At 30.4% G+C, this 72,089-nt stretch overlaps 6 protein-coding genes across 10 annotated transcripts; 3 read left to right on the top strand and 3 right to left on the bottom strand.

The window, feature by feature from the left end:
* Positions 1 to 4,039: 4,039 nt before the first annotated feature.
* On the bottom strand, positions 4,040 to 17,498 carry LOC113852025 (laccase-14). The gene is made up of 9 exons (XM_027482286.1): positions 17,343 to 17,498; positions 11,309 to 11,524; positions 11,075 to 11,126; positions 6,195 to 6,214; positions 5,895 to 6,046; positions 5,582 to 5,826; positions 5,357 to 5,485; positions 4,310 to 5,254; positions 4,040 to 4,170 (listed from the first exon to the last, which is right to left on the bottom strand). Exons 1-9 carry the CDS (start codon positions 17,496 to 17,498, stop codon positions 4,040 to 4,042), a joined length of 2,046 nt encoding a protein of 681 aa, XP_027338087.1.
* LOC113853133 (BRASSINOSTEROID INSENSITIVE 1-associated receptor kinase 1) lies at positions 16,091 to 34,287 on the top strand. 3 transcript variants are annotated; one of them, XM_027483601.1, is made up of 12 exons: positions 16,091 to 16,191; positions 19,434 to 19,842; positions 20,559 to 20,691; positions 20,763 to 20,834; positions 21,590 to 21,733; positions 22,869 to 22,940; positions 23,051 to 23,122; positions 23,212 to 23,291; positions 30,956 to 31,084; positions 31,184 to 31,525; positions 31,827 to 32,221; positions 32,751 to 34,287. In XM_027483601.1, exons 2-12 carry the CDS (start codon positions 19,749 to 19,751, stop codon positions 33,066 to 33,068), a joined length of 1,851 nt encoding a protein of 616 aa, XP_027339402.1. In that variant the 5' UTR covers positions 16,091 to 16,191; positions 19,434 to 19,748; the 3' UTR covers positions 33,069 to 34,287. The 3 variants fall into 3 exon arrangements, with proteins under 3 accessions (XP_027339402.1, XP_027339403.1, XP_027339404.1); XM_027483602.1 differs by lacking the exon at positions 16,091 to 16,191 and having other exon boundaries at positions 19,302 to 19,842; positions 23,212 to 23,295; positions 30,963 to 31,084; XM_027483603.1 differs by lacking the exons at positions 16,091 to 16,191; positions 20,763 to 20,834 and having other exon boundaries at positions 19,302 to 19,842.
* LOC113853134 (protein RAE1-like) lies at positions 34,215 to 43,811 on the bottom strand. The gene is made up of 11 exons (XM_027483604.1): positions 43,650 to 43,811; positions 43,474 to 43,560; positions 43,309 to 43,386; positions 42,800 to 42,993; positions 41,357 to 41,498; positions 38,812 to 38,892; positions 38,374 to 38,502; positions 36,610 to 36,687; positions 36,433 to 36,504; positions 34,808 to 34,888; positions 34,215 to 34,722 (listed from the first exon to the last, which is right to left on the bottom strand). Exons 1-11 carry the CDS (start codon positions 43,698 to 43,700, stop codon positions 34,672 to 34,674), a joined length of 1,044 nt encoding a protein of 347 aa, XP_027339405.1. The 5' UTR covers positions 43,701 to 43,811; the 3' UTR covers positions 34,215 to 34,671.
* Positions 43,812 to 48,766: 4,955 nt separating this feature from the next.
* Positions 48,767 to 52,949, top strand: LOC113853050 (aminotransferase ALD1, chloroplastic-like). Its single transcript, XM_027483495.1, has 10 exons — positions 48,767 to 48,894; positions 49,016 to 49,053; positions 49,158 to 49,225; positions 49,579 to 49,695; positions 50,643 to 50,705; positions 50,992 to 51,096; positions 51,303 to 51,353; positions 51,585 to 51,905; positions 52,260 to 52,466; positions 52,644 to 52,949. Exons 1-10 carry the CDS (start codon positions 48,824 to 48,826, stop codon positions 52,947 to 52,949), a joined length of 1,347 nt encoding a protein of 448 aa, XP_027339296.1. The 5' UTR covers positions 48,767 to 48,823.
* Positions 52,950 to 53,605: 656 nt separating this feature from the next.
* On the bottom strand, positions 53,606 to 56,999 carry LOC113847424 (F-box/kelch-repeat protein At1g22040-like). Of its 3 annotated transcripts, XM_027476535.1 has the most exons (3): positions 56,969 to 56,999; positions 56,198 to 56,311; positions 53,606 to 55,525 (listed from the first exon to the last, which is right to left on the bottom strand). In XM_027476535.1, exon 3 carries the CDS (start codon positions 55,468 to 55,470, stop codon positions 54,046 to 54,048), a length of 1,425 nt encoding a protein of 474 aa, XP_027332336.1. In that variant the 5' UTR covers positions 55,471 to 55,525; positions 56,198 to 56,311; positions 56,969 to 56,999; the 3' UTR covers positions 53,606 to 54,045. The 3 variants fall into 3 exon arrangements, with proteins under 3 accessions (XP_027332336.1, XP_027332343.1, XP_027332328.1); XM_027476542.1 differs by lacking the exon at positions 56,969 to 56,999 and having other exon boundaries at positions 53,650 to 55,444; positions 56,198 to 56,377; XM_027476527.1 differs by lacking the exon at positions 56,969 to 56,999 and having other exon boundaries at positions 53,650 to 55,527; positions 56,198 to 56,377.
* A 3,114-nt stretch (positions 57,000 to 60,113) lies between these two features.
* Positions 60,114 to 61,960, top strand: LOC113852026 (protein SODIUM POTASSIUM ROOT DEFECTIVE 1-like). The gene is made up of 3 exons (XM_027482287.1): positions 60,114 to 60,401; positions 61,601 to 61,676; positions 61,839 to 61,960. Exons 1-3 carry the CDS (start codon positions 60,114 to 60,116, stop codon positions 61,958 to 61,960), a joined length of 486 nt encoding a protein of 161 aa, XP_027338088.1.
* The last annotated feature ends 10,129 nt before the right edge of the window (positions 61,961 to 72,089 follow it).

Here is a 72,089-nt window from a genome sequence, read left to right on the forward strand (position 1 = left end):
AAAGTATTCAATTGGCACCCACAAAATTTATCCATAACAAGTAGGGCATTTATCTGTTACATGGGTACAAGTATGCAAATTTTAATGGGGATTGGTACGGGTATGTGTATCTAAATACCCACCCTGCCCTCTACCTGCATATATATGTATTGAATTTTTATATTATTAAACTACTTGTGTGAAGTTATATAAGATTAATATTCAGTAATAAAGTAAACCAAAAAAATTATTTTGGTTCATATTTTTAATAGAAAATTTTATTTATTATTTTATATTATTTAATTAGGCTAATACAATTTAATTATACAAATAAAGTATTTTATTTACTTCTTACCGGTTGATAGATGTGCTTGATGATTTTTTATATTATATTTATATAAATAAAGTATTTTATTATTTATTTATTAATTTATTGTTCTCTATTTTTTTTTACTACTTTTTATTGCCTATTTCACATTTTATCCAATACAAAATATAAAAATTATCCTTAATTATAAATTAATCAAATATGTGATATATTAATGACTAAAATATTTTTAAGAAAATAATTTTTACAATCCATTTAAAACATTTTAGTGATCTTTAATATAAGATTCTTTACAAAGTTTTAGAAAATTAATTATTTTTTATATTTATTTTTCATAATATTAAATCTTTTTAACTTCTTATTGATGAAAATGATAATAAATTTTAACTTTAAAAAAGGTAAACGTATAATGTTACAATTATTTTAAAAAAAATATTACATTAACTAATTGTAATAATTTTTTTAATTTGTGTGACTCAGTAAAAAGGATGTCATAAATGACATGAGAAGGAGTAAGTAATCTTTTGAATTTCTCAAAGTAATATATATTTTAAAACAAGTCAACATTGTAAAATTGATATATCATTTAAAAAGGAGAAAATATCTAATGAAGTGTTATTGAACATTAAAGATGCTTGAAAACAGGTAAGATGAGTAGCATAACTGGGGACCTTAGAGAAGAGGGAAGTGAACATGGCACTGGGCCATAATATTCCTTTTGTAATCCAACCTTTACAAAAGGTGGTTGCCCAGCAAGGACATAATTGAATTGATGTATATATCCTAAGGTTTGTGCTACTGTGGGCTGTGGCTGCAGAAAGAGTGTGGAGTCTGAATCATATTCAGTGGATGCATCATCATTTAATTGCCATCAAGCCTCACAATCCCACTTGCCGTTTCTTTGGTTACAACATTGCCACCTATCCAGAGTAAGATCCTACAATATTTGGATCTTTTCAGGACGGAGGTTTGTTAGTTAACACCATCATGTTTAGCAGTCAAATTTGAAATAATCATCTTAATTTAACCTCTCACTGTTTATTACAATCACTACACTCTACCATTAGTGCATTTTGCACTTTCACTTAATTAAGAAATCTTTGCTCAAAATGAAAGTGCAAAAAATGAACTAACTGTAAGGCTAATAAGTTCGCGTTAAAACTGCAAGAGACCCCGATCATAGAATGGTATCTTCCTCTAATTTCTAATATTATACAAAAAAAATTCATTTTTTAAAAATAATTCCTCTAAACAATGTTAAACGAATCATTTTAGGCTCGTAAGAACAAACATAACGACAATTTTTTACACCAATAAAGACAAGTGGACTACGATTTTTCAACAAGCAATCATTTTTTAAAAATAATTGGCCCAACATATTGATTTTAATATTTATTTTAATAATTGATGGAAAGGAAAGAACAAAGCAAAATTACCACTGAAAAAGATAGGATAGTCGGTGCTTACCTGGAATCAAGTCACTTGGATACTTAACCAATTAGGGAAGCTTTCGATGCTTAAGCATTGAAGCATTGTAGTAGTTTCACATCTAGTTGAATTTTTTGCTTACATAAGCATGTCTCAATTTCATATTTGTTCAAAATGTATAATTATCGATCATAGATTTGAAGTTCTCAGTACTTGTTTGTTTTTTATGGAATCTTCAAATTCATGTTTGAAAATTTAATGATATGACATGCTAATTTTTCGTAACCTAGAAAAAATTTATTAATTTGTAAAAACTTCAAACGTTGAACATTTTTTAAAAATATGTGAAAGTCAGTATCTGAAATGACTAAAATGACCCGTATCTGTGACTTAAAGATGTGAGGACATTTTTAAATTCTAAAAAAAATTATTCAATCCCTTTTTTTTTATTTGTTAATAAATATCTTCAACTTTAATCTTATCCCAATTAATTTTGAACTTTATTTCAATTCATTCTTAAATTTTCTCGTAAAATTAGAGTTAAATTACTAATTATAAAAAAATTTAACCATTCGTTAACTTTAACCTCATATATTCAATTTTTTTAACAATTTCTTTATTCAAAAATTAAAACATAACAAATTTATGATTTTAAAAAACCAAAAAAATAAAGAAATTAATCAACAACAATTAATAGTCTTTATTTGGTTTTTAAAAAAATTATAAATTTTATTATGTTTTAGTATTTGAAAAATTTATAAAATAGATAAATAAATTACTAAAATTTATGGTAAATAAATTATAAAAAAAACTTCTTGTTAGTAATTTAATTTTAACTTAGTAGAACAGACTAATTTAAAAAAGGATAAAGTTTATTGATTTGTTAGAACAAAATTAAAGTTTAGTGCAACTTGAAAAAGGAAAAATTTAGAGAATAAGGCCCAACTTCTAAAAAAGCCTTTATAAAAAAATTACTATAAAAAATAAATAAAAATTCTCTTATAAATTAAAAATAACATATTTTTTCAAATTTTATAAAAATTTAAATAATTTTTTCCTAACTTCTAAAAAAAATAAGTATAAATTGTTTTTAACTTATTAAAAAAATTATTTATTTTTATATTATTTTTTTTGTTATAAGAACTCCTCTAGAAGTTTACTTAAACTGAGTTTAATAATAGTAAAAATATAAATTAATAAAAAAATATTTAAATAAAAATGTATAAAATATAATTAATTTTTTATAATTTTGATTTGATTGTTTTATATATCTCTTTCTTTATAATTTTTTATAAATTAATGATATATTATATTTTTTTTAATTATTAGATAAATTTTGAAAACAAATAACTCAACCTAAATAATTAAAAAATGCAAGCAATTAAAATTATTGAAATCAAAACTATACCTACTCTTAGAGTATTAAAGTATGAGAATTAAAAATATAATTAAACTTATTTTTTATATTAAAGTTTTTTTTCCATTTATGGGTCAAACGTAGGCCCTTTAGTCTTTTGGTCTAATAGTTATCTCTTTTATTAATGGTCCATAGTAACACACTGCAGAGGCAGCAAGCAAACAAGGGCTGGTGGCAAAGGGGACCACACGCCCCATCAAGCAATAAAACAGATGGTTGACCACAAAAAAGGTGCGTAACTTAGCAGAAGTTTATTTGTTTCCCAAAAATAGAAATAAAAAAGAGACTCTTTGGTTTTTGCAACAAAAAGAGTTTGTCTTAAGCATTTTTGGTCCACAAAAAAAAAATCCTCCATTTTTGGTCAAAATCAGATAATTTTTAATATTTGTACAATCTATCTTATCGGCAGAAATTTAATGGGCCCAAGATCTCAAGCCCATCTTCTGTATCTTGGGTCATTTACTGTATTTACAAAAAAAAAATGTGTAAAAAACTGAAGATAAACAAATTAGGTATAATATATTAAACACGGCATTTTTATCTAATAAAGATTGAAATTTGATCTTATGTGTAATAAAGGTCAACTGAGCGTGCGTTATCTAACATTTTAGTTTGATATTATAACTGTTAAATATAATAATCTAGTTATCTAACAATTTATAATATAATGTACAACCTTTTTAATTTGATATTTGTAAAAAAATTTAATTATTCCATACTTCAACTATAAAATCTAAACTCTAAACGAGAAACAGGGATAGTAGAAAAATTAACAGTGCAATTTCACTTTTAAGCCAAGGCACAACAATAATTCTGTAAATTTTGTTATTATTTTTATGGGGTAAGTATTATTCCCTCTGGTTTAGATCAGTATTTTACCCCAAGTCTTAACATTTGGGTAAACTCCGAGGGGGTGGAAAAATTTTTGTATGAGGATAAGGGCCATCCCTCACTAGGAACACCATAGCCATGCCCCAAGTATTGTGGCGTTCAATATGACAATGTAGTAACCACAAGCCTAATCATGATAACATAGAAAATGTGTTATGTTATATTTATGTCAAGTATAATCTTAATTTTTTACACAAAAAGTTCAATATTAATTCAGAAAACTCTAATTATTTTCAACTTTTAGAAGAAATATATGAAAAGCTCACCTGGATTATCAGCTCTGAATCTGATGGCCACCCAACCATTGTTAGGAACTCCAACTGTGGTCTCCTGAGGTGGGTCAATAAGATTATAATTTTGGGGGTCCTTTTTGGGGTCAAAATTCCCAAAACCCCAACCCACCACATAGAAGCTGTATCCATGTAAATGAATAGGGTGATTGTCACTTGCTAATACATTGGTTCCTTGTAAAATAAGCTCAACATTGGCATTATAATCCAGAACCAGCACTTTGGTGTCAAATGTTGGGGTCAACAGGTATTCAGGCAATTTATCGCCTGTGTAATTGAATTCCTTGTTTGGCTCTCTTGGAAAATCCATGTCAAACACACCTTGAATTTTATAGTAGTAGGCTCTAAGAAAATCAATATGTGGATATACAAGGCTAATGTTGTTCACACTAGCAGAAAACCTTTTGCCAAAAGGGCCTGTGCAAGGTTTATCAGTACAATTAAGCAGATTAACAGAAAGGGTGAACAACAAATGGGTGTCCACTTTTGTTGGGACATTTGTTGGGTGTGTTTTACTTGCAAGGCTTCTGAATTGCTTAGTGAAATCAGTTGCTGCTTGTGTTCTATTGTATGGAGGAAGATGTGGGCGAATTGGCCTCTTTTTGTGATGGTTGGAGCCACGGTATATAAGCAAACCTGTTGTAGTTGTGTTATCAAAACCAGCACCAAAAGCACTTGAGTAGGCCCTTCCAGCCATGAAATAGTGACCAGGATGTTGATTTGCTTCCAATAGAATGTCCATCGATTGGCCAGGTGTGATCATTATGTAACTTGTGTTTATTGGTTTCACATAGCTTCCATCTGTACCTACCACTGTCAATTTGTGTTTTCCAATGGCAAAGAAAAGTTCTTCATCCATCACTGCATTGATTATTCTAAGAAGATATGTTTTTCCATAGTCCACAATCATCTTGAAAGTCTCTATCCAATGGAAAAAGGAAAAACAAGAGTTTTATGAACATTTTGAGAAATATGTAACATAACAAATCTGTGAGCCTAGGAGGCAGTACTAGTAGTGTGTACCTTTTTTGGAACAAGGATATAGGTGACCAGGTTGACCATTTATGGTATATGCATCTGATAGAATTGGCTCTCCTCCTGTTTTGTTTGCATTATCTGGAATCTCCATTACTTCTTTCTTCCACCACTCTCCTTCAATGTTGAAAACTCCAGTATATAGGAACTGTACTAAAAGCCAAAAGGGAAAAAAATTCTGAAAAGTTGTGAGGGGTAAAGACTAAAAGGTACCTAGTATGATCGGAACCTCAGCATGAGGTTCGGGAAAGGGATAACGGTGTCCACGCTTGGGATAAACAATGACAGCTCCATGAACTGTAGCCTTTGCCCACCCACAATGTGCATGCCACCATATTGTTCCTTCCTCTGTTGTCAAATGGATAATTTGTTTGAACATATTTCCTGGTTGAATTGGGCATTGTGTTATGTATGCAGTTCCATCTGACCATGGATTCCTTACTTGTCTTGCTCCATGCCTGCCAAAGACTCTTCCAATCATGTACTAAATAAACATGTGTAAGGTATAGGCCAGGAAGTCACATACCAATGTATTGTTATGTTATATTTTGCCCGGTTGTAAACTTTAACTACAATTTTGTCTACTCTATGAGCTTTCAGGGTTGGACCCGGAAATTCTCCATTCACTGTCAAAATGTTCTTGGTACTACATAATCTAGTGAAAGATGAAGATTTTATCTACAGAAACAAAATCGATTAACAAAATTTGTGCAAGTTAGAAGGTGTTAGTGGTTGTGGTTCAGCTATAGAAGTTATGTAACAAAGAATTGTAAACTAAATTAGATTCCACATTCCACCATTGCTGGTGAGAGATGAATACACTAACCACAAACTTGTGATGATGAACTTTTCCATTTGCAGCATGAATTAGAAGAACATATAGCATAGAGAGTGCCAAAACTTTCAATGTAGAGGCAGAAGTCTTGTAGACCATGGTTGGCTCAGAACTTACAGTAGCACTGTTGGTCTCAAATATTTACTCACTCTATATGCTCTTGATTCTCTATTAAGTTCAACAGATTTGCCTTATATCCATCAAATTTCATCGGCAAGTGCATGTGTGTGGATTTCATACCTTACAGGGATTGTTTTGATAATCTTAAAATCACCGTTGACCTCTTAATTATCAAATTAATTTAATTAATTAACTAAATTAGCTTTATTATTCAAAACTTTAAACGGAAAGAGCAATGCTATAGAATATTTATTGATGATAGCTTTGTACGTGGGAAGCAAATGCAGTTGGTCTAGTTTGGAATACGAACACGTAAGGTATAGTTAGAGTATTTCACAAACTTTTGCTTACCTTGAAAAAAAATAAAAATTCAACTACTCAGAGTTCCAGCAAGGTTAAGATTAATGAAATTCAATTTCCTTTCCCAAGTAAAAAGACCCTATTCCTCATTTTCTAAAATAAATACATGTATAATAACTTTGTTTTTATAGCCATACTCAATAATATGTATCTAAAAATGGACTCATTGTTTGGATCATATTTATCATAATAAAACATGTTCTTTTTCTTATGATGAATATGCTGTCCTTTTAATGTGTGATTTTTATTTTTTTAAACTAGTAAAATAAATTATTATTTAATATTTAACAATAAATATTGAAAATACAATATCAAACTTAATTTAAAAAAAAAATCCCTCAAGACGTTTAACAACTCAGTTACAAAGTATAATAAATATAATGTGTCTGATTATTTGAGTATAATAAATGTCTTTAGCCCCACACCGTATTTATCTTTTTTCTTGTTTATGGGTAATTATCCTAGTTTGCACTCAGAAAATTTATTCTATGAATTATTATACATATCTTCTATTTTACAAGTTTTTCAACTCTCTTAATACCTTTAAATGTAACATATAATAAAATATGATCAGACTTTAATGTTGTAATTAAGAAACATTCAATGCGTACTATTAAATTATTAAATGCGTTTTTAATTATTAATATTTTTTATTTTTTTTATCTATCCCTATTTAATGAAACAGAATCATTACTTTTTTTAAATGAAGACATTTTTACTCTTTCTGTTTTCTTTTTGACAAGTTAGTGATTTTATTTTGTTATTTTGTAAAATCAATGAATAATCATAATAATTTTTAACAATTTTACCTTTATTAGTTAATTTGTGTTTACTAAAGGATAGTAAATAAATGAGATATAAATAAATACAGTAGATAAAAATATAATAAAAAATTAAGTAATAATGTTTTTAACAATTTTAGAATATCAATCTTTTTAATTAATGGAGGGAGTATTATATTCTTTTGTAAAATAAATTACATAAATTTATTACTTAAATTATTAGGTATTTTGAAATTTTTACATTAAATATCCTTCTTTCTCAAAATCTAATTCCCTTAAATTTTTTATATTAATTTTTTTCAATCTCACATCTTTTATATATTTAATTACAAAAAAAAAAGAAATTTTACATTGTCATTAAAAATTATTGAATTTTATAATATTTACTTTAAAAATTATGCTTATGATATTTTAGATTAGTTGTAAATGTAAGTTTTTTTAATTTAACATTTTTTTCAGTCCTCTTAATTACTTTGAATATAAAATAAAAAATGGCAAAGGATTAATTAATTTTTATTAAGGGAAAAATTAATATGAATTAATTAAATATTTGAAAATATTAAGTTCTTATTGAATTATTAAAATTTACTATATGTTTCAAATTTTAATATTTATATTTAATTCATCCTTGATTTAAAATTTCTTGTTAAGATACATCACGTCATCATTACTTAACATATTTTTTAAAATATTTTTAAAATTCCAATAGTTAATTACCTTCATTTTTTACGTTGATATATTTTTTTTTACAAATCTTATTTTTTTAAATAATTATCTTTGTTTTTCTTTTTATGCTGAATTTTTTTATTCCATATCTCACAAAAAAATGTTTTATTTTAAATTAATATATATTTTCCCTCAAATATTAATTTTTATATTTATTTGTATATTTGTTGAACTAATTATACGTATATATATTACAAATTTTTGTTAAATATATTTTAATACATATTGTTAAATTTTATTTATATTTACGAAACATTCACAAAATATACAAATTACTTGCTAAAAATTTTTATTTCAATTCCTTTCCATTGTTCTTAAAAACTTATAAGAATATAATATTTTAATGAGTGAAATATTAAAAAAATCAAGTTGATTTCACTAAATAGGATTTAGATGAAGGATTCATGAGACGACATAGGAGCAGTGTGCCACGACTGAGTGATCAAGGATCGTGATTAAATAAGGTTCAAAAATAATTACAAGATGGTACAATTTATCTCTAACTGCCCAAAAATTAAAGCTTTGTATTACCTTTTATTATTTAACCTGTAAATGTTTTCTATTTTTTATTTTTTATTTTTTAACGGTGAGAATATGTGGACCTGAAATTTGAAAGGATGGGTCAGCCCACGGGTACTTAAAAGTATTAATTATTTTATTGAAATGGACAAAAGATGGTTCGGCCCACAGGCCAGCCCAATTAAAAGAAGACCTCATTTGAAGCCTAATATTTGACCCAATAAAAGGCCTAATATTTTAAAGAAAAACTGGTGGGTGTTGATGCGCGTGAGGATGCACCTAATGTGTGCGCACGTTGTGATCAAATAATAACTAATAGTGAAACTTAGTAAAATATCATCTTTAATAATTTTTAAGTTTAGTTATATTTTTTTCTTATATACATACTCTATTCAGATTTAAGAGAGATAATGAAAATATAGCTTATTAATGTTATTTTTAATATTTTATTAATTAAATATTAAAATTTACAAAAGTATTCTTAATTTTTTCTTTCAATTTCTTTCTTTTTGCATCAAACTTCATCAATTTCTTTCATGGCTTGAGCTTCATTTTATGATCAAAATCCCTTTTCACTAGGATCTAACTTACATTTCAATTTGGACTCCATGATTTGAGTAGTTCTTCAAATAATTTTTTTTTTTTTTGGTCTTATGTCCGTCAATTTCTTTGACCTCAAATCTTCAACTTAGATACCAAAATAGATTCTTATAATTGAGCAATTTATGTTCTTCCCTTATTCTTTTCTCTCAAACACATAGTCATGACTTTGCAACTGTAGGAGACTCTGAAGGATATCATCATCGCTTATACTAGTCTTTCTCCTATTTCTTTCTTTATGCTTCTCGCTCTCTCTTTTTTGCCCTTTACTACATTATTTTAGGTCTCTTTTTTCAACTACCATTGTTACTAGAGATGAAAATAGGTTGGATTAAGTTACTTTGGATAAATATGTCTGACCTATCTAATAATTTTGAAGTATAAACCTGGTTTATTATCTGTCATAAGCTTTTTATTAAGCTTAACTTGACTATTTTAAGAGTATGCTTTAGTCTATTAACTTTTTTAATAGCCTACTCCAGTGAAAAAGAGTTACATATGATATAATACAAACAAATGTGCAAGAAGATGATGTATGAGACGAGATAAACTAGAGATAGACACAATCAAGACAGCTCAAATATAAATCAGCATTATGTGTATAAGATATATGCAAAATATTCTAATAAGTAAGGCTCTATTTCTTAGAGAGAATGTAGTAGAAACACTCTTCAACCCAATGAAAATGATTATTTTTTTAATTTAATATTTTATTTATTTTAAAAATTAATTTATTTAATGTATTATTGTATTATAGTTTTTATATAAAATTATTTAATATATTATTGTAAATTTTATGAGTTTTACAAAAGCCATTCTAATAGGCCTAAGTGACTTTTTCTTAAGCTCAAACCTAACCTATTTAATTAATTAAGTATTTTAAAAGTCTAAATTAAATCTATTAATTAAATAGACTAGTTCAGGCTAGACTTTAAAAATGATAGGTTGTAGGCACTACAAGAAAAGAATGGTTTATCCATGGTTAATTATGACATTAACGAGGATTTAAACTATCGTAAATGACGTTACCCGCGGTTGACAAAACTGTAGTTAATTTAAGCGTAACAAATAGATTATCGGCAGTTTTTAACAATCACAGGTAATTTTGGTATTCCCGTTATACAAATCTTTGTTAACTAACAACAATTTCTGATAAATGCCATTAATTACTTGCAATTTATTAACCATAGTTAATTACCCGCAGTTTATTAACCATCATTAATTATATGTGGTTCACTAACCATCGTTAAATACCTGCAATTCAGCAACCATTGTTAGTTACCTTGAGTTTGATAATCGTCGTTAAATACCTGCGATTTTTAAACCTCTATTAAATTTCACATGGATTACCCGCAGTTTGAAATTCTCATTAAATACCTGCAATTTTGAAACCCTCGTTAATTTTCCAAAATTGCCAACAGTTTTGAAACTCCTATTAAATGCATGTGCTAAAATATATAAAATTTGGATGATTAAAACTGAGCTTATTTTTAATTTACTGTATATCATATAATATTATATAAAAATCAAATAATTTCCTTTAATTGATAAATATAACAAATTTTAAAAACCATAAACACTTATATAAAATCAAAAGTCATATATAAAGATTTCATAATACACACTTATAATAATGTTCTAATTAAAATAAAGCATGTCATGTCTTTTATTCATAGATGAACTACTACTATAATTCCTAAGAAAATTACTCTTTAGCTGGAGAATTAGAAAGAGAATGATCAGTTACATTAGTTAGTTGTGCACTTCCTTGATCAGACACTTGAAATGTAATAATTAAGAACAAGTTAAAAATATGAATTGTCATGTAATTTGTATGTAATATATTATTAAAACAATTAAATTTAAAAGGATTACCAGTGAAGTTTGAAACATAGGTAAGTCTGCAGGTAGTTGACCTTCAAAGTTCTAAATGAAAAAATTCATCATTACATCAAATTTTTTATTTTGTTCATCCATTTGTGACTTAAAAATAGTTACTTGATTCTGCAATTCCCTATAAGAAGGAAGAGATGAAGATATTCCACTATATGAACGAGAAGGATATCCAAAGACTTGAGATGGATAAGGACCCAATCCTAAACCCTGAACACGGCTACAATGCTCTTTACTTCCTAAAACATGAGCTAATGAATCTTGCGTAGATATTTCTTGGGATAAAGATCTGCTAGATTCATATTCTTGAATTTTTTTTTCCTATAAAAGCACCATTAAATATAGTCAAGCTCAAATTACACTAACAATCAAATGCTAATATTAACATACTTGTGTTTTGTGTTTAAAGATAAAAGAACCATATCTCAATACCAAATATAAAAGTGTTTTGAAATATTAAAAACAACTTATATATATATATATATATATATATATATATCATGCAGAAAGTAGTTGAATAAAACATAACATACACTAATTTCTTTGACCTCCTAGCTAACAAAATCTCCATTTGCATATTTATGTGTAATAGTCCATACTTCTCTCCTGCTAATTTTTTGACCAGACTCTAGTTCCTACAAAGTTGAAAAAGAATGTGAATTTTATGTTAAAAGCAAAATTCTATTTTTATTATTTATAATTTATGCTTACCATCTCTACCTTATTTCGTGCAATGCTTTTGGATCCACAATGTGAGGAATTGTTTGTTTCTTTCTATTATTTCTATTTTTCTAGGCATTTTCCTAATAATCAATAATGAAAAAATTATTCTCAATCACAAAAATTATAAGGTCAAAAATGTTATTTTGCCTTTGTTTTTGAACTTAAACGATAGTCAACAAAATAAGCCCAATGGTCTCTATTTACTCCTTCTCAGACCATCTCAATCAACTGATCTCTTTTACGTGTACTATCATCCCTTTGTTGCCACAATTCTTGCCTATATTCTCTTCACCGTAAGTTAAGTTATTTGAAGACATAACTCTTATGAAGGTCAGAGTCAACTTGAAACTTAGGCTACAAAATAGAAGATAAAAATTGATTGATGTTCATAATATAATTAAAATTAAGGCATAAATTATTAAAACATAAGGTTTGGTTTAGCATGTGTGAGTTAAGTAATTCTAACCTGAATGGTGTGATTGAATACATATTCTTTGTAATCTTTGGAAACTTTTTTCTAATTAGTATAATTGATTGGGAATAGCTGAAAGTCCCTTGCAATAGGACCTAAGAACCTATTAAACAATCCTTCACTATCTCCAATTGGTTGTCCTTCATTGTTTCAATTCAATATGATTTTTTCAGTGAGAGGAAGAGACCAAACATCATTGACTGTAAGCTGTTTAGTTTTTCTTGTGCCATTTTTCATCTATGAATCAAAAGTTAGCACATAGATTTAAAAATATTAAATTTAAGTGCATTATAATAGTATAGAAATTTTACTAACTATGTCAACAAGTCAAGCTCTTTTACGCAATGTTGATTGTGAAGGTTGCACTTGGGACTTTATTTTCCCTTCCTTTTCACTGTCATAATGTAACTCTTTTAAAGGTTGAAGACTAGATTGAGGTACATGTATAGATGAAGACTGAGTATACAATTGTGGTGCAGATGGAGGCTCAATATGCAACTAAGGTGCAATTAAAGGTTGAGTATGAAAATGTTGTGCTGAATTACTCCTTTTGCTAAAAATCGGCTTCTGGTCGATCCCTATAAAGTAACAAGTAGTGTCACCATTAGTAACTTGTTATGAGAAATTTTTATTATATAAATTGACTGAGTTATATTTATAAGAGCATAAAGGAATTATACGGTCATGAGATGCAGGTGAAGGCTGTGTGTCATGAGAATTAATGGAGTACTGATGGAATCTTAATGACTAGAATCTCACAGAAAGGTCCAGCTCAAAATACATAAGCTTTAAAAATAATAATTATTTTTCTAACTTTTTAAAACAAGTTAAAAAATATAATAACTCAGCAAAACCAATTTTGTAATAAAGAAAATAATTTCTAAAGCCAAAAAGTCTCTTAATTTATTTGGAACAAAAGCAGCAATATGGAAGCTCACTTTACTTCAATGTCAAATGAAATTAAAGTAGCCTTCCCACATTTTCATATTGTCCATGCTAAATCTATCTAAATAATTTAAGTCCAATAGGGTAGAGCTTAGCGTCACAGTTAGTATTCTAGTGTCAGAAAGGGGAACCATGGCTCAACCAAACATGCAGCAGGCTCTTTCTGTAGAGTTCTAACACAAATCTATTTTCATTACAAAGATAAAAATGCAATTCGAAGCCATAACTTTCATATTAATACAAGGGTCTCTAATGGCATATTTTCTATCAGATTAAAATTGCAACCAAAACAATTATAAAAGTTTATCTAAAACCCTAAACATAAAACCCCAAACATAAAATAGAAATCATACCTTTGTGCAATGAGAGCAACAACAAGGACACCAAATCGATTCAAAGAGAGAGGATGTCGTTGGTATGTGTGTCAAGCAATCTTGCTTTGGTACAAGTTTGGTCAAGGAAATCGCTTCAAGCAATGACTTCTTAGAAAGGGCTTTGACAATAGTGGATGTTCAAATTGATTCAATCAATGATATTGGGAGAGAAGGATTTGTGAGCGCGGGGAAGGTTAGGCAACAGTCGAAGTTGAGAAAGAGGGCTTGTGTTTCAGGTTTTTGGGAGAGAGAGATTTATGAGCGCGGGAAAGGTTAATTACCTAGGGGTTGATAAAAAATATTTTAATAATTACTTGAGGTTTTCTTAACCGTCGTTAATTAACCACAAATATTATAGCAAACTGCGTAAAATATTTAAATTTAACTACAGTTATTTAAACTGCTGATAAAATTCAAACTTAACCCTAAACCCTAAACTCTAAACCTAAACCCTAAAAAAATAATGAAAAAAATTAACAATTTTAGTAGTGAAGCCCTTTACTCATGGCTATCAAGGATTAGATCTATGATGTCTCCTAGAATAGGTTTAACATAACACACTCTTAAAAAAATCATTACATCTCTCTCTCTCCCTCCATTTTCTCCAAATCCTAATTTCTAAAATTCTCTCAAATCATTATTTTTCTATTTCAATGTGTCATTCTTGTCAAAGTCTAGAATTAGAGAATGGAGTAAAACAAGGACAACAAGATGTACAACTTGTTTGTGAAGCACTTGGATGGGAAAACTCTAACTCTAACATATTGACCTGCTAAAGGAAGAGGGGAATCGAAGTAGAAGCAATCCACATAGACAAATTGACCTAGCTAAAGCCTATTTAAGAAAATCATATTAATGTTAAGGTGAGATGGTAGGACATAGGTGTAGTTGAGTGAGTCTAAGAGGTTTAGGTTTCAACTAGGTCTAAACTAGTTAGGAGCAATACAATTCCTATTAATTGAAGGAGAGGAGACTAGTGATTGTCGATGCGAGTGTTAATGACTTGCAATATCTTCAGTAGGATTTCTAGATTTAAGAAAGCTATTATTTTTATTTGTTGGAGTCCATAAATGAGTGATTAAAAGAGAGAGAAAAAAGAAAGCTTAAAGAAATGGACTAAATATTAATTTTTAAAGATTTTTTTGTAAATATTAATTTTTAAATAATAAAATATTAAATAATGATAATATAACTCATCACTTAATTTAAAACAATTGACTCATGAATTAAATTTAAATATTTTAAAAATATTAAGACTGAATTCTAACAATTTTTTTAAAGACTAATTTTAAAGAGTACTACTTTTATAAAGATAAAAAAAAATAATTAAGCTTATTTTTTATTAAAAATAAATTTTATCAAAATAAATATTAATTTATATAATATTATTATAATAATTATGTATATAAATTTTATATAATTTAAATATTTATAGATATATAATCTAATAAGAACTATTTATTTATATTTTAAATAATATATTATATATTAGAATAAAACATGACCATAAATATTAAATAATTTAAAATTTAACAATTGATAAAATTATTTTAAATAACAATATTAAAATGTCATTTATCAAAATTGACAACATATGTATAAATTATTTATTTGGCTTTGCCTTCTTAAATCTATTTCTCCTAATTCTTGTATGGGCTATCGATCCTTTTTTGTTTGCTAGCACGGAGAAAATACAATAGGAGCTTGGGTAAAATTGAAGCAACCCTGCTTTGTTTGATTTGAAACCGTAGCGGAGTTTAGGCTTCATAAATTAATTGTTGATGTGACCATACAAACCGTATAGAAGTCACAAACATTTATACTGATACTTTACATTTCTAAAATTTTAGGATAATGCATGTTAATTGGTATTTTTGGAGTATTCGTTTGAGGATATAGAAGAATAAAATATTTAATAAAAAGTATTTAAGATATTTAAAATACAAAAAATATTTGGTTTTATTTTTTTCTTAAATAAAAGTATTTACCAAAAAATATTAAATATTGGTAATGAGTATTCTTAAGATATTTAACAGTAATACTTAATTTTTGTTATTTAATTATAATTGAACAAATCTTGATTACGAACCATTGTCATGATGCTTGTACAGTGTTAGTAAGTTAGAACCTTTCATCTTTACGATGGTGCAAACGACTGGGCAATCCCATGATATAAAGAGGGTGTAACGAGGAAAGTTTAAGAGGAAGTAGAATTATTTGGGGAAGATGCCAATATATAGGATCACGACCGATAAAAAATCTTTCAAACAAATATATGTTGGGTTATTTGTAAGGGTTTATTCAGATTTGAGTTATCTAGTCAAATTGTGCGTTGGTTTAAGGTGGACATTCTGATAATTTATAGTTTAAGGTAGAATGAGAGAGCGTAACATAAATGGAGTGGTTGGTTTCTGTTCGCTAACTAATCTTTTGTCGGTCAAAAATGTATTGCACTACTGTGTAGGCACGACTCGGTCAGTTTAATAAATCGTTAGAAAATCAATGGATGGATTTATTTGGTCTAATGGTTTACTAGAATTGGGAGTGGAAAATGGTACAATCCTTGACAATTTGTTATATGTCACTACAAGAAAACATGTTACGATAGACTATCTATTTCTATATTCAAATATTTGACAAATCTTAAGACGATGACTGTTTTTTCTTTTTTTATTTAGTTTTCTGTTTTTATTTCGTTCTTTGTTTGTTTTATGAGTAAAGAAGTTTAAGAAAATTAAAGGTCTATTCATTGAATAGGATAATATTATATAATAATGTTTTTTATTCCCTTATTCTTTTATGTTTATTTAATTGATAAGTAAGTTTATTTTATGAATTTATAATATTTGTATTTCTAGTGTAAATTTTATTTATGGAAATACCTAGATTAGAAAAAAATATGCTAGGATAATATAATATTATATAATTTACTATCTTCATGTGTATTTAACATAGAGTATGATAAGATTTTATTCTTTTATCTTCTCATATAATTTTATATCATTAATATTATTGCCGAATATACGAATATTTTTACGATTTAAAAAATAAACAATTCACTTATAATCAAAGTTTAGCGTGCTAGCTTGCAAAGCAAAATGTAGCCAGGAAAATAAAATCAGTATTTCAGCTGCCTAGTATTATGTTTAAGAGTATCTTCTAATTAGGCTAAATTTTTAAACTATAAATTAAAAAAATATTTTTAATAATAGACAAAATTAGAGTATATTTGTTTCTCTTTTTAAAAATAGTTTTTTCTTTTTAAAAATAAAATATAATATAAATTTAAACATTAAATTAGTATTTTTTATCCTTCATCTTCAAGGTAAATTTTAATTTTGTCTTTTAGTTTTTCTATTTATTTTAATAATTTAACTTTTAAAAGAGATTTTAATTAGTCTTTTACCATTAAACGTTAATTTTGTTAAAATTTTTATGTTTTTTTTTGCCATGTATGTTATTCATCTTCTTCCTTATGTCCACATTCAACTTCATGCAGAGTCTCCAATAGCCAATGCTTATTGAAGCTCTCATGCATTGTTCTCGTTGGCCCCCTCCTGTATTTGATTGGCATTGGTCCTCCCCTCGCCGGATGACCATAACTCACTCCACAAAATTAACTTGCAGCTTGTTGAGTTGACTCCCTCTGTAAACGTTTGCTTTGCATTTCACAACATGGCGGCATGGCAATTGGCAACTCGAGGATATGAAGCCATTGATGCTTTATTAGAGTCCCACTTGGGTCTAAAGTCTCTTGCAACAAAGCTTCATGCCTTGTCATGGATGATAGTGAGCCCCATATACTTGGATCGACGAACAATGCTTCTTGTCTACTCTAATATAGTTTTATGATTAAGAAGCCGAAATAATCTATACGTAACAAGTAAGATTCTCTTACCACCTGTGGTCAAGAACAATATTTTGACCATAGTAAAAGTCACATCTAAACTAAGAAATAATTTTTTTAGATATTAATAATTATCTAATTGTACCCAAACAGTAAGCTTTCAGAGAATAAAGGGAAGAAAAGAGAGGGAAAAGAAGAGAAAGATGTAAGAGAGTAAAAGAGAAGAAGATGAATAATATACGTGACAGAAAAAGATAATTTTTAATTATAAATAATCTATTTAAATTACTTTTAAAAATTAAAAATTAAAAATTAAAATAAATAAAAAAATACTGGAAGGTAAAATTAAAACTTTTTTCTAAAGATTCACTAATTTTACTTTAATAATAAAAAATGTATATTTAAGTCATATATATATATATATTATAGGAATAATTTAAAAATAATATGCATGTATACGTGTATTAATCTTTAAAAATGATAAATTAAAGTATTTTATTTTTATAAAAGTATATTTTTAACTTAAAATATAAGAATGATTAATCTTAAAAAATTAATTATACATATATCACACCGTAGGTAATAAGGATTGGATAAATTGGCTTGAGTACTTTTTCGTAGTTGTTTTAAATTGCTGTAAAATTGGAGTGATGAAAATGAATTTCTTCCCTAAAATGCATTTTGTTACTTATGATACTTAAGAAGTGGTAGTTTGAACGGAAATAAGAACTAAGAAGGAAGAGGAGGATTTTTTTAAGGGAAGGCTAGATGATCTATTTTAATTCTTATTTTTTTAAATATTAAAATAATATAAAAATAAAAATATTTTTTTGGTTAATTTAATTTTTTTATATAATCCAATTATTTTTCTTGTTTTTAAAAATCTGTCAATGTCAACTTACTTTTTATGATACCTTAAACAATGTCTAATAGTATCTAGCTTTGCATGCTATCTTAAATCAAGAAAACAGCTTCTCTCATGTAACAACGAATCATGTTAACATCCTATTTCTTTCACACTCGGTTACTATAGAGCGACTCTAAAATGATATATGCAAGGTCTGTAAGATATCAGTATCACAGTATGTTAAATAGAAATTTAAAATTGAGTCACTAAAAAAAGAAAATTCCACACTCAACATTTATAGACCGAAGACAAATTTATTAATTGTCATGGTTCAGCGAAGGAAACTTAGGAAAAAGGGAAAGAAACACTCAACAATAACATGCTTGTCACATGGTATTAACCAAAAGAACAAAAGGTAGACTAGCTTGAAACAGCTAGCATTTAAAAAGCCACGAACCTGAAAATTGAAAAAGCAGAACAACTTAAACGAAGAAAAGAAAAATAAAATAGTTTAAGTATATTTGAAAAAAGTTAAACATGAATCTAATTCAAAATTTATAATCAGTAAGTTAAAGTAGATGTGAATTACATGTTTAATTAATTAAAATATTCAATTAAGAATGAATTAAGTTGAATTCTAAATCTTTTAGAAAAAATTTCATGATAAATTATTATGTCGAAAATTAAAAATTGTAATTAGTTTTTTAATCATAATAAACATTTCTTTCATAAATTTTAATAAAAAACATTTTTTTTATGTTTGAACATTGAACATTGAACATTGAAGCTTCTTAGACTATTGTGGGGACAGTCACAGGCGTGCAAGCGTGCGTCTTTGACCCAACTTTCTTTATTGAGTTTTTCTTACTGCTCCAAATACCAAAGCCTCTCTATCTCTCTCCTCCTGAATTTCACTTTCTAATCACAGTTCATAATTCATATTCATATAAATAAAACAAAGAAAAACCAGAATAATATAATTTTAAAAATAAGGAAGAAAAGAATAATTGGAGCAGAAGGAGAAAATTCTCAACAAAGGATGCAACTTTCGTTGACTTGGTTCTCTCTTTTCCTCAACCCTTCTCTTCTCTCTGCATTTTCAGCTAAAATTGGCCACACCCATCTGAGATTTTAGCTCCAGATTCCAAGGTAAGCACGGAAAGAGGAGGAAGAAGAAAACTTGGAGCTACCCATAATTCGATTTTGTGCATCACAGCGATTTTCGGTTGGTCAACAAGGTCAAGGTGCTGCTGAACTTGATGGGTATCGTGTAGATCAAGAGGAATTGTTTATGAATGATTATGAAGGTTGGGGTGTTGTGTTGAAGTTGAAGAAACATGGAGCGAGTGACTTCATCTTTTATCGGTTCATATCTTGTTTGGGCAATTTTGGTACTTGATTTGGTGCTCAAGGCTTCCGGCAATGCAGAAGGTGGGTGCTTACCTTTTGTCTTTACTTTTTGGGGTTTTAATTGTTCCATAAATGTCAATTCCCATTAAAACCAAGTGCTTTTAATGACCTGGATTAGGAAAAATTTACTCATTAATGTTTTTATTATTTCTGTCCCTTTTTGATCTACTGGTTTGCTCTTCAGCTTTAGTATTGCTGGTTGGTGTGTTTGATTGACAAATAAAACTGGAGAAGTTAAAATATTAGCTTGGAGTAGCTTTTGTAATTCTTCAGTCCCAATACTTCTCTAGCTGTAACATTTTGTCAACAGAATATGACATAGAATGGAAAGGTTTTGATAATCTTCATTTTATGATGGTTGTTTGTTAATTGTGAAGCGGAAAGTATTTAATCCTAAGGTTAGGGAATTCACCAGAATTGTTGTTTGCAATAACAATGTGCCGTGTGCGACAGTTTATAGGACTTCATTATCTCAGATTGGCTTGTCACAATGGTTTTAGTTTTGTTCTTGTACAAAATGCTTCTCTCCATATGCTTTCAACTTTTAGTAGTTGGCTTAGTTTTAAAGAGTATGCTACTAAGGCTGACTAATGGAAGTTCGGTTCATGTTTCTTATTCCTGAATCTCACTATTTCACATTGCACCCTCAATATGTCAACACCTCTATTTGATCTCCTATTGCATACAATTTGAAGTTGAGGATGTTCACACCTGAATATTGCTTCTTTCTAGCACAGGTGATGCCCTGAATGCATTGAAGAGCAATTTGCTTGATCCTAACAATGTTCTTCAAAGCTGGGATGCTACCCTTGTCAATCCCTGCACGTGGTTTCATGTTACATGCAACAGTGATAACAGTGTGACTCGTGTGTAAGTTAATATACAAATTTTAACTGTAACTGTTTGTAAATATGGTGATTTATATATTTGTGTTTGGTCAGTGATCTTGGAAATGCAGACCTTTCTGGTCAATTGGTTCCACAGCTCGGTCAGCTCTCAAATTTGCAGTACTTGTAAGTTATGAATTAGATATGATATTGTTAAGTAAACTGACTCTTTCTAAGCAGGTTATGCTTATTTCTTGATTTATACACTTGTATTTCTTTTCTTTGTTTCTTTCTTCAAAGGATCTTATAAACAGTAGCTCTAGATTGAGTGGCCTTCACCACCCGTGACACCCCCCCAAAATAAATAAATAAATAAAAAATAAATTTCTGCTCACCCTTCCTTATCCTCCCATTCCCCCCCCCCCCCCCCCCAACAAATAAGGTAGATAAGTTGCACTTCTTTGTTCTTTTACTTTTTAGACTAAATCTCTTCTTTATTCATGGCAAAGTATTTGCGTTGTTATTTATTAACCATTTGAAGAGGAAAGGGGAGAGAGGTTTAAAGGATCTAAGAATAGTATTTAGACACTCTTTTATTCTTTTTTATTTCCCAACATTTTGTTCACAAACCACCTCTTTTGGTTGTAAAATGTCAATCATAACTGTCCCAGTCTCTCATCTTTTATTGTTGAAGACAGAAACTTTTGACATTTCCCCAACCCCAAGGTTAACTTCTCATCAGTTGAGTTTTAGATATAGTTATATAAATTGCTGAACTCAAGATTAAAAATAATATTATACATAACCATGAATATCTGTTTGTCTGGTTTCATTCTCAACACATCAACTTCATGCAAATCATGTGAACATTTTCTGTCACCTTTTATTATTTGTTGGACATTTTGCCTGCACAAATCTGAATCTTACCTTTTCAATAACAGGGAACTTTATAGTAATAATATAACTGGAAAAATCCCAGATGAGCTCGGAAACTTGACAAACTTGGTGAGCTTGGATCTTTATTTGAACACTTTAACTGGTCCCATACCGAGTACATTGGGCAACCTTGGAAAACTACGTTTCCTGTATGACACACTTTCCTTATTCTCATGTTTTTAGCTGCAAAATTCAACTTTGTTTTCAAATTTGTTTCTTCCTTTACCTTTCCATGGTAGATTTATTAGCTTACAGCATGTCCAATTAATATTCAATAGTGCTTTTAATATGCATGCACACATGCCTATAGATGAGTATCAATCATATTTTAATTATTGCTGCTATTGATATTGTTATTACTACTTGAAGCTACTGTTTTATTATTATTACTTGATGGATAAGTGTCACTATATGCACAATCAGATGAAATACTTGAGGCTGCTCTAGTTTAAAGCAAAGACCTAAGGTTGTTGACCAGGTTGTCAGAATTGGGCCTTAAGTTTTGGTGACAGTTTTTTTTTGGTGTGGTGGGCCCAGCTAATTCCAATTTCCACAAATTTTTCCCTTTTAATTGGATGAAAGAAATCTTGACAGTGTTTGTTTCATGTTTATGTTGATCAATTAATTGTGTGTCAAAGATGCGGCAACTTCAATGTATTAATTGTTCATTTATATCCACATTGATGGGATGGGATGGTGAGTAGTGATGGTCAAGATGAGTGCCTGAAGTTTCTTCAAGTGTCTGGTGTGACTGATCTGTAATGTAGATTTACTATAACCACATCTGAAATTACTTTTTTTAATCTAATTATCTTGATTAGCTGTGATAAACGAATGTTCTCTCATCACATGTTTTAAAAACAATTAAGGGTTTGAACCTGACAATATTTTGAAGGATTGAAGCCCAATTGTTTGGATGGTCTTTTTCCTGCAAATTTATTCACATAAAAAAGGAATTTTAATGTGTCTGGTGGTGGTGGGTTCACGGTATTTTGCACTACCTTGTATGTAAAATTTCCTATCCTAATCTTATAATTCATTCATGTACTTGGAATTCAGAGCTAATTAATGAATGTATCAGTTATGCCTGTAGTTAGACATACTTTTCATTTTTTATTCAATTTACTTTGTGATGTAGAACTTTTCTTATCTACCCTGCTATGCTAATAAAGACACTTATTTTATCTATTTGAATATTTGACAATTGTTGCTGATCATGTCTTGTTACTGTAGTCTATCAGTAGCTTATTACTGTAAACTGATTCATTCTGCTCTCCAAAATAGGCGTCTCAATAATAATAGCTTAACAGGAGGCATACCCTTCTCATTGACAACTGTTTCTTCGCTGCAAGTTCTGTGAGTGTTACTCCTATATTTACATTTACCATGAGTTAATATGCACATTCCTATTTATACTATGTATTTTTGTAAGTGTAACCTGACACTACAGTTCTTGTGGAATATAGTGATCTCTCAAACAACCACCTTAAAGGGGTCATCCCAGTGAATGGTTCATTTTCATTATTTACCCCCATCAGGTTGGTGCAAATAATAATGTCCTTATTATCTATGATTATTGTTGAGGGATGACCTGATAATTTTTCTAATCCCGTGTTTCACCTTACAGTTATCAAAATAATCCTGGCTTGATACCACCAAAAAATGTTCCGTCTCCACCAATTTCTCCAACACCACCAGCTTCTTCAGGTTTGTTGATGATTTGATGTCTGTTATTATTGGTAATGATTTTAAATTGTTAGATAATAACTTGAGGTGACAGCTTCAATTCAAAGCATAACTCTAATGTGCTTGCAGCTATCCTGAATCGAAACAAAACTCAACTTTGTTTTGAAATTTTGATTATGAGACTGGGGGCAAAAGCAACCAAACTCTGTGCCATTAGGTCAACTATATTTTGATACCATGTTAAATAACCACTTGTCCTAAAAGTTTAAGCTGCTAAGCAAAGGTCAAGAATGGTTTTTTAAATAACTCAAAATTAATGCTATGGGAAGTAGGTATTCTATTTTTCTTGTACTTTACCTTTGTTTATTTAGAAACTTCCTCCGACCTTTCCCTTACCTACCAATATTTGATCTACACAAAATTACCAAATTTGCTACTCATCTCAACGATCTATGAACCAATTCACACATATTGAAATGGATACTTTTTCGATTCATGATGCAAATCGAACAGAGCAGCATACCAGACTTCTCTAGCTACGCCAGTGTGGTCCAATAAAACCCGGATCAATTGGCTCATGTGGCCATTGCTGTGAGTCTCTTGAATATTCACTGTGTTGCCCAGTACATTTATGTAGAGATTAAGAGAGAAAGAGCATAGAGAGAGAGAGACAGATTAGTGTGCTGGAATTGGATACTCTACAATGTATAAAGATCCACATATTTATAAGAATACATATGTAACCCTACTGTGCCAAGCCCGTTATTATAATATTAAAATAAACCCTAATCCTAATACGTCTATTCTAGCTATTCATAACACTCTCCCTCAAGCTGGAGTATAGATATTAATCATGCCCAGCTTGTTACAAATATAATTGTTACGTGTCCCATTTAAAGCTTTTGTAAACACATCTGCTAGTTGGTCGCCTGTCCTAACATGAGAGATGGATATAAGCTTCTGTTGAACTTTTTCTCGAATAAAGTGACAGTCTATCTCAATATGTTTCGTCCGTTCATGAAAAATTAGATCTGAGGCAATGTGTATCGCTGCTTGGTTGTCACACTAAAGTTACATAGGCCTAGTGCTACCAAATCCTATCTCTTCCAGCATATGTTACAACCACATCAACTCACAAGTAGTCTGAGCTATTGCCTTATATTCTGATTCCGCACTTCATCTTGAAACAACGTTTTGCTTCTTACTTTTCCGCGAAATTAAATTACCGCCTTAGAACACAGTATCTGATAGTAGATTTTCTGTCCATAGATCCTGCCCAATCGGCATCAGAAAATGTCTCTATCTGTGCATGTCCATGATCTTTGTACACAATTCCTTTTCCTGGTGCTTTCTTTAAATATTTCACAATGCGAATTAATGCTTCCCAATGAGTATTCGTCGGAGACGATATAAACTGATTAACAACATTCACTGAAAAAGCAATATCCGGCCTTGTGACAGTCAAGTAATTTAGCTTGCCTACTAATCTTCTGAATTTCTGTGGATCTGCAAAAGGAACTCCATCTGCTGTCAGTTTCACTCCTGGCTCCATAGGTGTCCCACATGGTTTAGCTCCTTTTAGTCCAGTCTCAGTTAATAAGTCTAAGACATATTTTCTTTGTGAAAAGAAGATTCCTTGCTTGGAGTACATGACTTCAATACCCAAGAAGTATTTCAGAATTCCTAAGTCTTTTGTCTGAAACTTGATTTAAAGAAATTTCCTTAAGTTGCTGATTTCTTCTTTGTCACTACCTGTAATAACAATATCATCACCATAAACAAGTAAAATACAAACGTGGTTAGTCAGTTTGTAAAACACTATATGATCACTCTCACTTCTCACTAATCCAAATTCTAGAATCACGTCACTGAATCTCTTAAACCATGCTCTAAGTGATTGTTTCAAACCATATAATGACTTCTTTAAACGACATACTCTTCCAAACTCTCCCTGAGCAACAAAGCCAAGTGGTTGCTCGATGTATACCTCCTCCTGTAAGTCTCCATGTAAGAATGCATTCTTGACATCTAGCTGAAATAATGACCAATGATGCATAGCCGCAAGAGAGATGAAGATGCGAACAAATGAGAATTTAGTAACTAAAGAGAACGTATCAGTGTAGTCAACGCCGTAAGTTTGGGCATATCCTTTTGCAACAAGGCGTGCCTTCAAACGAGCCACAGAACCATCTAGATTAACTTTCACAGTGTAAACCCATTTATAACCAATAGCTTGTTTGCCTTCGGGAAGAGGAACCAAATCCCAAGTATCATTTGTCTCAAGAGCTAACATTTCTTCCTCCATAGCATGTCTCCAACCATCATGACTAAGGGTATCTGCAAGGGTCTTAGGAACAGAGAGAGAGTCTACACCAGCCATGGAAGATTTAGATGTAGAGGATAAATGAGCATATGTCACATAAGATGAAATAGGATATGTGCAAGATCTATTACCTTTTCGGATAGCAATAAGAAGGTCAAGGTTAGACATAGGATCTGTTGATGCGTGAGGAGATAATGTGGTCTAGGTTGAATATCATCTTGAATATTATTAGCCACGGGGAGCACATCATCTGAAGGCTGTTTTGGCCGACAAGAGTATATCCGCTCAAAGAACTTGAAATCTGTATCAATAGGAGCTAGAGGTGCAACAGGGTGCAACAGGATGTGTAGATTAGACAAGAGTATAAGTCAAGAAAGGTTCATCTACCTCATCCATGGACTCAAAAGATGAAGACTTAAAAAATGGAAGACCTTCAAAGAAAGACAAATTAGAGGAAATAAGATAACGACCAAGATCAGGAAAAAAACACCGGTAACCTTTTTGTGACCAAGAATAACTCAAAAACACACATTTGAAGGACTTTGGATCAAGTTTAGTTACTTGAAGACGAACATCAAATACAAAATAAGTGCAGCCAAAAACCTTATGAGGTAAAGAAAAGAGAGATTGTGATGGAAAAAGTATAGAGTGGGGAATCTCACCATGTAACACAGATGATGACATGCGATTAATTAAATATGCAGCAGTAAGAACAGCATCAACCCAAAAAGGTTTAGGAACTTTCATTTCAAACATTAAAGGATGAGCTACCTCCATAAGATGGTTTTTATGTTTAACTACTCCATTTTGTTGTGGGGTAACAAGTCTTCTTGTTGTGGGGTAACAAGACAAGAAGACTGATGAAGTATGCCATGTTTATTTATAAAATTAGTAAAAGATGCAGAAAAGTATTCTTTAGCATTGTCACTTCTAAGAATGCGCACACAAGTATTAAATTGAGTTTTAATTTCAGCACAGAAATTACAAAATATACAAAAAACTTCAGATTTAGATTTCATAAAAAACAATCATGTTGCACGAGAATAATAATCCACAAAGATAATAAAATATTTAAAACCAGATGTAAAAGTAACTGGGCAAGGGCTCCAAACATCATAATGAACAATTTCAAAAGGGACATGAGCCCTTTTATTTAAATGAGGCAAATAAACAGTACGATGATGTTTAGCAAACTGACACGACTCATAATAAAAATTAGACTCTATACTAGGACATAATTCCCTAAGAACTCCTAAAGACGGATGACTCAGATTGCAATGAAGTTGGAAATGAGACACTGTTTCATTCCTCGACGCAATAGAAACTTGCGGAAGCCCTTCTTCTTCTAATAGATACAGTCCATTAGATACCTTACCTCTATCAATAATCCTCTGAGGCACCAGATACTGAAAAACACAAGAATCATAAAAGAATGTTACTGAGCAATTTAATGATGTAGTAATTTGGCTAATTGACAACAAATTTAAAGAGAATTGAGGCAAATATAAAACAGAGGATAAAGGTAAAGTTGAAACTGGGGTGGTACATCCGCTGTCCTTAATATGGATAGTAGAACTATCAGCGAGTGTTACACAAGAATGAGAACTGGGTAGACAAAAAGAGAAAAGGATACTTAAATCCCCAGTCATATGATCAGTAGCACCAGAATCAATAACCTAACGCTCGGAAGAAGAGGAAAGACATGCAATAGGATTACCTTTTTGGACCAAAGTGGCTATAGAGGATGTAGACGGTTGTTGGAAAATCTGAAACTGAGTATACTAAATAAATTCCTCATCACTCATATGCACAACATGTCGTTCTTTCTCCTGAGTAGCTATATCAGGTTGAGACACTGAGTTAGCGAAGCGAGAATTACCTTGTGAGTGAAAGAACGATTGATTCTGCGGAGGATGAGTGTAATGATTCCGATAATGGCCAAATTCGTCACAATTGTAGCACTATACAATACCACGACCTCCACTACGCCCACGGCCACGACTACGACTACCTTTACCACCTCTGCCACCATTGCCACCACCACGATGATCGTATTGGACTGTCAAGGCAGAGTGGTCAGGAGATTCACTTTCTGTAGTGCTCTTGAGTTCTTCAAAGGAAGACTGTATAACTTTGGAGAAGACATCGGTAAGATTATCAACGTGCTTGCTTGACAGAATCTGAGACCGAACTACCTCATATTCCAGATCAAGTCCGGAGAGCCAACTCAAAGCCATGAGTTTCTTTTGTTGCGTTATCATTTCATCAATAGTTTTGCAGGCTAAAAGAGATTGTATCTTCTTAAACTCCAAAAAATAGTCCATTAGCTTCCGCTTATTTTGTTTGGGTCAATAAACTTCTTACAAGAGAGCATATAACCGATTCAAATTATCAGATTTTGCAAAAATAAATTGCAAAAAATCTCACAACTCTTTCACTTTTTTGCAGTGGGTAATAATCGCTTGTATTTGCCTATCAACAGAGTTTATTAGCAATACAAGGATCTTTTTGTCGCGTATCTTCTATGTGTCAATATCCTTAGAATTGATAGGTGTTGTTTCAGTCAAATGATTATCCTTTCCCATTCACCTAGGCTAATCTCAACCAAATACTTCCACTTCATATAGTTCGTACCATCTCCATCCAGCTTAACTTCGGTAAGTTTGGATAGAGATACAATCTCCATAACTGCCCCCTTATGCTGTGCATCTTGCACATCCTGGCTATCACGTTCAGACATTGTAACTCCGCACTCAAATTGTAAACATTAAATTACTGCATATTCTGATCATCGGAAAAATTTTTCATCCCCACAACAACTATGGTTGGCTTTTATTGAAGCTGTTTTTTTTTTTTTCAGCGGCGACGGAGGTGTGGCGGCGGCGGCGCGGTGGGGGTGGCGGTGCGGGAGTGGTGGGGGCGGCAACGGTGGTGGTGACCAAGGAGAGAACCTAGAAGGCTATGATACCATGTAGAGATTAAGAGAGAGAGCATAGAGAGAGAGACAAATTAGTGTGTTGGAATTGGATACTTTACAATGTGTAGAGACTCTTATATTTACAAGAATATATATGTAACCCTACAGGGCCAAGCCCGTTATTATAATATTAAAATAAACATTAATCCTAATACGTCTATTCTAGCTATTCATAACAATTTACAACCTCAAGCTTCTGAAGAAAGGTTTGATTCTTTTTATTCCAGATATGAGGTTCCTTTTGGCAAAGGAGTGAAAGAGTGTTGAGATCTATTTTGGGTATAGAATCTTGTGAGTTGTGGTGGTAGTGCATTGATGAGGTCCAAAAAGGCAGGTGCTTTTCCCTTCGTCTCTCTAGCTGTTGCCTCTCTCAGATCTGCAACCTTGTAAACAGACACAACGGTAAAGGAGATTATAAAGTTTCTTGAAGTCTCACATTGACTATAGATACGGCTAAATAAAAGATTAGAAAGAATAAAATAATCCTTACCTTCCGAGCTAACTTTTGGATCGAGTTAGGGTTAAAACCCAAATTCAACATGGTATTAAAGCTTATCGTAGACCTAATATTGGGTTACTCTTGACTGAGAAAATAAAATAAAATTTGACTCCACAATTTTTTCCAGTGCAATTAACCTCGGCCAGTGAATTTTCCAGTGCAACTTACCTAGTCCCTGGTCCCATGGCTTATCCAGTGGTATATTAAAAAAACTAGTCAAATAATTTCCACGTTCTAGATGTCTAATCTTGAGTGTGAGGGGATGTGTGAAGTTCCACGTCGAATATAAATACGGTTAAAAAAAAGCTTATAAGCTTATAAAGGCTAAATCAATCCTTACCTTGCTAATTAGCTTTTGGGGTTGACTTAGGGTTCAAGTTCAAAGTCTATGTTGAATAAATTTTAATTTATTTTACAAAACTTAATTTAATATATAAATGAAAAGAGATAAATTTTGTGAATTTGTGTAGGCTAACTGTAAGCATAGGTATCAATCTTGGATAGTGATTGAAGCCAAAAATGCTACAGCAAGATAGCACATAGTGGAATGACTATTATTTAAAAAATTTATATACAAATTAAATATTTTATACTCTATAAATGCTCAATAATTTAAAAAGACTCAAATTTCATAACATATTCATAATTAAAAATAAAAAGTCACGGGTCGTAAGTAAAACATACAAGTAAATAACAATAAAAGTAAGAAAAACAAATGAAACAATATTGGCTGGTTGCAGTGTTGGTGGTAGATAGAAGCGTGAGAAACTATATCCAATTAAGGATTTTAATTGCTAGAAGGGGAATTAGAAATATTGATGTCTCTAAGAAAAGTCCTTCAAAATGATGCTTTTTTTAGGATAAAAATGGGTTTCTGAAAAATTTGACTCTAGCGCTGCTATGGCCGCTATTTGAAGATGCTCTGTTATTCAAATTTTGTAGTGGATTGTGGTACTTTGCTCCACTGTACTGCTACAACCCACTACTAATAACTATGATCGTAAAAGGCTGCCCATTTTTTTTTGTGGTTTAAACTCCAAGCAATTCTCATTTTAGCCTTTGTTATGTTCATTAAAATGAATCAGAACTGATATTTTGTTAAAATTGTCATGTTTATATTAAGTTAAATTTTTATGACATTTTTTCAAGAAAATTTATACTAATAGAATATCGACTGATGTTTTGAAACTTACTGTGAAATCAAATAGCGTATCAACTTGGTATACCCTCCATGTATCATATATTTTATATAGGTCCAGTTTGGGTAAACTTTTAGAGAAGTTCTTATAGGAGTAAATATCAGTATAAAAAATGAATAAAATATCTTTTGTAAGTTAGAAACAACTTATCTTCTTAAGGTTTAGAGAAGTTAAATGAGAGAACTATTGAAAAAATATAGAAACATAAATTATTTTTAATTTATAAAAGAAGTTTTATAATAATAATTTTTTCATCCTATAAGGATTTATCTAGAAGTTTATCTAAACTAGACCATGGTAACCTACTGTGAACTGTGTACATGTAACAAAGAGAATTACGTATTTGGTAACTATGGATTTACTTCTTTCCTTCTAAAGGATAAGAAGAAAGGTAAGACTTGATAATTGATAACGATTAGCTTTTTCTAGATGTTTATTCTGTATTTTTGGAAAAGGATGGAATAATTTTAACGTTATCTCTGAAGATGGACATGGCTTAAGCTTAGTTTCTTTGGGTTAATTGCATATGCCTCTAGTTAAATATATCACTTCTTAGATTGGTCTCTTGATTAAATTTAATAGAAGATATAATTATGTTGAACCCTGGTATTCTTGTTCCATTCAATAACAATCAATTCTTGGAATAGAGTTGTACTTTTTTATTTAACCTGTTAATCCTTTTTTCAGGTAACAGTAATACTGGGGCTATTGCTGGAGGAGTTGCTGCTGGTGCTGCTTTGTTGTTTGCAGCCCCTGCAATTGCACTTGCTTATTGGAGAAGAAGGAAACCTCAGGATCATTTCTTTGATGTTCCTGGTTAGTTGAATAACAGAAACGATGGTATCCATATTGATAAATGATGTATATGATAGCTATAACTGATGTACTAATATTTTGTCTGTCTTTAAATGGCAGCTGAGGAGGATCCGGAAGTTCACCTTGGTCAGCTTAAAAGGTTTTCTCTGCGTGAACTGCAAGTTGCAACAGATAACTTTAGTAACAAACACATTCTGGGTAGAGGTGGATTTGGAAAGGTTTATAAAGGACGCTTAGCTGATGGCTCTCTTGTAGCAGTAAAAAGACTAAAGGAGGAACGCACACAGGGTGGGGAGCTGCAATTTCAAACAGAAGTGGAAATGATTAGCTTGGCTGTGCATCGAAATTTGCTTCGACTTCGTGGTTTTTGCATGACACCCACTGAACGGTTGCTTGTGTATCCTTTCATGGTTAATGGAAGTGTGGCATCATGTTTACGAGGTACCACAATTAACCATTTTGAATTGCATTTATTCGTAATTTATTTGCTTTTCTTATGTACAAAACTTTTCTCTCATACATCCTTTTCTGGTAGAAATGTTAAGAGTGTTGATGTTCTCTGTCAATTTTTTTTATTTTTTTTTGGTTAGTATTGAAGAAATGACAGATTAACTAATATTTTCTTGACGTTATCTGACAGCTACACAAACAATCAATCTGCAAATGAATGTTCTTTCTGTCAAATTTCAAAACTGCCAGTTTTATATTAAAACTGTGTTTAATGTTGATTGTATTGTTGTAGAACGTCATGAATCCCAACCTCCACTTGACTGGCCAATACGGAAGTGTATTGCTCTGGGAGCTGCTAGGGGGCTTGCTTATTTACATGATCACTGTGACCCTAAGATTATTCATCGTGATGTCAAAGCTGCAAACATATTGTTGGATGAGGAATTTGAAGCAGTTGTTGGAGATTTTGGTTTAGCAAAACTTATGGATTACAAAGATACTCATGTTACTACTGCTGTACGTGGTACAATTGGACATATAGCACCAGAATACCTCTCAACTGGAAAGTCTTCAGAGAAGACTGATGTTTTTGGATATGGCGTGATGCTTCTTGAACTAATAACTGGACAGAGGGCTTTTGATCTAGCACGTCTTGCCAATGATGATGATGTGATGTTGCTTGATTGGGTCGGTATTCAGTTTATTCTAAATATGTCATTAGTACTTGAACAATTGATGCTAACCTTATTATCTATTAATCACTTCTCATGGTTCCTTATGCTCAAGAAATTATATAGCTTAGAGTGCTGTATATTTATTTTGTTTTTATTCATGTTTTCTAGAGTCCCTTTGGAGACCAAGGAAAATTCACCTTATACTGAATTAAGAATTCAATTAACTGTCTTGTGTATTTTTCTGGAAAGTATTGAGATTGAAGAAGAAAAAGGGGAAAAAGATATTTTTCTGTGCTTTGTTGTTTCTTGAAGAGGTCTAACTGATAATCTCATTTCGTTAGAGGAGCTCCTTTGTTGTCTGTGATGATTATTTATTGCTATAGAACTAGCATTTCCTTCAAAGTTATAGTGCAACAAATTGATTTGGTTTTTTATTTCTGTCAAATTCTAGAAACTCTTTCATGGCTGTTAATTCGGTCATATATAATATTAACACCAATGAGTGACTAATCATTGTTGAAAACTGACATTGTTGAGTCCAGGTTAAAGGACTTCTCAAAGACAAGAAATTGGAAACACTGGTAGATGCAGATTTACAGGGCAATTATAGTGATGACGAGGTAGAACAGTTAATCCAAGTGGCCTTACTATGCACACAAGGCTCCCCCGTGGAAAGACCAAAGATGTCTGAGGTGGTCAGAATGCTAGAAGGTGATGGTTTGGCGGAAAAATGGGAGCAATGGCAGAAAGATGAGATGTTCCGGCAAGATTTTAACAACAACATGCATCATCCAAATGCAAATTGGATAGTAGATTCAACTTCACATATCCAGCCAGATGAACTATCAGGTCCTAGATGATCCTTTAACAGTCTATGGACAAGTGAATACGCAATCCTGCCTGGCAATGCTTTCTGTTGGAAAGAGAGATACTTCCAATTTGTGCATATGATTTTCACCTCAACCTTTTCGCTTGTTTTCATCTTTTTGAAATTATCGTCTATGTTCAGATTACATGCCCATTGATTAGGTTGTGATTATTAAAGAAAGAAGTTTGTCATTTCTGTTGGGTTGTCAAGTTGCAGGATGAAGTGTATGTCACAATCAACCATCACTTTTGTCATTGTATGTATGAGAAATTAGTGTAGAGTTTTATGGAAATAAAAAATGCAATTCTATTGTCGTTTTCGGATAAATATATTTCAGTGGTTATTTCTGTGGATTTGGAAATCAGTAGTACTTGAGTCGGTTCCTACCTTGTTAGACATTGCATTGCATTTTATTATTAGTGGAAATATATCTCTGATGGTCATTGAATCCTTCTGTTTTCAATTTCTGTTTAGAATCTGTCATTCCGAATTACAGATGATGTTGCTCCAAATACTAAGCCCCGTTTGGTTCATATTCTGGCAGGCAAATCATGTTTAGGACCTAAATTGATTAATACATCCACTAGGCTAGAGAACGGTAGAATCGACTTTGATAGCCTGGTATCCAATAATTTTTCACTGATGCCTTCATAATCTACCCTGCAAACATACATATATTCACTATGACTACGTTATTTTAAAACTTATATTGGTTTGAATGTTTATTATTTATTGAAGGATAATAAAGAATATGAACGAACCTTTTTAAATGGAATTTTCTTCTTTTTTTTTCGATTAGTTTCTCCAGTTATACATAAATTATGCCCAACCACGATTAGTTCAAATAGAAGCGGTCTCATTGATAATGCCAGGAGTTAAGAAGAGTTGTTACTCCAGAGGACTTTATCTAATTAGAACCGTGCAGTTTAGAAGATCCAAAAATCTTTAACTGAAAGCACCGACTTAAATAACCAAGATCGATGCAGCAAGGAAAAGATAGTTTAGGTGCATTGCAGTGGGATATAATCCACAATTGTACTCAGCTTGTAAAAAAAAATCGAAAAGATAAAAAATGCCAGGAGGCAACAGCAAATCAGTTCGTGTTGCAAGACTCATTAGCGTATACGAAATTTTGTGACCTATCTGGCAATCACAAGATACCTTCAACATAAATGAATTAAATGAACGAACATCCATATAATTCTCGCAAATAAAGATGCTGGAAGGGTAAAGCCTTTATACTACTAAATTTAGTCGCTATTTTCTAAACCCTACAGTTCCAAATTTGACAATTAATCATATGCTACAACCGTCCAATTTCTTACAGAACCACGAAAAATCCTACTTGCAGGTGCTTCACTGTATAAAACAGACAACTTCGATCTTATAACTGGCAAAATACAAACCAAATACACCCACCACATACATACATTGGAGACAATTTTTCATCAAGCATTTTTTGATAATTTTTTCCAAGTACGCACAGCCCAGCCCGCTTTTATATTTCGATATCAACCAATACCTTGCCTCCATGATATACCAACATTAGCCAACTATATACATAATAGAACAATATCCCGGAGCAGGATCATCTCCTACTTTCTACCAGTAGCACCAATGCGAGGTTTGCCCTTAACCTCAGATTCCTGCATTTCATATGAATATAATTTCCACATTATTGACCAGATGATTAAAGGATTTTCTTCAAGATGTGGATAGCCAAACCAATACCTGGGGCAAGTGCAGGAAAATGTAGGTCTTGGCTGTTGCAGGATTATAATTTTCTGCCCCTTTACTCCAGTCATAGCAGACCTATAAGCAGGATGCCAATAAATCAATTCAACATGTTTAAACCATTGAAATCATAGAAACACTTCCTTTGAGGTAACCAATATGACCAGATTATTCACCTGGCCTTTTAAATTCAAAAACCTTTTATCAGCAAATATGAACCACATATTATGAAATAATTGCTCAAAAGAAAGTAATGTAACAGAAATTTCCAAAAGATTAGTATCATAAAGGTGAAAAAACTTAACAACCATTTAACACATTTGTATGACAACAGAAGCATCACAAGGTCAATTTAGACCTGGACAAAATGGGGATGGGGGATGGGGGAGGGGGGCGATATTCCTTTGCTTTCCCCACACATACAGTCTAACAATAATCATGTATAGAAGATGGAAGACATAAAAATTGGTTATACTAGAATTATTCAATTATATAAATTTTTAGAGGTCAATAGTTTGTTTATAGACATTGTTTACAATATAAAATTATGGCATTGTTTGATTGATGTAGCCAATTACAGCTTATGACAGCCAGTGCCAATATAATAATCACAATGTTAGAATATACAAAAAGAAAACTTATATCTAATTGTATCTTGGATTATCCTCCAGAATTTGTTTCCCCGATTCCTAGACCTAGTTAATTCTTAGGATTAGTATTCATATTTCATCTTATTACGATTTGTTTTCCTAATTAGTTAGGATAATGTTATGATTAGTGTAAAGGAGAGTTAGTGATCAAGGTTTTATGAACATATCAAACACATTAATAAATTTTAATACAATTCATTACATAATAGTATTACACTCTTTCTTCTCTCTATTCTCTCCCTCGATACCTAGACCCATTAATATCAACAGACAAGTTAGAACATACATATCTATGTTGTATGACAGAATATAGCTTGAGATTGAAGATTCATTCAGATTGATAGCCATAGAGTTTAAACCCAATGGCATTGACTGATACATGTGGTCAAACCCAACCTAGGGGCTATAAGACTTCGTTGTTGTAGATAAATTTAGAGATATCTAATACAGATGAGCATCAAAATGTATCTTAATCTCTCATCTTCTCCCTAATTAGATTCTATCAGCTATAGCAAGCAAGTAAAATGATGTTTGATCTGCACCCACACCCCACACCCCCTTAGAAAAAAAAAAAAAAAACACCTGCATTTTGTAAAGATATCCCTCAAGAGTATAATGTTTGGGAAGAAGAAGAAACTCTCAAAAGTAAGTTGCTCAGTAACAAAATAGAGATATCCACTCTTGCAATTTCTTTATAAATCTACATCACTTTTTGTCTTCCCCTTTACTAACCTATTTTCAAAGTTCATACAATTATCTTGCATTTTGGCATCCTCTAACCAATATGTTGTGCTCAAGGGTCTTTTTCAACGTATTCTTATAATCAATTGAAACAAGAGGGGGATAAAGCAGCAGAAGAAAGAAATCCCAATTTCCACCACTAAAAAAATTATATGCGCAAAATTAAAAAGTGGTGCAATAACTTCTTTATACAAGGCTGCAAATATTTGCAAAATAGTAAGTTGGGCATACTGAGTAAGCAAATATTGAACCATCATTGTTGAAGGTACTGCAAGGAATAGGTTGGCTGCATCTTAACATGGCCTGAAATAAGAGATGTTTGCATTAGATATGCTTGTATTATGTCAAAGTATCACTACAATGTGTCGGATAGGAATTGAATGGAAGTTTTAATAAAGATGGAATGACCTTGAGCCTCTGTTTACTATCCTTATCCCAAAAATTGAAAGCACCATCAGAACCAGCAGTTGCAAATGTGTGGTGTACCTAAAAAAGTAGAAAAGTAATGTGAGAATTGATAATAGACCAAAGTGGGATACACTTTGTTAGTTATTTTTTCATGTCCATCGGGTCTAGAGGTAAACAGAAATTATGAATAAATGTGCAATAGCACCAAAAAAGAATTTCGTACTTGATATAAAATTTTAGGGAAACTGACAAATAATAAATACATAGCAGTCAGCAGTGCTTTTGTAAAAACAAAATACAGCATACAAGTTTCTCTGGAATTCCACAACTACAGGGTAGATGATACTGAAGAAGTTGAAGGGTTTTTTTCTTTCTATTACGACACAACTAATCTACATTCTATAAAAATAAAAAATTCATGAACCAAAACAATAACATTGAGCATTTTTGGCAATTTGGCACAATTTCATGTAGATAGGTAAACTGCAATTTTAATAACATGTTAATAACTTCTAAAAGTAAAACAACATATTTTCAAGACAAATTTGTATTATTTTTTATTTTTAAAATCAGAAAACTGTTTTTAAAAAGGGAAACAAACATACTCTAACTTGTTAATATTACTTTTTAAAAACACTCTCTCTATTTTAGTTTTTAAGATCAAAATTTGAAAACATATCAGTTTTCTGTTTTCTAAATTAAACTACATATCAATATTTCATCTTCGTTCCCATATTTCTGCACCCAGCACTGATGTTCCACTGTTGTTGCTGGTAACCTAACATTGGTGCTTCATTCTTCTTCATTATCATATACAAACTCAGACATCCACAAAGCCCTGTCTTGTACCAAAAGTTGTGTTGTTATCAGCATTCAGCATCCCTGACAGCAAGGTTCTCGCTGTTGGCTCTTCCAACGCCACCACTGTTTCTTGAATAAACTAAAACAGTATCTTATGACCCCGAAATGCTCGATGTGATCCTGATCACCATTCCCTCACACCCTTTTTCTTCACCCTACCATTAGTCCCTCTGTAAAGCCCTTGTCACTTCCAACCTTCACCAACAAATAGACTCTTGTTTGTTATTGGCTCTCAATCCACTTACTGGATAACTGAGGTGAAGAAGACAACAGTTTGAAGGGAAGGTGACTATTCTGAAAATGAAAGTTTATCAAACACATTTTTTTTACCTTTTTCATCTGGAAAACTGATGCCAACTTTTTTAAACAGATTTTTAAAACTAAAAATTGAAAAGAGAATCAAACAAGCCCTTGGAAGCATATTCTCCTAGTATTTGGTATATGTAGTTTCTTTCAAGACCAATATAAAGTCTGTTTTAGCAGCTTCACCATATGCCTAAGGATATTTTCAATATAGCCATTTACAATTTTAATAACTTCAGAACCAGCACCTGGCAATAATAATTCATCACATATAGCACATTACATCAAATAGGTAAACAAAAAAGAGAAAGTAACAATGTGAATGAAATTCTATTACTAAATACATATTGTACAACAGCATGAATATAAGTACCACATTTTAAGCTGAAGAGAAGACTGCTCTTAGCTTCTTTATTATTAATAATAAAAACCCAAAATTAGCAAGTCACAACCAGGAGAAATTTAACACCCACCATTTACTAGAAAGAAGAAAAAAGTGAAAAGGTCTTGCTGAAATGAAATATAACAGTGCAACTACAACAATATAAGTAAACCAAATTAAATTAGAAAAATAAGTCACAGACAGAACATAAATCTTACAGGATGGAAGTTTAAAGAGTTGACTGAATATATTTCACTCCCCTCTCTGTGGCATTTAAAAGTGAAGTTTTTACCCTGCTGACTATCATCCAAATGATGCACCCCAACTCTTCCTTCTATTGATCCGACCTACAGCAAGTATATTGTCAGTTTCAACAGCCTAAATTAATCAATCTAAACTTGCAATTTACAAGTTGATATTGCACCATAAAGCAAACCCGGAAGACATTTTGCACATTATTCTCATAAATCAGAGATTAAGGATACATAAATTATGAAAACAACAGAAAATAAATCCATGGATACTAAATAAGAACACAATATTGTGAAAAATTGAATATTGCTTTCACTGATAAAATGAAGATGGAAAACAAGACTACCCAAATACAGAAAAGGAGATCAAAGATGTAAATAAAAGAAGTGGGGAATGATGAATACCAAGAAACCTTGTTGATCAGGGAATGCAGCAAGGCACCTTGTTTGATACTTTAAGGGTGAAACAATTCTCTTGAATTCAACCTGTTGCAAATGAACAATGATCAAAGCTAGGAGGCACTTGCAAAAACTGAAAATATGAAAATAATAATCAACAGAATGAATAGTCTGTAAATATATGAACATTAACACATTGATATAATTGACTAATCGTATATATAAATGCCCACAATGGAATATGAAATAGAATACAAAAGGCCAACCGACTTGGATTCAAACAAGCAACCAACAAAGACAAAAATCAGTCAAATAGTTAAAAAGGTAAAATCCTCCCAATCCCACCGTTGTCTAAACTAAGCACCACTATATTGTTAATCAATCATCCTACAATAATAAAGCAAACAACATAAGAGATTCTTTGGAACCGCATTGTGGCCATATTTTGTTAGGGTTCAAAAGTGAAATCAATGAAAAGATAGGAGAAAAATTATAGTTTTATTGATTACTTAGAAAGAATTTGGATTACAAAGAATCCCCTAGAGCTAATAGCTCCTGAACAAAGAATGAAATTCTCCCAAAAACAATAACCAAGCAAAAGAAGTCCCTCAATCGAAATTAACTCTATTTATATTATCAGCTAACAAACTAACTAATAACTGATTCTTTTCTACCCTTCCTCCTAACATAAACCCACCACACTTTAGTTCTCTTATTGATATCAATCATCTGCTCCTCCGCCATGGTTCTAACATATTTTTGCTATGACATTCTAATAAGAAAGATGTACTTGATGCCTGGGTGGAAGTACTTGAGGCTAAATTTCTATTAGATGTTCTTATATGCAAGGGATGCATCTTGCCTGATACCTCAATGGAATGCTTGAGGCTAAACTTCTGTTATAGGTTCTTATAAGCGAGGAATGCCTGATGTCGGGGAAAATATGATTAGAACCTTGGGAGAATCACACCACAAAAGTTAACTATTGTAGTTGGAGAGCCCAAAGTGTTATAAACCCCATATTAGAATCTCATACTTCCAATGTGAGACTGAAGTATCCTAACATCCCACCACACTTTGCAACCTTGGAGCTCATGCGTGCTAGCTGTGCACTAGCCCCTGAGCCACTTGCTTGCAGCTGGGAGACATGATGGAAGGCTAATACCAATTGATAATGGGAGAACCACACCACAAAAGATAGCTTTTGTGATATGGTTCTTCCAAGATTCTTATCAAAATATTATTTGAACCTGCAAATTATTGAATATGCAACTTGGGTGCCTGATGCAACAGTAGAAGTATGCGGGTGATCTGCTGGTAATTTAATTTTGCCTAGTACAATTCCAAATATCAGCAGTTTGATTAACCTGTGAACTGAATGAGTTTTTTTTTTGGATGTTATTATATTTAAAGTTAAATATATTTTGGTCCCTCAAAATGTACCAACTTTCTATTTTAGATCTTACGAAATTATTTTTGGTTTTAGTCCCTACATTTTAAAAAACTGTTAATTTTTGTCCCTTTGACTAATGTTGCTAAATAAAGAAGTGATATGTGACACAAAAATTGACACATGGTAATATTTGAATTAGCTATGTCATCATTTTATAGTGATTAAAGACTAAAACCAACAATTTTTTAAAGTGTAAGGACTAAAATTAAAAAAATAATGTCGGAAGGACCAAAATCAATATGAGGAATATCTTGAGGAACCAAAAATATATTAAGCCTTGTATTTATATCCTTTAATTCTTTCACCATTGCAAAAATTATGTCAAGCATGCTATATATTTATATGTAAAATTTCATGCTCTTTAGGTTAGGGGTTTGGGGATGCCTATATTACTCATTTAACAGGAAAATTTATTCCTTCCTTTCTATTGCTTTTGAGCTTGCTCACCAATTGCAACCCCAGCTCTGTGAGCTTGCTCTCTTCTCTGGTGAGGCAAATCAATCCAAAGGAGTTCACTTGACTACATGGGCACAAGTGCTTCACAATCATAGGAATAGGTCTCATTGCATAATAGCATGTCTACATATCAGTTATGTCATATTTGTACTTAACATATTGGTGGAGCCAAAAACCCTTGCTTTTGATGTATGTTTTGATGCAAAAATAGAGCCTAAAGTTTGTTTTGTATGGTGAGAAGTCTTCAATTTTAAGGGAGGCTCTGTCCTATTTCCAGTAAAATCATGCTATTTGAAATTTTGGCACTGCGACAATAACTGGGATTATATGAACAAATACATGGCACTTAATATGTTTATCAGGTAAGGATTTTGAATCCTTAGTACATCACAGGCCCTGAAATTGGGATGTCTCTTTTCTTTCTTTTAGATGATTTATTATCCTCATGTGATTTTCTTTTCTTCTCTTTAATAAAGTTCCTCTTTTATTATTCAATATGCAAGAAAAAGAAACACAACCCCTTCCTGAAATCTTGAGATAAAATAGTCATTCCATAATAAGCAAATACATGACTAAAAGGTAATACAAACAATGGAAATCATGATTAATTTGTGATGAACTAAATTTGAATGAAAGAACTACCTGAGGATTTTGCAAGTTGTAAACAATGAGATTTCTATCAGCAGTGCCTACAACCATCAGAGGATGTCTCACAGTCATTGCATAGCAGCGCTCTGGGAGTTGCTGTGTGTGCACTGGATTTGATTGCCTTGTATCCCAGTATCTACAAGTAGCCAGAAAAAATCATGTGAAGCCAGATCAAGCAAAATAGTGAGCCTCACACCGTATTTAATCATCGGAAAAAGATACAATACATATGCTACCACAAATACAAAATCTATAATGAGCAATGATGAGTTATAGAACAAAGAAAATAGACAACACATGATGCATGGAACAAAAAACAGCTGGACAAGCTGGTTGGACTGTCACATAAACAGGGAAGGAGAGACTCTCTTAGATTAATCATTAGCGAAAATCTCATGGAAAGCAAATTAAACACTGCAAAAGCTAAAACTTCTCCAAATTAAGCAAGAATGGCATTTGGAAGCTTCAATCCACACCAAAAAAAAAAAAAGAAAACCATAAAAAATTGAAATTCAATTTTGAAACCAAGGTTGGTGTACATTACAGCTATGGAGAATTCAACACTGGCATGACAAATCAGTGGCAATGGAGGTTGGTGTATCAATCACAACCACCATATGACTCATGGCTAAGAAAGAGGTCACCAGAATAATTGTCAACGATAAGAAAACATCATGACAAATACCAGACGGTTGGGATGAAACAGAATGTACTGACATGTGACAGCACATGTGAAGGTAATTGAATTGGCTTGGGATTTAGGGAAAGGGAAAATTTGGACAAGATAAGGCAGATGGTAGGGTTGCCAGATGGCAAGCTCACTGGATAAGTTGTCGAAGGCAAATTCTAGGAGGTTGCCTGAAAGATGCTGCAGCAGATGGGCAAACTAATTTGAGAGTTCTGAGATGGATCAAGCCCTCACCTTGATGGTTGAAGGTAAGGAGACCAATTATCCAGCCTTGACAGCAGTGGCTCAAATGACAGGACAGCAACAGATTATTCAAAAAAAAAAAAAAAAAGAATTTGAAGCAGAAATAGTTCCAAACTTCAAAGACCTCAACAGCAAAATAGACAGGACAGGTCATTGAAGAAGGTACCACTTTGATATGTTGAAATTATAGGGTAGGTATGGAAAGAAGCAAAGCGGAAATACAAATTCTTAATAATATTTTCTTGTGTATAATGACAAAATGAATTTGATACAAAAGACACAACACTAATCCCCTTTATACTCGTACTAAACTCTAACTTCAAATCAGTTAGGAAACAAATCATGAACTACTAAGGAAATATGGAAACTAATTCCAAGATGGAAACCTAATATACTCTAAAATATTCTAAGATATAATGTAATATTGATAATTAGAGATACATTTCATATATTCTAATGATATAATTTAAAAAAAATGCAAAGGCAGCAAATGCTAGAGAATTTACTTCATAGTCCTGTCCCAGCTTCCTGTGACTAAAAGGTTCATCTCAGAAATCCAAGCAATTTCTTTTATGGGTGCATCATGCATGGCAACAGTCATTGGTTGGCCTCCGGACAATAGAGGCCACATCTTCACTTGCTTGTCACATCCCCCAGAGAAGACGGTCGTGCCATCATCCTTCCATGTAGAGCACAAAACCTATGCAAAGAAATATGCATTATCAATTTATGACCTATAAACTACATTAACATCTAACTGCTTCAGGACAAAGTAAATCAGAAAGATCATGAAAACCATAGTCTATAATAAGAATCAATATCCAATAGCCAAGTACTGTTCATTTATCAGCCTAATCTACTTAATGGTCAATGCATTGCGTTATACAATCTTCTTCTACTTTCATTTCCCAATTTAGACAATCTTGCATATACCAGAACGCAAACTCATGAAAATATATGCATAATACAAGGTACTAAATGGTAATGATAAGTTGATAAAACTTAAATACCTTACCGGATGATCATGCGTTATAGAAGCCTTGGGCACAGTGGCAACATTGTTACCATTCCGTGCTACTTCCCAACAACGAACCTGCAAAAGAATTCAGAAAGAGTAAAATAATTGAAGACATAGCATAGTAGCAATAGCAAGAAGAGGATAACGAAGAGAAAGAAAAACCTGGTTGTCCCAGGAAGTGGCCACGAGGAAGTTCGCTTTGGGACTGAAACTGAGACTGGAAACGGAATCAGTGGGAGGCTGATTCACCTGCAAAATTCACCAAACAATGATGACAACTAGCATTGCGGAAGCTGCTTCTCACTAAAGAGGAACAGTGTTTAGGAAATTTCAGATACCTCAAACGATTTGTTAGGGTTTGGATTAGTGCTGCTCAAGAAATTCGACATTTCCGAATTTTCTCGCTCAACTTTCTCCCACAAAATTTTGCAGACAAAAAATAAATAAATAATAAATAGAGAAAAACGCTGTTAATAGTTTGGAGGGAGGAGTATAGAAAACGTGAAAGAATGGGTTTTGTTTGAGTGCGGGCAAGCGTATCAATTTAATACTACGACCTCGCGTCGTTACGACGCTTGCTCCTTTTCCTTTTTGAAGTATAAATGGGCTATTTTATTATGGGCCTAGTTATATATGCCATGTTATTCATCGCAGTTCCTACCCTTTGAAAAAAAATAAAAAATAAATCGAAGTTCCTAATCGATTTTGTCTCTTATCAAGTTTACTTTTTTTCAAAGTCTGTTTATATTATCAACCTAATCTCTAAATACAAATGCAATTTTATTACACCAGAAGGACTCGTCTCTTTTATAATTCAATCACGTATATAATTTAATCTATGATTAAAATTGTTTAATATAATATATAAATTGTACTATTTAATTATAATAATTATTTTATATCCACATTTTTATAAATTTATTTTTAAATTTTAAAGATTAAAATTATTACTTAATATTTTATAACCTTCTATAAATTTTCAAAATTTTCACGAATACTTATTTTTACATTTATTATCTTATATAACTTTTATTTTTTTTTATAATACTTATATCTACATTTATGAAATCGTCTTTAATATTTTTCATAAAAATTTATATTTATATTTATAAAATTTATAATATTTAATTTATTATTTATATTATTTTTAGTCAAATTATCAATAATTACATATTTTTAATTTTATGCAAAAAATATATATTTCTTTTGTTGAAATTACAAAATTCATCACTTACATTAAATTTTTCTTCAAATTTTATATTATTTTCATATACTATCTCACACTCATTTCTTTAATTAATTATAATAAAATTATTTTTAATTAGAGTATCTTTTATCTTTCTCTGTTTATCATAATATTATATATATATATATATATATATAATATGTGTATATTTATATTTTTTTAACATAATACTATATATGTAAATAATATTTTTATTAAAATATTAATATAATACTTATTTGTGTATAATATTTAATTAGTTTTATAATCATACAAACTTATCAAATATTATATTTTTTTTTGTCTAAACTAATTTATTTCAAAAGAACATTTAACATAATTATTTTTAAAATGATAACTATGTTTATAATAATTTTATATTTTTGTTTATCACATCAACTATCTCACACTTTACTCTCTCTTTTTCTCTTTCTTAATTAATTCCCTCTTTATTGTATCCTTTGTAATATAAATATAATTTTTATTTTAAAAATATTAGAATGTTAAAAGTTGCTTCTACATTAATCTTTTTTATTCAAAATTTTAATTATAAAATCTTTTCTCTCCCACTTCATACTTTAAAATACAGATAGACACTTTCATGTCTTCTTAACCCAAAATAGTTAAGAAGGAAATTGTTCTATTTTTTAAGAGTAATTCAAGAAATAAATATCCAATTGAGATAATGGGACAAAGCTATAACTTAGAGGATTAAATTATGTGATCACTCCCTCTCAGCCAAAAAGAAAAACATTTCTCTCAAAATAGGGAAATCAGATCCAGCCTGTTTTGTGTTTAGAAACATTATTATTTAAGTGCTTCTAAATAGTGTTTGTATATAATTATATAATTGCATTAACCTATATGTGTCAAAATTAATTTTATGACTATTTATGGAAGACTAGAATAATTAAGACAAAAATATTCATTGTCTTGATTATTTGAATTTAAATAATGAACAAATAATTCAAAGTTGAAAAATATATTTTTTATATGTATTATAGGAGAACATTATAAATGTGATGTATGAGTCAACCACTGAAATTTTTTTTTGCGTACACACAGACTCAATCCCTTCTTGTTATACATAAATACTTGTCATTTTAATAATATTTATACATAAATATAAAATAAATTATATTTACATTACTTAAAATTTAAAAATATCTTTTATTTTTTTATTTTGTATAAATATTTCTCTAACTTACATAACAACATAATATTGTGTATCCACACAATGTAAATTATCAAATATCAAAATAATGTAAAGACGATACGATATTTAATGTAATTTCATTAAAATTTAAAGGGTATGAATGTAAGTTATCTTAAATACATTGATACATAGATAGATGCACACATACGAAAGAATATACTACAAAATTTTTATATTTCTGAGAAAAAAAAAGTTTTCATATTTACTGGAAGATAATAAAAATATAATTTAGAACTATAGTTTTCTTATAATACTGATTTATGAATTAGGTAGAATAGAACAGTTTCACTTCTATAGGTGAAAAATAAATCTTTCTCATAATAATTATGCGTAAAATTTCTAAACTTTGTATAAAAATTAATAGTAAATATATTATTCCTAAAAAGTTTAAATAACTTAATGGAAAATGTATTTTGTAAACCTTTTCAAGAATCACAGTCATGATAAATCTCATTTTTTAAATATAACTTAATGGAAAATAAAAAATTATTGCCATGTAAATAAAAAAAAATTGCATTTATGAAAATAAGATAAAATAACATCCATAAACATAATAAATATATTTTACATGATAAAGATAAATACCTAAACATTATTATTCAATTTCTTAATGGTTATGTTGTTGATGTTTCCGCTTATCATCACTATTCTAACATTAAAAGATAAAATATTTGATTTTTTTTTTCATCATGCGTCTTTTGAAGTCTCTTCTTTTTCTTAAGTTCTGTTTGGATGCAATATGAAATACGAGGGTGAGAAATAAAGTAAAATTAGAGTAAAAAATATTTGATGTTGGGACAAGTTCAAATAAGAAGGAAAGAAATGATAAAAAAATGTAAAAAAATTGAATTATATTAAAAATATTTGTAAAAAAATTAAAATGGGTTAAAATTTTCAATTTTTATTTTAATGATTTTTTAATAATTTTTATATTATTTTAAGCATTAGAAATAATATAAATTAGATAAATTTTGATGCATGGATTAGGTCACTTTTTTAACTACAATGCTAAAAAAATCTTCTATTTTAAAAAATTATTAATAATAAATAAGTTAATAAAAGTTAATTGAATTTAAAAATAAATATTTTTTAAATTATTACTTTTTGTTATATATATATATATATATATATATATAATCTTCTTATAATAGTGTAAGTCTAAAATTTTTTTTACTCAATTTAAGCTTTTTATTTAGTTTACATTTAACAACTAGTAAAGTAATAAATCATAACATGTTAAATGTAGTTAAATAAAAAGTTCAGATCGAATGTAAGTGATGTATTTATTGAGATTTATCCTATATAAGATTACAAATGTTAAAAAATTTCATATATATATATATATAATAAATGATTGAAAATGCAGACAAATTATACATATAATAAAGAAATAGTGAATATAATCATTTAAAAAAAAAATAAGTGCACATTTTTTTTTCTGAATTATTTTGATGGGAATGCTTTGATGCTGGCAACACATTTTGTTTTATTCATCCTCTGGCTTCTTCTATTCTTAAAGGAAAATGTAATGAATTGTGCAGAATTTGAACATGGGTTTGACTTTTTTCATTCAAACAATCAATGAACTTCACACTAGCCAGGCCTACTTTGGATCACTTTCTATTCGGTTCACATTGTAGAAAGAAAAAAAATGATAACTAGATATCGTTATTTTTTTCATATGTATTTGTTGACAAAAAAATATATCGTTTTTATATTAATTTTCAGTTGACCAATCTATTTCTGGTCTGGTTTTGTGTAATACAATGATTTATCTTAAACTGAAAACACTGAAAGAATGAAATTTTTTTTAAAAAAGCTTGTTAAATGTTTTTTGAATTCATGTTCAATTAAAATTTTATATTAATAATTTATATAATAAAGGTTGGTGTTTAAAATTATTATTAGTTCTTAAAGTAAAAGTTTAAACTTAACAATAGCATAAAAAGATATCTAATAACTACCCGTAAATTTTTCTCCCGAAGCAAGTGGAACTAAGAACATAAAACTTTGGTTTTGCTTATAATTTGACTTCCACTGCTCCTTCCTTATTTATTTATCATTTTTAAATTAATGGCTTTTGATGGTGCTCAACAACCAGTAGGAGGGGTTTTAATTGAGTTAATATTCAGTTCAAATTTTGAAACATTATAGGGGTTTTGATTGCTGAAGCAACACCAACATCTTCTTCTGTTCACATATATTATTTCAATTGAGACGTGTCTTTATTAGTTAAGAAATTCCAAATAGCTTTGTATCACTCTTTTTTTTTCTTTTTTTTTTTATGGGAAGAAATCATTTTCCTCGTAGTTTCTTTTATCATATTTTCCATGTTAGAGTTGTACCACAATCTGTATTGTATTTATTAGTCAAAAGTGGGATAAGATTTTCCACTGATGTTTGGAACGGTTTGTGTGTAGATATTGCATGCAAAGATGCTGTCAAGATTCAGTGTTCTAGGAAGATTACATTAATTGACATTATTAATGAATGCTTGTTTGCTTCTTTTTCTAGGAAGATTACATTCAGTGTTATGTAGCATGTGATCCAAAATGGTTTCTACTAAGTCCTGGTAGCACTATTTTTCTCGTGTAGAATGCATTATTTTACAGATACAGATGTATCTTTATGTAGAAGGAAAAGGTCCTCTCCATTGGAAATGTGCCACATGTAGAACAGCATTTTAAGCTGATTAAGTTTTTTAAATTTAAATTTGAAGGATAATGTGCAAAGTAGTCTAAAGAGGTAAAAAAGAAAGATTCTCAGTCCATTTTCCTAGCATTTTAAATGATAGGATAGTTGTAATAGAGACATAATAGAAAAGTATAAAATTAGGTGAGGTGTGGAAAATGGAATTGTTAAAATTGACCTATGGGAACTCACTTTCTTGCTTGTGTTAGCTAGAGAGGGTGTAGACATACATCAATAGATAGCTCTTAGTTTGTTGATTGACCTGTCTAATAGTATAAATATGTCATTATGGGTAACTGGCACAAGTGCTACTAGTATATGAAATAAGAACCAGAGCCTTAAAGTAGTTTCTGGTTGGAGAATAGAGAAATCAGGTCTAAATGTACAAATTATCAATTTGCAGTTTTATGTTTAGTACTGATGTTTTGCTGCCTAGGATGGTAGTTGCAAGGTAAAACATAATTAGACAATGTTAACTTATACCAATAACCTTAAGTCATTTTCTGTGTCCTCTTGCATTTCAACATTAGGTCTCGAATAATTGACAAATGAATCCAAATGATAATTTACAGGCTGACATGCACATTGAAGAATCAAAAAGTGAGCATTGGTATGCACATAATTCATACTTGTGTGGTTATTTTTTTTTTTTAGTGGATTTAGTTTCTTTGTTCGCCTAAGAGTTAGACATGTCATTATAACTATCACGTGCAGGACACTGCACAAAGGTACCTCGGAATGTAAACATGGAGAAACTGCAACATGGTTATTTATTTCCTGAGGTGCTTCTGAATAATATTCCCTTTTCTTGATTGTTCATCTGAATCATGTTTATCTAATCTAAATACAGGTTCCAAAAATTGTTTTACCCTCTCAATTGAACAGATTGTGCAATTAGTTTCATTTTAACTATTTACAATTTACATTGCTAATATGGGAAAAAAATATGAGGGCCAGTTAATGTCTCATGTTTTTGTTTCTTTCTTGCAATGTCAAAAGATAATAAACTTTGGGAATTTGAAATTCGAATTATTAGTCCAATATTTTTACTCACTTTTTGATATTCACTTGGTCCTATGACATGTCTTAGAATGTTATATGTGCTAAAAGCTAATGACTATTCTGATTGTATCAGATTGAAAGACACGAGCTTATGCACTTAAAGATGCATCCAAATGCAGAAGTAATAGACCTTGGAATTGGTGATACTACAGAACCCTTACCAACAATTGTAACATCGAGCATGGTTGATGTAAGTTATGAAGGTTTTTCTGTTGAATTAGCAGAATATGATGCATGTAAATAAGTGATTTTGAGAGTTAATATGCCACCTCATAGGGCAAGCGCCTAGAAACCATACAGATATGCCCGCATTTGTCTTTAAGAATGTTTTAACACTGTTTACATAAATTATGAGTCGTACCACGTATTAATTAGTTTAAATATGTTTTCAATCTTTATATTTAAAAAAAAATAACTTTAGTTCTTATATTTATTTATTTATTTATAATTTTGGTCTAATATTTATGTAATTTTGATGTTTTCGTCATTCTTGGCAATGTAGCTGTACAAATAATTAACATGTGACAGTCTTTTTGTTAGTCAAATTACTATATTCAATAGCCGTACAGATACTTTTGTGCCTCTAAGAATGTTTTAATACTGTTTATATAAATTATAAGTCGTGCCACATATTAGTTAGGTTCTATATATTTATAATTTTTATATTTTAAAAAATTAACTTATATATATATAATTTTGGTTTAATATTTATGTAATTTTAATGTTTTAGTCATTTTTAGTATTGTAGCCTCACAGATAATTAATTAACACGTGAGAAGTTTTTTGTTAGTTAAATTACAATTTAGTAATTACTAGAATAAAAATGTTCACTTTTAAAAAAATAAAGAAATAAAATTATAAAAAATTAAAACCAAAATTTCCTAAAAATATAAAGATGAAATAATTGTTAAACATATTTTAATCATATCATTATCTTTTTTGGAAATATCAACCATAAAGTATTTGATACGTTGTTTTAACACCCCCCACCTTGTTTGCCCTTCTAGCCTACTATTTCAGGACGAAGGATTTCAGCTAATTCTTGAATTAGGATAGGTAATAACCAATAGGATTGGTGTATGAGAGACATGACCCTGATTTTATTAAGATAATATGCACTTACATGGTGTTTTGCAGTTTGTGCGTGGCCTTTCAACAGCAAAAGGTTATAAAGGATATGGACCTGAGCAAGGTGAAAAGGTATGTTGGGGCTTTTTTGAGCAATTAATACATTTTTCTCATTAGGACCCCAAAAATAAAATCATCATATAAATAATAGAAACTTCTATTTTTACCATTTTATGCATTAGTTTGGCCCAATATTCAGTAGTTCTTAAACTGCTTCTGTATTGGAAATACATGGCTACATGCAATTTAACTTCGAGTCTAGAAATTTATCTTTATGCACTTATTTGAGTTATAGTAGATCATTATAATATACTTCATTAAAATAAAATGCATATATTCTGGCAAAACAACATTGCAGGTCTTGAGGAAAGCAATTGCTGATGCATTTTACAGAGATCTAGGAATAAAACCTTCAGAGGTTTTTGTTTCAGACGGTGCACAGTGTGATATTACTCGTCTTCAGGTATTCCATCAATACTACTTCATAATCATATGTTTTTGTTGTATTCTAGTTTTTCTTCTTCCCTTATCTTAGAAACTTTTCACCTTCCTACTGCACGAATTAGGCCTTACTATCAGAATATCTGATCCTCTTTATAAAGTAAATTCCTTTGCTATGTGCTCGCAGTAATATAATGTACTGAATTTGATTTGTCTCAAAATGTACAGCTGCTTATGGGTCCCAATCTGAAGATAGCTGTGCAGGATCCATCCTTTCCGGTATTGTAATTACTGTGTAATTCATGTATCTACTAATATGGTATAGTATTGGGACAAGATTTCAGTATTTGTTGGCAATATCGTGGTGTTTGCTGGATTGCATTTGAATTGTATAGTCTTGTATATTTTCACTATAATATGCATGTTGTTTAAGAGTCCTCTTAGATTGAATGCATGCGTATGTCACCAAAGAAAAAGAGTTGTTAATCATAGCAAATTCTTCTGAGGCAGGCCTACATAGATTCGAGTGTGATAATTGGTCAGGCTGGCAAGTTTGTAGATAAAGCTGGCAAGTATAAAAACATAGAATACATGACATGTGGGCCTCAAACTGACTTCTTTCCAGATCTTCATACCACTTCAAGGACACAACTTATTTTCTTTAATTCTCCAAACAATCCCACTGGTCATGCAGCAACAAGGAAGCAATTAGAGCAACTTGTGGATTTGGCCAAAGTGAATGGATCAATCATTATCTATGATTCTGCATATTCAGCTTATATCACTGATGATAGTCCTAAATCAATCTTCGAAATTCCTGGAGCCAGAGAGGTATGCATGTGCATGTTTATCTAGCTAAGACCCATTTTATTTTATGTTGTTTTCACAAGCATCTTGTACCACTACCCTTTCAATTCTGACACATGATTGGTGCATCAAAATGTGATATGAATTATCTAGTTTCATCTTTCAGGATTTATTTGGATGGATGGAGTGAAGTGGTAAAAGTGTGTGTGTGTGTGTGTATATATATATTTATCTCATTTCTGGCTTCTTATGAAGGCAAACTTACAAATCTTCTTCCTAGTGACATGCCCACATTATTTTTGCATGATTTTTTTTTTTAATCATGTATTATTTTCCACAATAGCAAGCTTAATCTCTTGTTTTTTCCTAAGCTTTCAGGTTGCAATTGAAGTGTCATCCTTCTCGAAATTTGCTGGTTTCACAGGAGTCCGCCTTGGTTGGACAGTGGTCCCTGAAGAACTCTTATATTCAAACGGTTTCCCTGTTGTGCACGATTTCAACCGTATAATGTGCACCTGCTTTAATGGAGCATCCAACATAGCTCAAGCGGGTGGACTAGCATGCCTTTCCCCAGAGGGTTTCAGGGTAATAATCCAGTTCCTAAGAATATGCATAACTTGTCAAAATTCTTGATTGTGTTTCATTCAAACTCTAGTTCCTATGTTTAATTCTAAATATTGCATTTATCATACCATGAATTCGATGAAACTGTTATGCCAATGGTGTGATTGTTGCCAAATCATGTCTTGGAAAATTTCTCAGGCCATGCAGTCCCTTGTTGACTACTACATGGAGAATGCAAGAATACTGGTTGATGCTTTAACTTCTCTGGGTCTGACAGTATATGGGGGTAAAAATGCACCCTATGTTTGGGTCCATTTTCCTGGCTCGAAGTCTTGGAATGTTTTTGCCGAAATTCTTGAGAAGACTCACATAATTACCGTCCCGGGCAGTGGTTTTGGTCCAGGAGGTGAAGAGTATGTAAGAATTAGTGCTTTCGGCCAAAGAGATTCCATCATTGAAGCCACACAAAGACTCAAATACCTTCTCTATCAGGAGGAAAACTAATTCTCTTCTGTAGTCTCATTAATCTATGCATAAAAATAAAGCAGAGATGCAAATATAAGCCTTTACTACTACTTGCAAGAGGATTCCCGTAGGAATTATACTTCTACTTCTACTTATAATATATCACCTCTTTGAAGTGAAACAAATATCTGTAACTCCAACTTTCACTTTGATGATATTGCTCCTTTCTAAAATCGAAGTTACAGGACAAACGTTTAACAAATGAGAAAGCTTGCTAGTGTTATTTAAGGACTGGATTCTCTCTCTTTTCATTTCCCTTATACTCTTCTCTTTTTACTTAATTAGTAGTTACTAAAAAATGGGTTTATTAATAGTGACATGTGGCTTTTCTGTCAAGGAACGCGAGAAACACTGCTAAACATGTTATCCTAGTTATCCAATTCGTAAAATGTCAAATTGCATTACATACTCAAATTTACATGATGCCTTAATAAAATAAAAGTTGTCTGGTGACGGAGTCTGATTGGTAGCATTAAAAGTATCTATCAAACACATCAATGGCTCGTACGTGTTGAGTAGGTTTGTCTGCCAACAACGTTACCTTTTCTCAGGAAAGAAACCACCAAGAAAGAACAACTTGGAACGAGTATGGTATGCAAGAGAGCATATCAGGAATTATAACTTATAACGTATGACAGAAGAAATAGAACATCCTTCCATTGAAGATAGAACTTGTCACATTGATACAAGACCAAATGAAACTGTATGAGGACATAATGTAAATAAAGGTTTCGCAAACTCTTCAGATTAGATGTACTGATGTACCATGTTTTAATATTTTTGTATAATTTTAATTTGTACATGAGGGTAATAAGGAATCACATCTTATGGATCAATCACGCAGTTGAAGAATGGACCATTTACAATTTTGAAGTCATGATTAACATTGTTGCTTGTTTGCAATCAAACCGACCAATAATCACATCTTATGGATCAATCACGCAGTTGAAGAATGGACCATTTACAATTTTGAAGTCATGATTAACATTGTTGCTTGTCTGCAATCAAACCGGCCAATACAGACATGATCCGAAACCCAAACCCAAACCGTAAGAGGACTCTTAGCTCCAAATAATCAAACTTTAAGGGATCGACAGCTAACTAGCTCAGCAGATCTACCACTTCTAGAAGCAAAAACACTCCAAATTTCTCTCTCTGATTCTGCGGATGATTCGGACAGTTCACCAAATGAGTTATCTGGTGATAACAATGGCTGCGAAGAAGCTAAATCATTTTGCATGCTAACCTGCAACACTGTGATGTTGTGATTGGCATCTTTAGTAATCACATGAAGTTTTCCATGTAAACTAGCTAGAAGATAAGGAGATTCTGAATCAGTGAAATTATGAATAGGAACATCTCCTGCAACTACTTTCCAAGTATCACCTTCGTAATCATATACCTTGATCTTTGCAGAGTCAAGAGAACTTGAAGGATCAAGTGCATATAGATCATTGTTGACAGTAACACTTAATTTTGTTCCAGCTTGCCTTGCTGGCCAACCTTCACCCATGCCAATTGGCATTTCAAGCCAAGAATTTGTATCTGGATCATAAACTTCTCCCCCAACATCAACAAAAAATGGCCAACAATACAGACTCTGAGGAACAAATAACCTTCCCCTGTATGAAGTTATTCCCGTGGCAATAGGCTTGAGCAAGTCAGCCAGAAAAGCAGTTGGTAGCACCTGAGCTTTTGCAAAAGGCATGTTTGGTAATTGTGACCACGTGCTTGTATGTGGATCATATACTTCCGCAGATTGAAGGGGATTTAGTCCACCACGACCCCTTGTAACTCCCCCAACAACATAAAGCTTATCATTTAATATGCCTGTCTTGCAATAGGCTCTACCCACCAGCATTGGACTAGCCTCAATCCAAGAGTTTTCAACAGGATCATACTGCCAAACAGATTTCATAGTTGAAGCTCCAGAAAATCCTCCTAAAGCATAGATGCAACCATTAACAGCTCCGATGGAGCAGCCACAAAATGGCATTCGATCCAGGGCATCTCTCTTCCCAAGCCAGCTCATTATGACATCAGCAATTCTGATACTAGAACCCAACTTGCTCCACATCCGAAGAGGAAAGGCAGCCAAACCTTTCTTTGATTCATCTTCAAATGAAACATTTGGCATTGGCGGTAACCTTTGCCACCTTTTGGAAAGAGGGTCCAAGGCATACCATAAAAGCTTATCATCATTGACCTTTGTTAATATGTAGAGCCACTCCTCCGCAGTTCCAAGTTCCTTTCTCAAACAAAATAGTTCAGAACTCACAAGGGCTGTCTTCCAAGCACGAGAAACTGACTTGAGATTTAAATAATAAACGCGAGGAACTCTAGCTAGAATCTGAATTGATATCTCATCAGGAAGGGAGGGAATCAGTCTCGAGTTATCCTCACAGGAGGTTCTCAGTCTCTTACAAGCTTCACCCGGCAAAACTTCACAGGGTTCACTCAATCTAGTCTTGGAACTGTTTGGATTCAGTAAATTCCCCATTATGAGCACTTCAGATTCAAATCAACACCAAGAACATCGAATTTACAAGCTAAATCTGTCCAAGAACATCATAATTCTAAATCATTTGATTCATTTCTCACCACAAAACAGGAAAATGCAGTGATGAATTGGAATTGCAGATTTACCTCACACTAGGAAAAAAAACCTTTGACCAAACACTGCATCTATGAGAGGTAGAAACACACATACACACATACAGACGCGTACAGAACAACATTATGTAGATTTAAAAACTAAAGATTCTAAAATCATAGCAGTGAATGCTAAAAAAATGACATCTAACACACGTCTGCTCAGTGTCTATGAATGCTAAAAGTGTGGTCCAACACGTCTCACTCATAGTCATAGGTAAGAAAATTAGGGTTCTAAACCTTCGCAGTACCTAACACGGATATAAGAAATAAATTAAAGAGCTATCGCTATATTATCTTGGTTAAGTATAAATCATGGTAATTATCTAAGCTTGATTGAGCACGCGAGTGCACACACACAAGTACCAAAACCAAATTCCCATGAACATAACAACACATTACTAGCTAAATTAAAAAGGAGACACACACAAACAGCGCTAGGCATGAGAATGAAGCAAAGTGCACGTAATCAATCATAGGTTTCTACGCGAATCTCAATTTGAAACCAAAACAAGAAAATTCAAACTCAGAAATTAAATGGAGGAAGGTTTTCAATCAAAGAATACATCGCGCACCTCTAGGGAGAAATAGAAATCCACATGCTTAACGAAGATTCCTTGTCTCGTAAGCGTGTGGGTGCGACTCCAACTTCATCAATAATAATGTATTCTATATGCAATCCACCTTGTCTGTTTATATTAAAAAAACCCACTTCATAATAATGATACTATCCATATCCATATTATGTGATATGTTGGATAATAAATAGTTCAATTTTGATTGCAATAAATTGTTCTCGTTGAGAAGGATAAAGTGCGTTTACGGTTGATTAAAATTAAAATCGATAATGAGCTATTGTATTTTACATATTACAAGTTGACAATTAAATTGTACATATTGAATAGAATGATTTACTTGTCGTGTGATACTAGAATTATCACAGACTAACTCATTAAGTGTCCATTTGGATTGGATCCCTCCTCATGAAATCTTAACACTACTATTTGAAGATAATTTAGAATCAGATCAAGTTGGGCCTAAAAAAAGACCAAGTCCACGTAATTTGCGTGAAGGTTATAGATGAAGTATGTGCTAAGTTAAAGTGATAGATAATAATAAAAGTAGAAATATTTGTAAAGGCATTTGAATATTGTGGTAGAATCATAATGTGTAAATACTCTGAGTGATGTTGCAATGCTACACAATAAAACATTACAAATCAAAGCATGTCCACTTATAAAAAAATTGAATAAGATATCAAAATAAATTGTAAATAAAAAAGAAAAAGAGAGGACTCTGACCAAAGATAGAGAGAAACCCACCAAAAGTGGATAGGAGTGACTCACCCTCTCAAACATCGTTGTAAGAGACTGGTTTAGACATATGAAACAGGGCAAGACATTTATTTGGCGAATTGGGTCTCGGCTATCCTGAGTCCAACATTAGTATTAGCGTGGTTTAGGTTTGATGGTGATCGAGTGTAAAGTAGACTAAGCCTTTGTTAAGTAATTTGAATTACAATCTCATTATTAAACCATGTTTGGATAAAATTTTATATAAAAAAATTTATAAATTTAAATTTTTTAGAAAAGTTAAACAAGAAAATTTTAGAAAAAATAGCGAAGCATTTTTTTTTAATTTATAAGAAAACTTTAATTTATATCTTTCTTCATGTTTATCGTATCATGAATATATTTCCTTTAATTTGCCCAAAGTTTGGATTCTATGATCGAGTTAATGAGTTTTTTCATGCATTGCATAAATATTATTAATTTAAAATAATTTTTAAATAAAAAATTAAGATATATGATGTGATTATTTTAAATTGAATAGGTTTTATAAATTTTAAAAGGAATAACTATTTTAATTATTGATAGTAAATATTTAATTATATTAAACAAAACTAAATTAAAGAGTAAATTATAAAAAAATTAAAATTAAATGAAAAAATAAAATGTGTTACATGATATAATAAGAAAGAAAATTAACTTCTAGATTTTTTTAATTTAAAATAATTTTTTTTTGTTTCCATCAGTATAGTCCGGATCTAACCCGGATCACGCATTTAGATGAGGTGGGTGAATTTATCATTATAAATTTTTTGCATACATAAAAACTCAAATTCTAAATCTTACTTAAGGATACTGAGTCACTCGGTTAGTACTTCTAAATATATTTTTGTTTTAAGAAACAACGCTCATAATTTATAAAAAAAATAAAGGTAGAATATATTATTAATAATGCTTTAAATTTAGCATATGTTTTTATGCTAAATTTAGATTTTTCACATCAGGCTTATATAATAACTCTTTAAAGCTTTGCATACAGGTCAAAGTTCAGAAGTATGATTTTGATGAATTTAAATTTCTTAACTGGGCAAGCCTCTAATTTGATTTGAAGTTTTTGAAGTGCCGCATTTAATTTTAGCTTTGTACTTTGAATGGAGTGGTGGATCTCATCAATTAATGGTAAGGTTTCGGAGAACTTGCAGAAGACCTAGACTTAGTTGTGGTCCATGGATGTTATACTTTACTGCTGAAAGCAGGATGGAACAGAGGAAGGAATTAAAAGACTGAACCCACATAAATAATTTCACATGCCATCCCTCTGGCAAAGTAATGTCCTTGTACAAACTTATGCACTCATCATTAGAAAAGGTTTCTCTGTGTCATACCTACTTCACCCATGTTCTAATCGTTACATTTAATTTCCTATACACTGCATTCATGAATATCGTAATATCGTAATAATGTTACTATTTGTTTCTCATCGGTTAGAAATATGGTATTAGAATCTATTCAGTTTGCAAATATCAATATGGAGTTAATTTTTAAGAGTGAGATAGATGGAATTTGTAATACTTTCACATAATCATAGTCTAGATATTAGAGTATAGTTAGTATTTTGAGTCTTTTATAATCTGGTATTGTACATGACTCTCCCACCTTCAATTGTTCTATGCCTATATAGAAAATTTCACTAGTTGTTTTGCTGGCGAAAGCTTGTCCTTTTGTTTTGGGAAGATGGGGTTGTAAAGAGGCCAAGTGCATTTTCAGTCTTTCTAGAAGAGAACTGAGATCAGATATACATTCAACCGTTGGTTTTACCTTGGTAATTATCTCCTAACTGAAAACTACACAGCAATACTACATATTAATGCCATTGGTTCTAGCAAGATGTGGTTCTTCTATAATTATATTGTTTTGTTTGTTTTCCTAATGATGATAAAACTTTTAGTTTACAGATGAACTGATTTTTGGATTTAACTAATCATTTACATATAAGCAAAGAAACCACTAGAATACAATCAAAACTAAGGTAACATGAATACGCGGTCATATCTAATAATCAAAGTTTGTTCAAAATTCCACTGGAGAGCAAAAGAGGAAAAAATTTGGAAAATTTGAATAGTTTGACATTGTTTTAGCTATATCAAGAAGGGTAAATTTTGACAAACTATGCGTTCCTCATGACCAATGAGAAGCCAGATTAGTTAGGTAAATAGTATACAAGTCCATGGTCATGCTTAACAAGGCGAGATTATCAGCTTCTAGTAACACTGTATTGTAATAAAAATGCATTTTGATCCATCGCTGTCCAACTACAATTTCAGCTTTCCCCACTCTGTGTTTCTTATCGCCCATGTTTAGTGGTAATAACCATTATGTAAAAGACAAGAGAAAATGATCATATCCACAAACCTTGCAACAATGGGTGTCCTACTTCTTGAGCTTACCCCATTTGTGTGGGGGAGGGACACTGATGTGATGAGGTGCTTGTTTGTATTATTCTCACTCTCATCACAGATAGCTGGCCGTGGCTAGGAGAAAAAAATACTAGTGGAGGGAAAAATGAAGCCTTTCTTGTTTTAATATCCCTCACAATCCTACTCTCTTTCTAAGACTCCAAAATAATGATTTAAATTTTATCCCACACGATATCATTTAATCGAAGTAAATTTTTTAGATATTTTTTTATCATAAAATTCTTTTTAATATTTTCCTTCAGAATTATTCATCATCCCAAGACCCTAACAAAATTAATAACGACAGTAATAATTAAAAAGTTTGGTGAGAGAAAAAAATAAAACAGGAAAACCCATGTTCATCCTGTGTTAATCTGAATTTCTCTTGCACGTCCTTTTAATCCATAGCAAAAAAGATTGTCAATTTCTCAGCATTAACCGCTGAAAAGGACTGGATTTTGGACACGTTAAGATCATAGATATGTACATAATAGATAAAATGCCAAAAAGATTCCACACTGCCAGTGAACCCATTGTTAGCTAAGTCATAATGACACAATGTCTCTTCTATTCTGTAGTCACTTTCTCCTACTTTTTCCCACTTAGAAAACTAGCATTAACATTAGAATACCGTCATATCTTGAAAACGTACCCAAACTTTCAGCGTACAATTGATGAGTATAAATCCCCATCCCCCTCAAAAATCCTTCACTTTTGTTATGAGCCAGAGAAGCAGTAACAAGACAATGAGGAATGGTTTCATGTGCCACTCTCGGGCATCAACAGCAGTGTGCATGAGTAGCAGCGATCCTAGGTATGTGGTTGCTCCTAGGAGGCAAGACAGAAGTGTTTTTCTTGATGACACAAGGTTGATCAACTATGCCAAGTACTCCAAACTTGGTGAGTCTCGCAGGTTCAATTCATCTCACAATAAATGTGTGTCTGTCACTGTGCCAAAAATCAAGAAGAGTAGCCAAGATCAAGAGAATGAACCAAGCCAGTCTCAGAAAACACTAACAGATAACGTCTTTCAGGTTAGATTAGTCTACCCTTTCTCTAACACAACGTGAGAGTGGATGCAAATGACATTTTACCATGAAAATATTTCCTATATATATATATATATGCCGTTTCTCTGACACATTTATAGAATTTTATAAACTATCCTTTTTTTTTTCTTCCCTATTATTTTGTTTTTCTTAGTTTTTTTATTGCTACTAGTCTACCATATAATTTATGAGTCGGTTCAGATAAAATTTGGAAAAAAAATGTTATGATATAATTCTTTTATTAATTTTTTTAAAATTATATTTTATTTTTTAAGCATTTTTAATTTAAAAGAGTATTTTTTTAAGAAAAAAAAAAAGCAAATAAAGGACTTGTGCTAATTCTTTTCTGTTCAAAATTTTCAGTTCCTGAGGCAGTAACCTGAGTGCTGTGAGAATTGAGAAAGCTACATTTCTCTGTTTAATTAATAATCAATAAAGCAATAAAAGTTACCAGTCCAAATTAAAAGATCGAAGATTATGAAGTAAAGCATCTCGCTGGGAAATGGAAACGGGTTTTATATTTTAGTCACTGTTTATGTTTACATGTCGGCATCGTTGGCGTTTCTCTCACCCCTGCCAGTGTGGTTCAATAAAGAATAATAAAAGTGCGAAAATAAATATATATTAATCACAAAAGAAAATTACTAAAAGAGGTAAAAAAGAAAAAAAAAAGTAAGGAAAAGAGACTTGTGAGTTGTGAACAGAAATTGAATTACCTGGCTTGGCTTGACTTGCTCATCCTGAAAAGGCATATATTTACAGATTTTTAATAGATAATTCTAGATTTAACTCAATTAAGCTAACCTTAATACTAATGACAAATAAGTTTTAGGTGACTTGTTGGAAATACAAATAATACTCAATTAATAGATTAAATATATACCAAGGGATTAGTAGGTTACATAAATAATAAATCTAGAATTAAACAAATAATCTTAAAAATTAAATTAATTATAAGCAAGTATTTTTAAAAAAAATCCAATTACCAGTTCCAACATGTTTAAAATAATACCAAGTATTTAAACTAAGTGAATTGTCTTAATTAAATCCCATATTAAAATAATATAAAGAATGAATGGGGCATAATAATTGCAAAACGTTATTTTCAGTGGGAGAAAAAAAAAAGGTTACACTCTTTTATTTTTGCATTCTACTTTTACTAATTTTGATGGAGTTATATACAGGTGGTTGTGATGCGGGTAGCTATTCATTGTCAAGGATGTGCTGGTAAAGTGAAAAAGCATCTGTCTAAGATGGAAGGTAACTATCAATACTATTCCTGTAAAATCTTAAAAACGAAATGCACTTAAAAAGAATAATTATTGTGACATATTATACATTTTCGTAATCTGAAATAAAATTTATGTATGATCACAAAATAAAATCAAGTGGTATAACATGTTTTATAACTTATGATCTCAGGAGTTACATCATTCAGTATAGATATAGAGTCAAAGCGGGTGACAGTGATGGGGCACATTTCTCCAGTGGGAGTTCTTGAGAGCATTTCAAAGGTGAAAAGGGCAGAGTTCTGGAATTGCTAAAGCACTAAAGAACCTAATTGATTGTTAGCAGTGGTGGTCCTCGCAGAATAAAATTAGGGAATGGATTAATGGAGTGGCTAGAAATGTGACTATGTGATTAATGATTGTGATGTTCATAGACAATTAATGACACTTAGCACCCTTGAAGTTTCTTTCTTATGGCTTTTTTTTTTTTTTAATTCTATTGTAAGATTCATGTGTTGGTGCCTCACTTGATCTTGACTTTGAAATTTCTTTTCCTTTGAGAGAATTTGTTGATGATATTTCTCCAAAAGAAGACATGTCATATATGTTTATTCACCAAGGATAATTTTGTTTATTGGCTGACTAGTTTGAAGATTAATTATCTCATTTATAATATGAATCAAGGCATGTATTACTACCAATTGCTTTACGGATAAATAAAATTTGAAAATCGAGTGTTTTTTACTTCGATTTCTTTCTTAATTTTTGGATAAACTGAACATTGTTTCTTAAAATATCAGTATATACTCATAAAGTAAAATAACTAGGGTACACATGTGCTAAAATACAAAATAATGTTAAAAATGACGTATCATATTAAGAAAATAAAATGTAGGTTATAACAATACTTCTTTCGAAGTCTTTTATATATATATAAAAAAAGGTTAACTATTTTTTTCTTAATTATAAAAAATAAACATTTATTTTTATTATGAACTCTAATTTTTCTCTAAACATTCTTTGTAAGAGAGATATTTATATGATTTTGTTTTACAATGAATAAATAAAAATAAGTATATTTTCTTAGAAAGTAAAATTATTTTTGACAAAATTTGAAAAAAAAATCTGAAAAAAAGAAAAACCAACATGATGGATAAACAAAGCCAGTACAAGTACCCTCTTTTTATGCATAAAAAGGGAAATAGAGGCCAATATTTTAGCCTCTAGTTAGAGAATCTAAAAGCATAAAATAAGGGGAGAGAAATTGAGAGAAAAAAAATATGAAATTGAAACACAGAAAAGAAGAAATGAAATTAGATCCTAAGAATAAATTTGAAAGAGTGGAGAACTAAGAGAAAAAAAAATGAAGAATGAAAAAAAAATAATCATCAAAAGTATTAAATAAGAAAAGGTAATAAAAAAGAAAAATAAGAAAAATAAAATAAATTTTTAGCTTTTAAAAAGAGAATACAAACAAACATACTCTAAGTATATATGAAAATAAGTAGTAATATTTTTCCTTACACGTTATGTTTATTTGTCAAAGTATTTATTAACATACACATATTATTTACACCCATTATAACATGCTAACTAATTTATTTAAAAAAAAATCAAAATTTTGAAGCTACAAACAATTTTAGTACATATAAATAGATAAAAGTAATTTGAATTAAAATTTAAAAAATAGAAAAAAATTGCTCGTAATTCTTCCAATCCTATATCTATTCCAACACTTTTACCCATCATTCATTATTTTTTAAAAATCACCTCTAAATAACTTAGAAAGTAAAATAGGATGAAGTCATCTTTCTACATCACTACTATCATGTTGGCAACCATTGCACTTAACAAAATGGGCACAAGTCTCCTTACTCAAATCGAACCAAAACTTCAACCACATATATCCTCATCTTAAATTTTATTTTAATGATTTTTTAATAAAAATGATGACTTTTAAGGAAAAAGAAAGACTCTAGATCTTGTCTTTTTATTTTATTTTGTGTAAGAAATTTATAGACTTGTTATACATATTTTACTTGATATTTATTCTTGATTTTAACCTAATATTTATGTTAGAAGACTTTTTATAATTATCATTGATAGTTTCTTGTTTGATTCTTGTAGTTAATTTTATTTTTTTGATAAGTCAAGGACTATAATTTGCATGTTTCTAAGATTGTCATATTTTTATGTGAATCATTATCCTTTAAATGTATATGTTAATGATCAACAAGTTCAATTTCTTCCATATGACTTTCCTATAGTTATACACCAATATCGATTGAAAACTCACCAAATACTAGTGATCCAACAACTAAACACAATTCTATACAACCTTCTGTTTCATTCCCTCAAATCTAACAAATCTCAACATTTATTCTATATCATATGCCCATTCCCAAAACATTAATCCCTAAGAAGCCCACATACCACACATCATACTTACCACAAACCCATAGATTCATTAGCAATCACAAATAATCAATCTCAACATCAAATGTGATAAATTGTTATTTTGTTACTTTATCTATGAGATTTTAGCCTATTTTACCATTAAAATTGTTATTTTACTCTTTCAACTAGATAAATTTTCCTTAATTTTATTTTAGGTTAAATCATAGATAAAAGTTGTTGAAATAAGCAAACAATAAGTGAGTTTTGAATTTAAATTTTGAATCTTACAGAAAACATATCTTTTTGGAGATTAAATCATAACATTTTGAAGTTATATCTTTTTGGAAGTTAAATCATATATTTTTAGAGTCACATTTCTTTGTAGGCCATTGGATTTTACATTCTATATAAAAGGCCTTACTAACTATCCATCTCCTCCATCTCCTTTTTTCCTTCATAACATAGTTGTGTTTCCGTTAGATTAGATTAGCCACAAAGGTTTTTCTTTTCTTATTATTTGTTATTATGTATATTTTGTGTTTTTAGTTATCTTTACGTTCATCTTTATGACTATATGTAACTAAATACCTTCTGCCATGAGATTAAGGTGAATTCTTACCATATAATCCATTTTGAAATTCAATTTAATTTTATAATATTAGTGTTATTTGTTAATTAAAATTACCTATTTGTTATTATTTATATTCTTAAATTGATCACTCAAGAGTAAATCTTAGTTAATTGATAAGCGATCGTACCATTAATAGGTTAATGAAACTAGAAGGTAATTTAGATTTAGGAGTTAAAGATCAATTTATCACATATACTTCTAATCAGTTAATTGAATTTAATAAATCTAATATTTCTTAATGTTGTTATTTATTTGTTGCTATCTATAATCATTAGGACATCATATAGATAAAAAAAATTGCCATTATTACATGATCATTATGTAATGGTAATGATTGATTAGATGATTAATAATTACTTTAATACAATTGAATTGAAGAACATATAAGTAATCATAAGAAAAAATCAAAGTCTATGTCTTTTATTCATATTAAAACAACTTTGTGATTTCTCTACTTTTCTATTTTTTTTTTTAATTTCAAACTCTATTTTGATCTTAACTTTCAAAACTCTTGAATTTGGTTAACATTTGAGGAACAAGAGCAATAATTTTTTTTATAATATAGTCTTCGTAGGAATGATATTTGCAATGTTTAAAATAGTTGTTTTATTACAATTAGTGAGTATACTTAGTTGAAAACTTTTTGAAAAGTTAAATTTGCCAACATAAGAAAACTCACTAACATCACCATTTCATTCCCATAAAATATTAAGGGAATGTTAGATTTAGAAGAAAACTTCTAATTTAAAGAAAAACTACATATATTAAAAGAGAGGTTGAGAGTCATTAAAAGGAACAATTATGACATTAGAAAAGTTGTATATTTTTTCTTGGTTTTAGATATGATAATTCTCTTGAATTTCAAGATACCTGAGTCTAAGAAATATAAAGACATTATTTGTCCAAAAAGTTATTTGATAATGTATTATAAAAAGATGATGTCACATGCCGATGATGACAAATTAATAATCCATTTTTTTAAAGATAAATTGATTGGGACAATTCTGAGTTGGTATATTCACCTTGAACATACTTGTATTTGGTATTGAAAAGATTTGATTGATGCTTCCATAAAATAATGCAAGTACAATATTGATATAGCCCTGGACCGGTTGGTGTTACAGAATATGTCAAAGAGAGATGATGATACTTTTAAAGAATGCCTTCATGGGTGGTGAGAAGTGGGAGCTCAAGTAGAACGTCCTCTATTAGAGAAAAAAAATTGTGTCAACATTCATAGACCTAAACAATGTTAATAAGGAAGAAAAAAATTGAGATATTGGTTGTAAAATACATATAAAAGGCAATGCTTATTTGCTATGAAAAAAAAAAAGGTCAAAGAGAAGCATATACCCAAGAAGAGGCTAAGAAAGAATATGACATTAAGATGTCTCAATAAGAGGTTGACTACTAAGGACAAATAAAAACAAAATGAAGTTGAGAAAAGAGAAACAAAGAATATATGAAAGGAGGAATAGGCACTAGAGCAAGAGTAAAGGAGAGCATGAAAGAAAAGGAGAGAGTTGCAAAGAGTGAAAAAGCTTGCAAAGAAGCCTATTAAAAAATGCACCTAAAGAGATAAAAAAACGTTAAAAAGGGAAAAAAAAAAAAAAAGAAAGTCACAAGGAAACATATCAATGTGGTTATGAAGATGATTCATATCCAAATGTTAATGCTATTAGTTTTCAAGAATTTGTTCATAGGACCACTTTTCATGAGGCTAAATCTATTGAGATGAGGAATGATTCTTGGATGTCTTAAGAGTTGAAGACTCACACAATTTTAAATGATGAAGCCATATCAAAAGATATATTTCTTGAATTCAATGAGCAGTCTGTATTTGGACATATAACATTGGAATTGAGGATGAAATTTGCAACATTGAAGACTTTTAAACAAAGGGTGAAGGATTACACAACTCAGTTGGGAAGAAAGATTAAATGGGTGAAGAATGACAAGATAAGGGCTTAGGAAAAATGCAAGAGTAATATATGTGATTGGGATATATATTGTGCCAAGAACAATGCTAGGCACAATTATTATATCAAGACATTCAACTTAGAGCACACATATGGAAGGGTTTTTAATAATAGTGAAACTAACTATAGGGATGAGTTATTACAAAATTAGTAAATAAGTTGAGGAAGACCACAGACATGAAACATGAAAAAGTTTGCGATTACATAAAAGTCAAGTATGATGTTCAACTATAGGATAAATAAATATTTAGGTATTTGAAGAAGGCTAAGAAGATTGTTGAAGGGAGAGGAAAAGAATAGTCTAAAAAATGTGGAATTATTGTAGGGAGCTTTTGAAGTGCAATTTTGGATTCATTATAAAGATGGAGACAAAACACTTACCTAATAGTCTACCATAATTTAATTGACTTTATATATGTTAAGCAGGTTGTAAAAATGACTTCAAGACTAGTTGTAGACCATTAATTAGTCTTGATAAGGCCTTTTTAAAGGATTATTATGGAGCATATTTTCTTTGTGTTGTTAGTCAAGTTGTAAGCAACTATATTTGGGTTATACCATATGTAGTGGTTGACATGGAGAACCAAAATAATTAGAAATGGTTTCTAACACTATTATATACAGACTTAGGAGACTACAAACAACATTAATGGAGTTTTATTTTTGACATGTTAAATAAAATAATCATTTATATTAATAAAATAATCATTTTTTATTTTTTAAGTGAAGATATTTATTTATTTAATATATGAGTTATTAATTTAATTATTATAAATTTTTTATATATAACAAATTTTTGTAAATTGATAAATTTATGCTAAACTCCTGTACATTATTCAAAACTCCTTTTTTTTAACCTTTTATTGACTCTACATACTTGATTTTACTAACTGTTACTGGATTACCGTTAAACACATCTGAGGAAAGAACAACATATTTTGCATAAAATAAGATATCAAAAATTAAAGCCACTTAATCTGTCTTTCTTGTATGATGAAATGGACTATTTTATCTTGAAATTCACAATAATAATTAGAGAAATCCTGTTGAGTCATTGACACCATTCTCTCTTCCTCTTTCCCTCTCTATATTGTGAAACCCAACATTTAAAATTGCATTGGCATAGTACATTATGGAATTATGAATGAAACCTAAAAGGAAAACAACAACAAATGAATACAATTATAAATTAAGAGAGACATCGAAGAAAAAATCAACAACATATATCCAAAACCCTCCTTTCAATCTTCCATTCATGTCTAAATTAAGAATCAGAATCTGATATGAACTTTGCTCAATAAGCACCTAGGTTCAGGTTGGTAATCATCATTATTATTTAATTCTCACCAGCACAAACAGACTCAGAAGAGTTTTAAATTAATGTTCCGTGTATGATAAATCAATAGATTTTACAATATATATATTTATATTCCTCTATTATCTTTAACCTGAAAATGAAATGATCATTTTCTATTGCTGTTTTTGGTGTTATAGGGGGTTTTCGATCTTCATAAGAAGCTGACATCTATTATAGCTTATATATGGGACCATTTTTGGTTAATGGATCGTTTGTTTGATAAAATAATTGTTTCATATGTTTATAAAATATTTGTGATTTTTTTATCAAGTCTGTTTGAATAATTAAATATAGTAAACAACTAATAAACGACTTTTTCTATGTTTTCAATCAAATATGTAATTCAAACTCTATTTGAAGTTAACGGAGAACACACAAACTTAACAGCAACTATATATGCATATCTATACTTAGAATGCATGTTCAGCTGTTTTGTGTTAGTGAGAGATTCCAAAAAGTTAGCATAAGCAAATTCAAATTAAAAGCTGATGAATGAGTGAATGAATAGTTTAGTTCAACCGAAGAAGAACAAAGGGAGGAAGCGAAGCTCCAAACATGAGGCGGTAAGATCGAAATTTACTTGTGCTTTACAGTCTTCAGCATTTATGTTCTTTCCCTTCTCTTAAAGCCTATCATTTCTTGTATGCACCTTCATCAATTGGACTCACCATATGGAATGTGAGCTTTTACTCAACCTAATCATTTTTCTTATTTTAAGAATTGGAGTCATTTTTGTTATTTTCACACAACTAAATGTGTGAAAATTGTGAGGCCAACGTGGGAAACAGGGCCTCGTGCGTGGGTTGGGTTCGTACGTATCTCAGAACGAGGTTGTTGGCTCCGTCAACTCGTTCCACCTCCGGGGAACACTACTCTCCCTCCACGTTTCTTTTTATTCCATTTTGCTTTACACCATTAAAATTAAAATATTTCTTTTAAATATTATTATTATTTATAAGAAAAATATTTATTTAGGGCTGTTTGTTTTTGTTTTATTTTTTAATTTTTAAAAATTGTGTTTCTTAAAATTACAAATAAAATTTATTTAAAAATATTTTTAAAAACACAAAACAAACAAGCTCTAACTTTTCAATTTTTTTTTGTTTTTTGAACAGGTATTAAGAAAACAAAATATAATTCATTAAGTAAAAATCAAACAAATTGTTTGGGTTACGTAACCTCTTAATCATGCGATTAAATAACCCAAAGATTCCTTAACTATGAAATATTATCTAGTATTTTAAAAATATTAATTAATATTTACTTTATAAAAATAATAATGACAAAGTGGATCATTATAAAAAGCTCGATGATTGATAAATAAAATTGTGACTTAATCATAAAAGAAGAGAACAATGAACTATGGCGTGGCGATTGCTGAGAAACCAAAACTAAACTTTAATTAGGACTACGTCTCAGGATATTCAATGAATGTGGACATCGTATTATTGAATTCACCCACAAACAAGGTAAAAAAGTTTTCTCAACCTTTTAAATTTGTTTATAACAAACACGTATTCTGTTTATTATATAAATATTTTAAAATATATGTAAATATGAAAATATAAATTTAAAAGATACTAATCCAATTAATAAAATATTATTTTGAATTAAACAAATAAAATACATGCATTTAAAATATTATGTTCTAAAAAATCTCATAATTAAATTTGATTTAATTAACATAAAATCATTTTACTAATGACTACAAGTGTCTCATTATATTCGGTGTGGATTGAAAAAACTAATCATTAATTAAATAAATTAAGAAGATAAAAATTATTAATGAATTAAATATTAACTAATTAAAATAAAGAAAACCTAAAATAGAAAAGAGAAAACTCAGGTTTAACAAAAACTTTAAATGAGGGATATAAGAATAAAGAAAATAATGGTAATGCATGTCTTCATGTCTTGCATCATCAAAATTCAAAAGCAATATTTTCCTTTTGTTTAACAACCAAATAAACATAATCATTTTTCCGTCTTCTTTGACCACATTATAAAGCGGAACTTGCAAAACTTGCCTGCATCTTCAGCCACGATGTGGTCGAAATCTTTACTCTCTATCTGGGAAATTTCTTGGTTATCTTACATTATTAATTTATTAAAATTAATAAACATAATTATATAAACTTATAATAATCAATAGTCAAATAAATATTTCATACATTAAATTAATAATATTTCTAGTTATATAAATAATAAATAAATAATTTAATACTACAAATCTCATAATAAAATAATAATAATTTATTGATTTAAAAATAAATTTTATTTTTTAATTTTAAAAATAATGATCGTTATTCTTATAAATAGAATTAGAGAAAATAATAAATAAAGACGGATGTTTTTACAGTCCTCTTTCTGTATTTTATTTATAAGCCAGAGTGTATATTTTTTAATCATATATTCTATTATTACTTTGTATTTCAACTCATATATATGCATAAATAAGTAAGGGTGATAGAAAGGAGTATACTATCCGTAAATAAAACAAATGCCAAAATGAAGTTGACGAGTAATATATATAAAGTATGCCATCTGGTGACATTAGTTTTATTACTTCAACATACAAGATTAATAATAATAATAATAAATTCATGAATATTATATATAGGTGCTTACGAAAGTAACGAAATAATTAAAAAAAATCTGCATCTTGGATACTTGTTTAGTTCAATATAATTTTTTGTCAGAGTTTTGTTGAGAAAAAAATATATATTTATAAAATAATAATACAACTTTATTAATAAAAACTTTTAATATTAATTTAAACATATCAAAATAATACTTATTACGTTTAAATATCTTTTAATAAAAAAATTAATATTAATTATTTAAACTCAACTATGTTGAAGTATATTTTTTATAATAATAATAATAATGATCCAATTAACTATACCTTTAAGTATAACAACATATGAATGTGGATCTATTCTCTCTAATTCTATCGTTTTATAATTGAAGATTATGGTATCCAACTTTTCAAGACCACTTGAAATCAGTGTGTTTTATTAATTATTAAATATAATCAACTTTTGTGTATTTATTCTGAAATAAAGGCAGTAAATATATAATAACTGGTTTGCATCACGAAACAGCTACAAACCCCAGCTTTGCTTTCATGGTGCCGCTATCGCATGTTTAAAAATTAGCATTCAACGACTGCACTCCTTTCATATCATAGCTTACACTGAAATTCAACCCTTTCAACTTTTCACGAACTTGGACACAATCAAGGCTCCATTCATACAGTGTCTCTGCGTATTAATTAAATGTTTGGGTTTTCTCAATTTAGAAAAATATTTTATTTTATTTTTTATAAACTCTGCTAACAAAACTTCAATCATATTTATTTCAACTGTAAACGAGTATTATTATATCTGTTTGTAAGTAAAAAGAATTGTAAAAAATTTTATGGAACATTCAGAATTATTAATGAGATATTAAAAATTTTATCTGCATAAAGATTGCTTCAGATTTAAAATAAAAAAAATTATTATGAAAGTAATATATTTATTTTAAAAAAAAATTGATCATTCGTTTAAAATACAACTCTTAAAAACTTAAATTAAGCAAATAATACACAAATGATAATAATAAAAAAATATAATTAATCTTAATTTTTAGCTTAAATTTATTTATTCAATTAAATAAATAGGTTTAATCGAGCGTGAGACAAATTTAAATACATCAGGATAATTAGCTCATTTTTCTCCTATTCCAAGAACCTTTAACGTTTGTTTTTTATATAGATTTTAACTTATAACTATCTGATACCGATTTCGAGTAAGAGAAATTAGAATTATTATGGAAATTGAAGTGAAATGCTGCTTTATTCTTTGGTTCAGTCATTTTCTAACTCATTGCACGATCACTTGTCTCTACCTCAACTACGAGTCTACTACATTCATTGAATGGCTAGCTAGCATGTAACATTCGAGAAGAAAGAAACCGAAGACACTCCCACCCAATGGGTAAATTAGTAATGGAGAATTTTGGTCAACTGCAATAATTAAGCGTATCAAGGTGTCATTTTTCTGCAAAATCTTTAGCCCATATTAGAACAATATGTTT

Source organism: Abrus precatorius, unplaced genomic scaffold (assembly GCF_003935025.1).
Source record: "Abrus precatorius isolate BTA unplaced genomic scaffold, Abrus_2018 Scaffold10, whole genome shotgun sequence".
NCBI lineage: Eukaryota > Viridiplantae > Streptophyta > Magnoliopsida > Fabales > Fabaceae > Abrus > Abrus precatorius.

Excerpts from the sequence above, each read along its gene's own strand:
- LOC113853050 (XM_027483495.1), top strand. The coding sequence starts at position 48,824 with ATGTACAAATTATCAATTTGCAGTTTTATGTTTAGTACTGATGTTTTG. Across the intron at positions 49,696-50,642 it reads TAACATCGAGCATGGTTGAT|TTTGTGCGTGGCCTTTCAAC; the intron begins GTAAGTTATGAA and ends GGTGTTTTGCAG. Across the intron at positions 51,097-51,302 it reads GTGATATTACTCGTCTTCAG|CTGCTTATGGGTCCCAATCT; the intron begins GTATTCCATCAA and ends CAAAATGTACAG.
- LOC113852026 (XM_027482287.1), top strand. The coding sequence starts at position 60,114 with ATGAGGAATGGTTTCATGTGCCACTCTCGGGCATCAACAGCAGTGTGC. Across the intron at positions 60,402-61,600 it reads TAACAGATAACGTCTTTCAG|GTGGTTGTGATGCGGGTAGC; the intron begins GTTAGATTAGTC and ends AGTTATATACAG. Across the intron at positions 61,677-61,838 it reads GCATCTGTCTAAGATGGAAG|GAGTTACATCATTCAGTATA; the intron begins GTAACTATCAAT and ends TTATGATCTCAG.
- LOC113847424 (XM_027476535.1), bottom strand. The coding sequence starts at position 55,470 with ATGGGGAATTTACTGAATCCAAACAGTTCCAAGACTAGATTGAGTGAA.
- LOC113852025 (XM_027482286.1), bottom strand. The coding sequence starts at position 17,498 with ATGACAAGGCATGAAGCTTTGTTGCAAGAGACTTTAGACCCAAGTGGG. Across the intron at positions 5,486-5,581 it reads TGAGGTTCCGATCATACTAG|GAGAGTGGTGGAAGAAAGAA; the intron begins GTACCTTTTAGT and ends TCAACATTGAAG. Across the intron at positions 5,255-5,356 it reads ATATCCTTGTTCCAAAAAAG|AGACTTTCAAGATGATTGTG; the intron begins GTACACACTACT and ends TCCATTGGATAG.
- LOC113853133 (XM_027483601.1), top strand. The coding sequence starts at position 19,749 with ATGGAGCGAGTGACTTCATCTTTTATCGGTTCATATCTTGTTTGGGCA. Across the intron at positions 19,843-20,558 it reads GGCTTCCGGCAATGCAGAAG|GTGATGCCCTGAATGCATTG; the intron begins GTGGGTGCTTAC and ends TTTCTAGCACAG. Across the intron at positions 23,292-30,955 it reads AACACCACCAGCTTCTTCAG|GTAACAGTAATACTGGGGCT; the intron begins GTTTGTTGATGA and ends TCCTTTTTTCAG.
- LOC113853134 (XM_027483604.1), bottom strand. The coding sequence starts at position 43,700 with ATGTCGAATTTCTTGAGCAGCACTAATCCAAACCCTAACAAATCGTTT. Across the intron at positions 43,387-43,473 it reads CCACTTCCTGGGACAACCAG|GTTCGTTGTTGGGAAGTAGC; the intron begins GTTTTTCTTTCT and ends ATTCTTTTGCAG. Across the intron at positions 36,505-36,609 it reads ATAGTAAACAGAGGCTCAAG|GCCATGTTAAGATGCAGCCA; the intron begins GTCATTCCATCT and ends CTCTTATTTCAG.